Below are 67,749 nucleotides of genomic sequence, written 5' to 3'. Positions count from 1 at the left end.
CTTCCGAAAAGGCAATTAAATATCTAGTATAACAAAAAAAAATTTAGGGGCGATAAAATGTAGTTGTAGATAAATTTTTGTAGTAACTATAGAGAATTTAATACCCCTTTCAAGTTTGCTCTATGAGAATTAAGGCTTTATATTCGGAGTTTTGATAATATACATTTAGTACATTTAAGTTTATTTTTTATATTTTATATACTTACTTAGTGAAAAGTCAAAGCATCAAATTCGTGTATTTAATCTTTTTTATTTCGTTGTTTATACGAGTCGATCCCGGAAAGACTAAAGATATAAATAATTCATGGCATAATTTATTTCAGGTCATCCAATCCAATTAATGAATAAAAATAAGAGTATATTCCTTGCTTACAAGTTGAAATAAAAGGTGATAATGAAATAAGCACTAAAATTAATTTTAAGCAAATTAATTAATTATATATATCCATAAATCTTTTCTTTCTTATATCAACTTTTTACAATAAGAGGTGATAAGAACTGTTCAAGGATTAATTTAAAATTTTAACTTTAATCAAAATGCAATTTCAACTGAAATCTTTTAGCATTACTTCATAAAATTTACTGATTGTATCATTTAATTAAATACATGTATGCGTAGATTAAATATTAGTTCGATTAATATTTTTAGTGTTAAAATATTTAAAAATCACGAGTTCAAATGTAATATGAATAGTTTTAGAATAATATAAAAAATATTTAGTTATAAATAGCCAAGTATTACAAGAGATGTACAAAATTGATAAGATATAGGTGAAAGTCAGCATCAAAATGCAAGATATAAATATCCAAATTATAAAACAATTATATAATATATTATTAATAAAAACAGTAGACCATGTTGATACATATTATAATGTCGGCTATGAAATTTAAAATTTTATATGTATCTATATTTTTTTTCTTAAAAAATGAATTAATAAGAAATTACTGACCACAAGATTTTCAAAGGACATTTAAGTCATTTTCAAAACATATGATTTAGTTATTTCATAGAATAAAATATTTTCAATTCAATAAAACTGGAAAGCCTGACGAGATTTCCTTGCGCTTCGTTTACGTGTGTATGTATTGTTTTGTTGCATGAAATGAACGCAGCCCTTTGACGATTCAAGCGGTTCAGCTACGCGGATGGTAGCCGGAAACCAGGCGGTGCCTGCAAAACACCATTGCCAATGACCCTAAATGTTAGAATGAGACAAAACAACAAACACGTTTCCTCTTTAGATTTAACCTCTTTTTTTCACGTTGATGAAGTCTTTGACCAAAGCTCACGGCTCGTGGGTTAGCTTCCTTTGGAATTAATGTTCAAACAAGGTGGCTTCTAGAAACTTCTTAGTTCAACCCAATTAATTAAATCTAAATATAATGAAAATATATTATTCCTTAAATGTTTTACGATAATGTTTTTTTTTATTTTCTTTTATAAATAAATCTGGAAGATAATTAAAAAAAAATCACCCAACCAAAATTTTTTGATTTGATTCTATTCTATTTTAATAATTTAGTTGGTTTATTTAGATCTTGATATATAAAAATCAAATTGACATGAACACTCTACTTACCTTACCCCATATTAATTCCATATTGATGGCGGTTTAATGATTAACTAGCGCCTAGTATCACGAGTTGTGGATTGAAACTCGTGATAAATACACACAGAACATTTCATTGAGATTAACTGATTAAATGAGTCTCATTTGACACACTTTAATTAGTTCGATTCGTGAAATTTATAGAAAAACTCAACTACTTGAAACCTTGGTAGCCCAATAAAAGAATCTAGTAAAACTAGAGTTATTAGGGTTAATATACTGTAATCCTATGGGATAATATTGTATAGTGTTTAAGTTCTTAGGATTTTCATATTGTAGATAGATTTTGATCTTGACTGTTGATATAATTTAAATTGTATCGTTGGATCTAGGAGAGTTCAACTATAAATAGAGTCAATCCTCATCATTTGTAATAATTTCATTATTAAGTAATCAAATACTTTTGAAAGCATTTATTCAAGTACCTTGTGTGCATAGTTTTTTGTGATTTTTTTTGTTCATTAGTTACTTTTTTGTCTTTGAATTTGCTTTCGTTAAGTTTGACGCCTTATAGATATTTTTTGTGAATTTTAATTTTTTGAGAATAAGGCTGACTTAGGTGAATTAGAAAATAAGTTCTCACCTAGACTGTGCGGTTTGCTAGAATAATGTTCTAGTTCCGTGATACTAGCGGGGACTTAAATTTGAAAAAAGTAATGTTTTGGTAAAAATACCATGGAAGTCCATGAAGGCACGAACTACAACTTATTGTATTAATATTTTACACTCTCTACTAAAAAAAGAGTAAATTAATCGTTATATATTAGATCAAATAGAAAAATTGTCTTTTTCGTTAAATGTTTAATCCATTTATACCATTAAGTGATGACATGATTGATGGAGTAATCAAATAATAACATATGACATGCCACGTGTACTTTATGTTGAAGTGATATTGTGTCATGTCAATGATTATTTAAAATTTAAAAAATCTTAAAATAAATAATTTTAAAATAATTATTTGAAAAACCATGTTGAAGATTAACTTGGACAGCCTTCATGATTACTAAAAGGCTTGATACTTCTTTTGGTTCATGTACTATAATTAAATTATCACATTGATATTTGACTAATTTGACCTACTTTTATTTTATATTATTCATTACCTCAATCTAAATTTTTGTTAAAAAGTGAAGTCAACCAATGGCATGCTACCATGTGTCAAGGAAAGTAAAATTGTTTTATAAAATCAAAAATAAATTATGATTTTTAATTTTATTTACAATTGCCTGAATTTTAAGATTATTTTGGTTTTTATGATTTTAATTATTTTCAATTATTTTTATATATTTTAAAGTTTTAAGTGAATTTAAAAAAATATATAACTGACAACGTCTCATTGATTGGTTTAATTTTTTTAACCGAAATTTAGATTGAGATAACAAGAATACAGAATAAAAGTATATGAGTGAAACTGATAAAATAAATTAAAATACAAATGACAAATTAATAAAAAGATAATACATGTACTAAAGTAATAATTTAACTATAATAAGTGGGCTAAAAGAAGTATTAAGTCTCACTAAAACTTTCTGTTACCGCCAACTTTAAATTTAGTGATGTATATCAGTATATAATGTCCCATGCTGCTCAATTTCAAGGCGATTTCCATTTTTAAGAGTTTCCAAAGCTTACAGTAAATGCAAACCACCAACCCATCGTTAATTCGTTGTCTGAAGATTAATACTGAACCCACACTTGTCATATCAGGTCCACGGTCAGAAAATTTTTGGGCGGAAATTAAATTATAATTTTATAATAGTAAAAGTATAATTTTATAATTTTAATAATCTATAGCTTTATAATTTTTAAAAAAATAAATTAATTTTTATTATTTTTAAGGGTCAAAGTACAATTTTCTTTTCATTAATTTAAAATTTTAAAAATTTTAAATAGTCTAATTTCGTCCCTGATGAGGGCAGGATTGAACCACTAATAATTTGTTCAACTGATTTTTTTTCCTGAATTAATAAACTTACTAATTTGGGTTTTAATATGCTTGTTTAATATGCTTGTTGGGCTTTAGTTGGGGAAACAAGATAAGACGAAACACATGGAAAAAGACACTTGCAATGTGCCACTTTAACTAACTTTTAATTACAGAGCTACGGAAAGCTTTATTTAGATTAGATTAGCAAATTTTGTTTATTAATTATCATAACACATTAGGTATTCCAGTAAACTACCCCCTGCTCACTGGCTTTCCTCTTGTCCTCAATGGTTAGATGCTTTGTCACATAGTCTTGTCAAGGTTCGAGAGCTGGTAACCAAAGGGAAATCAAAGCAAACTACCCCCTGCTCAAAATTTAACTTTCACGTGATTCCAATTTCATGAGCTAATTAGGCCATAAATACCATCACAATTAGCAAAGAAGTAACTTGTTTCGTTCACAAGCTTTTCCGAAGATGGCAAGCCATGGCAATAGCTTAGTCCCTAAGGTATCCATTAAAGGTTTTCACTCGGTTACTCCGATGAGAATAACCGAACCACGACAGACACGACGAGTGCTGTCACGGGATCTTGTTGGTCCGGAGATGTTCCAGAGGTGTTTCAACATGGTCCAATGCTACATGAAGGGATAAGATTCAGGTTGGGTAGTTGCAGGGTGGATTAAAGAGTCACTTGGGAGAGCTTTGTTGGAACAACCGATGATCTCCGGACGTCTTCAGAAAAGGGACCGAAACGATGGTGAGTTGGAGATCGTGTCCAACGATTCGGGCGTTCGAATAATCGAGGCAACGATTCAGACTACTCTTTCGGAGTTTCTCGATTTGAAGCAAAGGGAAGAGGCTGAAGCTCAGCTTGTTTTTTGGAACGATATCGATGAACATAATCCACAGTTCTCCCCACTATTCTATGTTCAGGTAATCTAACAGTCTTTCATTTAATCACTTTCAAATGGAGCTAACAATGTTTTAACAGGTGACCAATTTCCAATGCGGAGGATACTCGATCGGAATCAGCTGCAGCATTCTTCTGGTAGACTTTTTCTTAAGAACTGAGTTCATCAAGACATGGGCGAGCATTCACAATAACATTGTCGACCACAACAATGAACGAAAGCTACCCTTATTTTACTTGCCGGGTGTCAATGGTACCACCGACTCCTCCCCTAATTTATTCAGCGCAAGTACTCCAAACAAAAACGAAAGCAAAACCATGGTGTTCAATATCAATGCTGAAAGTAAGAATATGGAGATTGAATGGTGCCAACAAATTGCGTTAGCTTGTGTTGAGGATGCGGAGAACGGTCTTGGAAGTGAAATGGGTGCTGAGTTTTGTTTGTTTGTGAATGAATCATTTGAGGTCATCAAGGTAGAAAGCTGCTCAAAACATGGGATGTTGAAGCCGAAGCTGAAGGCTAACATGGAGGTCATTTATGCAAATTGGGATGATTTAGGGACAAACGATGTTAGTTTCCGACTAGGAAATAAACCCGTTCATGTTTCCCATTGGTTTCGGTCGATTTTGCGTGGAGTTGTCGTCGTAATTCCTTCACCAGAGGAGGAGCAGGGTGCATACACAGTGAATATCTTTGTCACAGTTCCTAATGAAAAGTTCTGAGAGAGATATCATGAGGATATGTGTGTATTCATGTCATAATTGTATTAAAAGTATTTTATATTTCGAGTGCGAGTCTTTGGATATATTTTCTAGCTTTAATTTTAGAGAAACCTAAAAATTGTAGTATCCAGTGGTCATCTTCTTGTATGATTGCTGCAATAAAATTGGTATCAGATTACCTTCAAGAGAAGTGCTGCGAATAAGAGCTCAGGCCATTAGCATTATGGAAACCGCATCCCAGTCTTTAGTGGAGGGCCAAGAGCAGTGCCAACTGATCCGGTGCCATGGATTTATGGAGTCACTGTTGCCAAAGCATGAGAATCCCTCTAAGGGCTAATTTGGCAATACTTTTAAAAAGTGCTGTGAAAAAGTATTTTTGAGAGTGTTTTTAAAAAGTTTAGTTTAAAACTTGAGTATTTAGCATTGCTGTCAAAAGGTACTTTTGAGAAATAAAAGGTTCATTTTAGACATGTTATTATTAAGTAACAAATATATATTTAAATAATATTTAAATTAGTTAATATTATTATATTTTAGTAAGAATATAAAAAAATTATTATAACTTCTTGTTAATATTTTAATATATGAAATATAAATTTTAAATATTTTTAAGCAATAAATATTAATTATTTATAAAATTTAATTAGAATATATAAACTATATTTTAAATATTTAAATATAACCATTAAATATTTGTAATTAGTATTTTAAAAATATTTTTTTAAATTTTGATTAATGCTTTTAACACATTTGTAATTAAGCACCGATAAAAAAAAAGAAAGTACTATGTTATTAGAGGGGTGAAAAAGTAACTAAGCACCAAAAGTGCTTTTGGGAGAGAAAAAGCTAAAATTTTTAGTTTCTCATTTTCAGAAGTGTTTTTAAAAATCGTTTCTGAAAAGCTAAAAATTTCAGCCAAAAGCAACATGTTCTGCACAGTTTTTTTTCCAAAAGTGATTTTGGAGTCAGGAGTACTTTTTTTAAGCAATGAATAACAGGCCCTAAGAAAACTTTGCAGCTGCGGTCGTTATAAATGAATATAGGCTGTTTACGAACAAGCCAACTATGTCCATAAGTGAAATGTTGATGGGAAGAATCACCTAATTGACCCACAACACGCATTACCAAAGAGCAACAAGCCAGAAAAGCAACATCAATGAATACCCAATTTTCGTTGTCCCACTCCCATCTGTAGTCGACCCTTGTTTTGGCCTGGGGCCTTTATTTTTCCACGAGCACAAAACAATCAATGATGCTCTTGTATTAGGAGTCTCATATTTAATTTTATTCTATATATTAAAAAAATGAGTAAACTAGAATACATTAGATTAAAAAGTAAATAAGTCATTCTGTTAAAAAATTTCATCCACTTTTACCCTTAAAAACTGGCCCTTATACCTCAGCATGAGGTACACATAACATGCCACGTATAGCTTTTAACAAAAATGACCGATTTGCTCTTTAATCTAACATAAAATGACTAATTTATCCATTTTTGAATAAATGGTCAAAATATAATTTGGCTACCAATATATGGATTTTCATAATACTTTAACTCACCCTTAACTATGCTACTAGTTTTCCCAGAGGCATGATAGCTATAAAAGTCATCGACAAAATTGTGTATTTCGTTGAGTTTAGGCTCTAATCTTTACCTCTAATACTTATGATAAGTTGACATGTCATTACACATATAATAATATGTTTGTAGCATTAAATTTTGGAAATAGCGGAATTTAATCCAATAAACTTAACAGTTATTGTTCGGTGAAGGCTGAAATTTTAAAATTTGAAAAGTAAAAGGGCTAAAAATGACCAAATTAAAGTATAAGGATTAAATTCATAACTTTTATAAAATACAGGGACTAATATCGAAGTTTAACCATTACTAAAACAATAGCAGGAAAACTCGCACAAGTTAAATCTTAAAAATCCAGATCACGTGCCTGATTCCCGCCCATTTCACTATCGTCTCAAAATTTCCAGCAAATTAGTAAATTACCTCCATTTTTCAAACCTCAACATTTCTCCTCTCTCCACGTCCATAATCGAAATGAAAAGTAACTTGGATCAACTCACTGAGTCACTAAGCCTCTCAGCCACCGAGTCTCAAAAGGCCTGGCATGTTTTTTCTCTTATAATCTTCATCGGCAAACCCGCCCCTATCTCGGACCTCGCTTCCCAATGCACACTCTTTCCGGTAAGCCCCGATATCATATTCTCACTCTGTTCCATCCCGAATTCTCCCATCACTCTCTCAGACGACAAGCATCTCGTCGCTATCTCTTCAATTGGCCTTTCTTTTTTCGCCGCTTATATAGCTCGAAATTTCACTGTCGCCGATGCTTTCACTTCGCTGCCGGTTCCGTCCCGCAATTTCCCGGAGATACGGGTTTGCAAGAGGGATCGATATGGTAATTTCCAAAACGAGCCATTTTTGCACTTTTTTTTTGTTTAATTTCGTGTTTTTTTTGGTTGACCTTTAAGTTAAATTTTCAGCTTCTGATTTTTCTGAGGATGAGAACGAAAGGGAGTTGATTCCTTCGGTGAAGAGAATTCGAAATTATTGTACGAAGGTATTTTTTGAGCTTATTTTACACAATAGATCTGCCAATTAACTCCTTGACATTGCGAATTTGTACTAGTTTTTAGATTGATTTGACTATACTTTTAGTTTATGATGAAAATTTTAGATCTTCGAGTTGGAAATGCCATCAAGCAAATCAATCTTTAGTAATTTATTCATTTCAGTGTTATAGTCTCCAAACGCTAATTGATGAAAAAAAATTCAGGTGCAGTACCTTTTAACTGACGATATGAACAGAATGAGTAGTGCTAGAGAATTAAGCTATAGAGAAGAGGGCATTGAAGATGTAGAAAGCAAGGTAAATGTGGAAGACTATATGTTGGGAAATGTCAGCAAAGAATTGGTTGGTAGTAAACCTGAAGTAGAAACCAAAGCTGTTATCCTCAATGGTATAAACTTTCCCGAGTGTGCTGAGACGAGCAATATAGGAGTGGCGTTGGGTGGAAAATTTTATGTGGATTTTACCAAAAGAAGTTTTAGAACAGTAGACAATGAAGTGGCTGTGGAGGACAATAAGAAAGAGGAGAAACTTGATTTGGTAAGTAGAAGACAAGGAGTGGAAGATCTGTCTCCTCCATTTAACATTTGTCTTTCTGATAAACCACCTGAACGAGATTTGAAAAGCCTTGATGAGGGTAACTGCAATCGTAAGATGCCATCTCTAGGTGAAGAACTCGAAATCGTACCAGCAGCATCTAGTGTTATGCCTCCAGTATTTCAAACCCCCAACAAGTCTTTAGGGGATACCAATGTTGTCAGTACTTACAAAAGGAAGAGGTATCGTGTAAAAGATAATTTATCAGCTCGTACTGCGCAGAAATCAACTCAGAACCGTAAGGATATATATGTTAATGAAAGAAGGGCAAACTCTACCTCTATTTCTCTTCAGGTAAGCTCACCTCTGCATTTGTAGCTTGCTGTCTCTTGCATAATGTTCTATTACTTCCATTTTTGTAAGTGGAGTCTATTTAATAAGCCTGAGTCGGCTGCTGTGCTTTATTTTAATTGTAACTTAAATATCGATGTATGCTTGCTTTAGGACCAGGCAAAGCCAAAAGTATTACCTGACTTTGAATCTTATATTGTAGAAGAGGAAGAAGGTTCAGGTACCATAGCTTCAATTTTCCTTGCTTGCATTTCATATCACAGTTCTGCTTATAACTAAGATGATTTATTAATTGGCTAAGGTGAAACTTTAATTGGCAGGTGGTTATGGCACTGTGTACAGGGCTCGAAGGAAGAATGACGGGGCTTTAGTTGCCATTAAATGTAAGAGGAAAATTGATATAACATGCAGTTGCATTGCTGTGCTGCAATGAGGACTCTTATTGGGTTACATGTATGGGTCATTCCCCTGTTGTTATATTATTTGTTTATCTCATCGCAGGTCCTCATGCCAATGCTCATAAGAACTACGTTAACAATGAGCAGAAAATGCTGGAGCGTTTTGGGTAAGAACTAAGAAGTTTGTTTCACTTTAAAGAAAACCTTCTTGTTTATAAAAGCAAAGCAGTTTATATTAAACTCTTCTTCTCTCTTCCAATCTTTCTTTTTGTCAATGCCAGGGGAAAGAACTTTATAATACGATATGAAGGATGCATTAAGAGTGAGAATTCTGATTGCTTTGTTCTGCAGTATGTTGAGCATGATAGGCCTGAGGTAATTATTAGAATTTTGGAAGCCATGTTTTGTTTGTTCTTCTGCTTGATGGTGCGTTTGTTTCATTGAGAGCAGGTGTTGAAAAGAGAAATAGATGTTTTTCAGTTAAAGTGGTATGCTTTTTGCTTGTTCAAAGCTCTTGCAAATCTTCATAAGCAGGTATGTGATTTTCTGGATGCGATGCATCTATTCTACAAAATTACAAGTTCTTAATAACTCTTTATACACATGCAGGGAATAGTTCATAGGGATGTTAAACCGGGAAACTTTCTTTTCTCTCGTAAGACCAACAAAGGTTATCTTATTGATTTCAATCTTGCCATGGTAAGTAGCTAAGTGCCAACCTTACATGATCCTGTGGTTGGCCGTTTGCATATTCCCCGGCAATATTTTTGTACTCTAATTTGAGGACTATTAGTTTTGTTATCTCTCTTGTTTTGACAGGAAATGCATCAAAAGTACAGGAGTATGGGTTAGTTCCTTTTTTCTGGAGCTTGAAGTTAAGAATCCTAGTACTTTTTACTGTAGGCAATGAAGAGGACCATCTATTTATGATTGATGTGGCATTCTTATGCATTTCACAGACAAATCCAAGTCGGGATATGATGTAACTTTTCATCATAATATCGTTCCTGCCAAAGCCACTCATCTGACAAATAGCAGCAAGTTTTTAAATATCAAATCAAGAGAGGGAATCAATATAGAGGCAACCAAAGGCTCCAGGTTAACTTTAGAGCCTAAGAACATGAGGAAGACAGCAATTCAAAGGAAGGCTCTTCATAATGACTTGAGTAGTTGGAATAAAATAAATAGTCAGGGTGTAGATGGTTCAGGCATTACCTCAACAAAGGATTTAAGTGCAAGGACTCCCTCAGCAGAAAGGCTCAGAGAGCCTTTGCCATGCCAAGGCAGGAAAGAGCTCATCGGTCTGGCACAGGAAGCAATGCAGAGTCCAAAACCTGGAGTGTTACATGTTCCTGCTTCCATGAGAAAGCGAGTTGCTGCTTCTCCAGGAAAATGGGATAGACAGATTCTTCATCCTACTCCAATGCCTTTGTGCTCAACTAGCTTAGCTTTATCTGGGGTTGGCTTTGCCAAGAACAAAGGCGAGCATCTTTTGGGTAAATTTTGGAACTTTGATTTGAAAGAATCATTTTCCTTGTAAAACTCATCAAATTTTATTCACTTGCAGGGGATGGGAAGCATAAGACAAAAGGTCCTTGTGCTGGAACAAAAGGCTTCCGAGCTCCAGAGGTAATGACCGATAAACTTCAATTCATGTTTTGATTTTAAATACTAAAAGAAAATCCCTGGTGCTCTTATGCGTTGAATTCATTAGATAACCAAAACATGTCCAAAAGAAAAATATTAACAGTCTATGCCAGATTTCCTTGATAATTGGTATTCTTATTTTCTTCAGGTCTTATTCAGATCTCAACATCAAGGTTCAAAAATTGATATCTGGTCTGCTGGGGTCACTCTACTCTACCTAATGATAGGGAAATCACCCTTTATTAGTGATCCCGAACAGTAAGATTTCTTTAACCGAAACCGCTCGATCCAGTTTCTTGTTTGATGGCTTATGTTCCCAACATCTTTTGGCACTTTCAGGAGTATAAATGATATTGCAAAGCTGAGAGGCAGTGAAGATCTTTGGGAAGTTGCCAAGTTACATAATCGTGATTCCTCATTTCCTGAGGTATAATAAATGCAAGTATAATAATGCATGATCTGCAACTATAACTTATTTAAAAGTAAATTGCTAATACTTTTGTTACAGGAGCTCTATGGTAAGCAGTCTTTAACAACTATGAACCTACGGCAGTGGTGCCGAATTAATACGAAGAGACGAGACTTCCTTACAGAGATACCGAGCTCGCTTTACGATCTTGTGGACAAGTGCTTAACAGTGAACCCAAGATTAAGGATTACAGCAGAGGATGCTCTTAAGCATGAATTTTTGGCTTCAATACATGAAAATCTGGGAAAGCAAAGGACACGAACTCTATAACTCCATTTTTGAAGGTTTGAATCTAAATGCATGGAATTTCCTCTTACATGTTCAAGTTGTATAAAAAAATGCTCCTAATCTAATAGCTAAATGTAAGGTTCACCCTTTTGGGGACGCAAGGGTCTATGGTTTATCAGGGACTAAGAGGAAAACATCTTATATGCTTTAAAACCTATTCTTTTGAGTTAAAATTAAACTTGAGAATTTAAATTCTCAAGAAATTTACTTTCAAGTTAAACCCTATAAGTTTCTGGAATGATATTTTGAGTTCTAGAAGGATGTTAGCAATAAATCCTTTATATTCCCTGAAAGAATAAAAAATTATGATGTTCGCAATGGAAGTAGTGTGTTGACATGGCGATATTCTATTGGTCTACGTGACGCATCAGCAGCAGCCGAACGAAGATTGATGCTTTGGGTTTTCAACCCATGACACCTCGAATTTTCCAGAGCACTTGCGCTTTTTCTTTTCCTCGGTTTCTCAGATATTGGATTAAGTGCAAAATTCCAATATTTGCCGTATTTAATCACTTTTTAATGTTGAGAAATTATCTGGTACCTGGTCTTAAAATATTTATGTTAATATAAATTTAAATTATTGAATTCAATAATCGATTGGGAGTTAGACTTATTTTGATGCTTAAATTTAGATTTCATTAAAATTTAATAACGTCAATATATTAAAATTGTCATGATATCACTTGAAAATTTACAATTTTATATTTTAAGGTTAAGACTAAAATGAGTTTATTTGTCAAATTTATGTATAAAAATAAAAAAATACAAGCATTCAGAAAGAACTTAATTATTAAATTCAGGATAAAAAATTACGATAGCTCAATATTTTAAAATTGCTTTAAGCAACTTAATCCCTGTAAAAATAAAAAGTCGTTAAAGTTCTACAAAACGAAGGGCTTTTTAGTAACTTAATTACCTATAAATTTCCAAGAAAATTATCTGATCCAGGCATCCAGCTCTATCGATAAATACCATTCCACCTCGTAACTAAAATAACCAAATGAATTTTCTTGCTATTTCTCAGCAAACAAATGGATGCCTTCACTTCCTTCTTCGATTCCCAATCGAGAAACATCTGGAGTTACGATACTCTTAAGAATTTCCGTCAGATCTCTCCCATCGTTCAAACTCATCTCAAGCAGGTAAATCTAATTTGCTACTTAGGATTTTGAACGTTGGATTGAATCTTTCTTGGCTTCTTCTGAGAGTTGAAACGTATTGCAGTTTTCATCTTTTATGTGATTATAAATGCTTGTTATGATTTTATCCATCTATTTAATTATTTTTCTGCTTATAAGAAAAAGGATCTCGATTGTCTGAGCATAGCGTTTCTAATTTGCAGGTTTATTTGACCTTATGTTGTGCACTGATTGCCTCTGCTGTTGGAGCTTATCTCCATATTCTTTGGAACATTGGGGGTTACCTCACCACATTTGCATGCTTAGGAACCATTATTTGGCTCCTTTCCACCCCTCCTTGTGAAGAGGTAATAATCTTTCTTCATTTGTATAAGATGATGATATTTCTTTTTGCATGTACTCATCTTTTGCTTTGGTTTTATTAATTTTGCAGCAAAAGAGGGTTTCTCTTCTAATGGCATCGGCAGTGTTTGAAGGAGCTTCAATCGGTCCTCTAATTGACTTGGCTATTCAAATCGACCCGAGGTATCTTTCCTATAAAAACTAAATTGGTAATTTTGTGATATTAATGATACACCCATGCTGTGAAAATACTTGGGTTTTGTTTCAAGAAATATATTAATTTGTGTTACATTTGGAAGATAATACTATGCTTAATTTCTATTTTACTATTACTATTATCTGGACCTGTGAATCTCATTTGGGTGCGTGACTTTGTATGTCTTTTCTTCCTTTGCAAATGATTAATAATAATACTAAAAAAAGTGGCTTGTACTAATGGCGTATTTATCCACAATGGCAGTGTATTGGTAGCTTCATTTGTGGGAACAGCATTGGCCTTTGCATGTTTTTCAGGAGCTGCTATGTTAGCAAGGCGACGAGAGTACCTTTACCTTGGTGGCTTGCTCTCATCTGGTGTGTCCGTGCTTCTCTGGTTGCATTTTGCTTCCTCCATCTTTGGTGGTTCCACAGCCCTCTTTATGACTGAGGCAAGCGAATATTAGCCAGAAACTTTCTGTCTCGTTGTACTTGAAAAGCTGCTATTGACCTTCCCTCTTTGCCTTTGATTGTCCTCACAGATCTACTTAGGGCTTTTGGTGTTTGTGGGATATATGATAGTCGACACGCAGGACATAATCGAGAAAGCCCACTTGGGTGACCTGGACTACGTGAAGCATGCCCTGACTCTTTTCACTGATTTTGTTGCTGTATTTGTCCGCATTCTGATAATTATGGTGAGTCAAGCTGGAATACCTGATAAAGCTATCTTTAATGGCTGACTTTATATTAATTTTTCATTTTGGTATACACGAACCAATACTGAACATTCTTGTGTTTTCAGTTGAAAAATTCAGCTGAGAAGAGCGAGAAAAAGAAGAAAAGGAGAGACTAAATCACAAAGCAATAGCTGAGGAGCTTTACCCATCTAACCTTGCCTTGGAGACATGAAAGTTTGTTGCTTTTTGTGCTAAAGCATCATGTTAATATAATAAGTTAATAACCATGTTATTTTATTTCAACTTTTGCCATATATTAACGTCTTTCGCATTTTGCATATATGATTGGTTTTGCCCACCACACACCATCTACCAACATTCAGTTCCATTCTATGAGCCACTGTTGCACCAATTTCTTCAATAGAACTCGTTGCTGGGAACCCATGGTGGCTCAAAAGGGTTTGTTTTTCTATTGCTCCAATGTTAATCCATTGACCGAATACTACATAAAACCAAAATAAGAAAATGTTTTTAGCAAGTACCACATTACTGAGTACCAAAGAAACATAACCCAACAGGAAGACTAAACAATGTTCTATTAGGGACGAAAAGTTGCTTTAACACGACACAAGCTAGCACATATATGCCTCTTGATCTTCCTCGTACCTAATATAGTGTTTTCTCCCAAGTTTCATCCATGGTTGGCTTTTTCTGACATCCACTCCTGCCACCTGTAGGCTCACTAATCTTCTCATCACCGTTGTCTCTGTAACCATCTTTTCGGTCTTCCGCTAAAAGATGTCTACTCTTGTGACTCCTACCAATCTCCAAGGGTGATGCACCTCTCTTTTCTCTATGCTTTTTGCTATCAATAGACCTTCCATGGTGAGGGTTACTGTCATAACATTTGCTTCTACTATCACCTGGCTGGCATCTGAAACTATGGGAGTCCTTGTCGAAATAACTCTGATGCTTAGGTTTAGATGGAGATCTCCTTTCCGTTTTCCAGTTTCTTTCCATATGCGATGAACCACTGCTTTCTCTATGTTTTCTGCTATCAATAAACCTACTATCGTGAGGGATACCGACATCAGTGGGTCTTTGGTACACCGTATGATAGTTTCTGCCAGCATCATCACCCGACTGGCATCTGAAGCTCCCCGACCTTCCGGAATTAGAATCCTCATGGCAATATCTCTGAGACGTTGATTTAGATGGAGATCTTTCCCTTTTCCAGCTTTTTTCCAAGGGTGATGCACCTCTTCTTTCTCTATGCTTTCTGCTATCAATAGACCTTCCATAGTGAGGGTTAGTGTCAGCCTCAGGACTTCTCGATGCCCTACGATAAGCTCTGCCTCTACTATCACCTGGTTGGTATTTGAAACTCTGGGAATTTGGTCTCCGTTGGTCCTTGTAAAGATTATATCGGATGTCAGAGTTGAAATAGCCAAGATCCCTCTTGTTGACATGATCTCTTGGGGAATACCTTCTATTTTCCTTGAAAACATCTGGTTCTGGATACCGGACAAGAGAGGTAGATCGGGATCTTGATGTTGAAAATTGCCCACATGTAGGCTGTGATTGAAGCTCCCTTTCCTCACTGCCCGTAGACAAGATAGAAACACTCGATGAACAAAAAAAGGTGCACATATTGATGAATACGAAATAGAAACACATCTCTAAACATTGTTAGCATGCATGAAATAGACAGCAGCAAGTTTGTTGAGTGAAATTCAACATCAGAATCATCAGTTTCACCATAGAGCTAAAGATACCGAAAACAGAGACGTCAATACATTCCAGCTTGTATGTTAAAAAGACAGAAAATCTATGCACAGAAAGACACTCTAATCACCATAACATGCACTGAAGATGAAGCAAATCTATCCTATATGATGAGGAAAAAGGTTTAATACATTAAAGCCATCGGATCATACCTTTTGGAGTTAAACCCTTCTGGTTTCGCATCTGATGTAACAATGTTTTTCCCTTTAAGAATTTCATCAACTTCAGCAGCATCCACTGTGATTTTCTGAACAGTTGCTTTTATCTTTGCCTCCTGTTCATCAGCAAGCTGTTTGGCCCAAAGCTGTTGACTCGCTAGCGACTGTTCAAAACATTGTTCTTGCAATGCTATAGCATCGATCAAAGCCGAGAACGAAGGTTTGTGACCAGGTTGGTTAGTCGTATTCATATCCTGAGAGGAAGACTCCATTGCATAGCCTTCTATCTTGGTGCTAAAGAGCTGATTTCTCCAAGTTTCAGACGAGTTAGTCCTACTATTGCAAGTAACTGATGATTACCATAGTTCTACTGCAGTAGGTTTCAATGGTTTATTTAGTCTTCCACTATGTTACCCGGACTTCAAATTTTTCTCAACGTATCCGACACATATTCAAGAATTAATACGAGATATTATTCTTCAAATATATGATTTTTTAAAAAAGGCATACACATTCCATTATCTCCACAATGGTGAATCACCCAAAATCCAAGTAAAATAAATATTAAAAGGCTTTAACAAATGTACTACAATTCATCAAGTTATACACTTTGAACTCTTGGAGGGAGCAAACTTACCTAAATATGAGCTGATCAATAAGGCAGTAACAAATGGTTAATCTATATAAGTTCTCCTTTCTTTAACAGTTGGGCAAATGCAGGAACTCTCTCCATCTGGGGCACAAAACATGAAGAACATCAATTAAACTAGCACTTGAGGCCTGAATTGAAAATATATTGAAACAAGATTGCCCCGACCTTGTTTTTTAATTATTAATTGATATGAGTATGAAAATATGATTTTCTAAACATTTTTCAAATACATAAAATTTTAAAAATATAAAAATACTCAAAGCATTCGATCCTTTCACTCGAATCCAAGTAGTATAGATTAAAACCGGTGTTTATTTTTTCTTTTCTAACAAAACCCTAACCAAATAACTCACATTTATAATCAAACCCTAAAAAAGCTGGGCTTAATAAATCACAAAACAAATAAAATACCAATAAAACATACATCACAGCAATCATTAAATAGGAAGCACAACAAAAGCCAAAAAAGAAAAAGTGTTACTTTTAGGGAAAAAGAAAAGCGAAACAAACAAAATGAAGGGAGAAACACGCTTCGAAGATCTAATAACAGAAGAGGTAGCGACGAGGAGAGAAAATACGACGAAGAAAGTAGCGTGATTAAGAAGCTAAGACTCGTCGGACTTCTCCATTTTCATGGAGAAAGAATAATTCGATTCATATTTTTTTCCCGAAAAGTTGGGGGTTGTTTAGCGTATCTATTATAATACAACTCCTGCTTGAGTAGTTGTATTTTTATAACTCGGTGAAGATTTATTTTTTGCCATTTTAACAAAAGTATTATTTAATTTTTTTATAAGCTTTTAATATTTAGAAGAAGTTTAAATTTTGAATGAAATAAATTGAAATTTTTAATAAACTTTAGCTTACATTTTCGCACTTTAATATCTATACTATTTTTTTTCATTTTAATACCTAAATTACTCTTCTTTGATTTAAAAAGTTAATTGTGATTAAAAATAAACGTCACACTCAACTAACGAACTGATGCGTTTTGGTTTTTTCTTCTTCTATGTCATAGATAATGTGGGTATTGACCGATAGCGTAATCATTAATTGTTCAACGTTGTTCACTGCATGTTGAACAACATTGACTTGACTAAATTTAAGTCCATTTGAATCTAAATAACTATTTACCTAAGTTGATTTTAGTCGCGGTTCAAAATATTATAAAAATTATTAAAATATCGTAAAAATTCAGAGTCTTCAAGCTTCCCTGCATATAGTGATGGCAAGAGCGCATCAAAATTTTCAGGACATGGAGTTGAAAGGAATAAGAACCCTGCTAGACAAGGGATGCATTGACCTGCCAGTTATGAAACTAGCATTGTTCTAGACCATTATCCTCCATGAAACTATTCGCATCACAGCAGAAATGTTCATTCTTAGACAACAATGGTGCTCGCTGTAGTCCGAGAAGCCTATTTGCCTTGCCTCCAGATGGTATCTCTCTCGTGCTGGTCTGGATTCTCTCCATTTTGCCAACGGAAGTTGTGACCGAGATTTGCTGCTTGATGTGCCATCAAAAGGTTCATTCATTCCTGCAGGCAGAACTGCTTCATCCTACTTTGAAGTTTTGGGCAACAGGCAAGGGCTTGTTGTAGCTCAGTAAATCACATCTTGTCCACTCTAACACTGGTTTTTATTTACCTGGACCATTCAGTCGACATCTTTTGCATGCTGAACACCAAAGTCTGAATGAGGTTAGATGGTTGCTCCTTTTTTACCCTTGACCAAAGTTTGACCATGGCTGGACTGGCACTCGGGTGTGGTGTTTGGTTTTTAGCTTTGGAGGAGCTAAGAAGCTACTAGAGTGTTGGTTCTTTAGATTTTGCTTTTTGTTTTTTCTAATCTTATGTAATCCTGTATATACTTAAATACATAGCTAAAAAGGATGCACAAGAGTTGGTAATAATAGAGATGCTAATAACCTGATTTTAGAAACCTACCAATCTTGTTAACAATATGTGGAAATATTATCCCTAAAGAACATGCACAATCTTTCTTTCTTTCAGAATTCAAAACATAATCAAACCCGATTCCAAATCACCATTCTGTGCCCTCTGAAAGGTGGAAATGGCAATTGACAGAAGTCAGGTTCGGAAACTTCTCAAAGTATGGGACAGTAGATTTGGAGAAATCAATAAAGTAGGCTATGGAAGGCAAAAGACAAAAATCGGACAGGGTAACTTATCCATCTCTGCTCACTCCAAAACTGCACTACTGCATGAGCAATGTAGTGGACAATGACCTACTAAGGTGGGTACCTAGGTTTTCATATGACTTATGAGCTAAACAAAAATGAAAAAATGGAGCGTACTAGACTATGCTTTGATGCAAATGCAAGCACTTTAGCTTTACATATCCCTTCATTACTGGGGAGAAAAAGCACCTTTCACTTGTTTCCTACTTTGACAAATATCATCATAACTCAGCTCTACTTATCTGGTCCTGCATATCAATCCACAAGTTAAAGCTTCAATCCAAACCACCAATAATTTCTAGATATTGCTAAAACTTAATGGTCCATTTCCATAACCCAACCAACCTATTAAGACATAAACACATATGTGCCCAAGCATGCCCATGAAGAATGGGGAATTAATGCACAGACCAGCGCCTGTCCACGCACATACGAGCTACACAAGCAGAACAATCATAGCCGAAACTTGCAATCAAAGTCGGAAACCGGAGGTTCTTTATAATACATACCAAAAGGTTTTTCCATTCATTAACATTTACAACTATGCATTAATACCAAGGCATGGACTTGAACAACAAAATACTAGCCTAGAGCTTTACAGGTTCATATATTTTCCAGCATACCTGCAATCTAAAGTACAAAAAACACTTCTTGATCTTTGAGGCTTTTCTTTCCATTCATTTCCTAGTAGAAAATATCAGAAACCCAAAATGTTCATCATCTAGCATACTAAAATGCACCCCCAAAAGAACTCGCTGGCCATTACTCTTTCAGTTTATCACTTCCTAGAATTTACCCCATTTTCTCTCTGCAACCTCCAAAAGACTAAGACATACTAAACTCTCATCCTCCTCACAATCCTTTGCCAATTTCAACAGCACATCCAGAAGCTTAATTTTCCTAAAATTATCATTCAATCTGCTTGCATTTGTATCCGAATGGACCGTCCCGGTTTCATTAACATTCGGTTCTTCATCAGCTTTCTCACCATCCTCCGCTTTGCCGTAAGACAATGAAGGCAACTCTGTTCCAAAATCCAACGGCTGTGAAGGCAATACCCGTTTCTTCTTAGGGCCATCTGAATTCGAAGTGCTTTTAATCTTCCTCGCCGAATCAACTTCCTCCTCAGAAAACCCTAAATCTATATCCTTTCCCAAATCAACTGCCCTCCTAGTGTCAGCACTAGCAGTTTTTCCGCCGTGATTGTCGATCATTTCATCATCATTGCAATCATAGAAAGCGGAAGAGGTGGAGGTGGATTTGTATCTAGGAGAGTGGAATATTTCCCGGCCGTCATGAAGCGCGGCACAAAGATCATTTGGCAGGTTGTCCGGGGGTGATTCCGGCGGAGACACCATTGTGATGCCGGTGGAAGCGTCGGGGATACCGAAGGGGAATTTCCAGTCCCCGCCGGAATCGTTGACATCAGAATCCGACTGCCCAAAAGAGTCGTGTGATTCCATCAACGATCTTGATTTTGAATCTCGAAGTTCTAAAAGACCTTGGAAGTTGAAAACGCTTGATGTGCTGTCTGCTCTAATTAAGTTTAATTATTTTATAACTTATTATTTTTTTCAACATTTTATATATTAAATTTATTTGTTTCCTTCAATGTATTCATTGGAATAAGATCGGTAATTAATTCTCTGTAAACAGGACGAGGATGAAACCTACAACTCATAAACTAATTATTTTAGATATATATAATGGGTTGGTATCATTATCATACAATAAGATAAACTCTTATTTTTTAAAGATAATGGTTGACTAATTTTATTGTTTAATGGGTGACATTTTTTCTCTTATTTCTTTTACATTTGTTAAAGGATAAAATTTTATCGATGAGTATTTATATAATCAATGATAATTTTATATTTGAAATTATTTAATCTAATTCATTTAATATATTTAATATTTAAAAAATTGGTAAATTCGAAACAGTGCATCAAAATAGAACGATACCATTACGTACTAGTTCCGGTAGAAAAATGGTGCGTCCACCAATGCGGTACTGACTATATTAGTTTTTAAACTCCACAAATAAGGTCAGGGGGTAACAAGTAGAGGTGATCATGGGCCGGGCCGGGCCCAGATAAAATTTTAGGCCCGAACTCGATTCGGCCCGAAACATGGGCCTAAAATTTTGTCCAAGCTCGGCCCGAAAGAAAATTACTAAGCCCGAGCCTGGCCTGGCCCGACCCATATTAAATTTTATAGCACCAAAAAAGTATACATTTGATTAAAAAGTATATTTGATTAAAAATAAAAAATATATTTAATACATAATTCGGGCAAGGCCGGGCATGGGCCAAAAAGGTTTTACCCGAGGCCCGGCCCGTTTTCTAAACGAGCCTCATTTTTTTGCCCAAACACATATTTCGGGCCTATATTTTTACCCGAACCCTCCCATTTTTTGGACGGGCCGTCGGGCCGGGTTGAGTAACCCAACTCATGATCACCTCTAGTAACAAGTGTCCTATAAGGGTACAGTAAAATATTAGAAAATAAGTATTTAAAAAAACAAGCACATGATAATTTTTTAAGACTGTTTGTGGAATAAAAAAAATACATTGTAAATGTACCAAATATTAACCCTTTTACTAAGGGGAAATATTGATACACTGCCAGTAGAGTTTTTAAACTCCATAAGCAGGATCAGGGGTTGACAAATGTCCAAATACTAACATTTTATTATATCCTATAAGACACTTGTCAACCACTTAACTTGTTTGGAGTCTAAAAACTCTACTGGTAATGTATCAAATATTATTCCATATATAATATATTTTTTATCGAAGGCCTCGAATGTTGTTAATAGTGTTAAGACTTCATTCGTTTTTACACAATAACTACTAAATCAAGGCTAAAAGTGAAATTTTCATATTCAATTAAAATCAAATTAACCAATTAAGTCCAATTAATTTAAATAATAAATTCGCTACCAACATTAATTTGACCAGGGATAAATTTTTTTTGAAATTTTAATTATTGATTTAATTTAGTTCAAAAGTGAATAATTAAAAAATTAGTTGATTAACTGAAATTAATAATATATATATTAAAATACTATATGTAACTCCAATATATATTATTTACCTATAAGCCCTATATACATAAGCTAAGTGGACTTATAACTATTATATTGAGTCCAAGAAAAATATGTTATGAAAAATAATATTATGCAATGTTTTATAATAAAAATATTAAAATTCACATTTTATATACTACAACTATGAGTTTTTTTCCAAAGTTGTTGTATCCTTGTCTCCGGAGTGAATTTAGGAAATTCTGTAATAAAAAAATTTGATTCAATCAATTCGTCAGGTTTGTGACTCAATCAATTTGATGCTTCTTTTTAAAATCGATATTTTAATCTATTCTCGATCCAACTGATTTGACTAATCAATCTAATCTAATTCCAACAATTATGGAAATAATAACAACTAGAAAAGCAATATACGAGTGTTTTATAAGTTGGATATGAATATATTAGGATGAATTACTTCTGGGTATGAACTAGAGTTGTCTATGAGCCGGGTCGTCTCCGACTTGAAAATTAGGCCTAAATTTTTGTTCAAGTTCGGTTCGGATAAAAATAATAAAATCTAGATCTGACCTGTATTAAATTTTTATAATTTTATTTTTATATAAAAAATTAAGATATATAATAAACCAAACACACTAAAAATATTGAAATAAATTTAAAAAGTGTTTATACTTAAAAAAGAATTAACATAAGTGCAACTTAACAAGCAAATGCCTCTAAAATAGTAGCAAAATTAACAATAAAACACGTTTTATATAATATCCAAATATTAACAACAAAATAATGGGAAAATAATAGTAAAAACAGCAATATTTTTTTATTGAAAAATCGGGTTGAGCTCGAGGCAAAAAAACTTACTCGATGACTGACTTATTTTCTAAACGGACCTTATTTTTATTATCAAAATTTATTTTTCGAGCCTATATTTTTACTCAAACAGTTAATTTTTGTTCTGAACTATGGATGAAGAATAATAAATAAATGTGGATTCTTGACAGCTGCATTCACTTAAAACAATTGCTCCCCGATTTTGAGTGGTTGGTTCCATAATTATCTTCAACCCTTTTTCCCTTGACATTAGTGGAAATTGAACCCTAATTCCCGTATGTGTATATCCATTTGGTGGTGCTTGTTTTTCTCAATAAAACTTAGATATTTCTTTAATACATATTTCTAATCTACAATGATTTAGACATATAAAAAAAAACCTGTGAAACCATATAGGCTACTCTGGAGTTTTCTAAAAACAGAAAACCCTAAGCCCTGTACAAGTTTGTTGGCTAAAATCATAGGTAGACTATGTCTGAAATTAGATTGCCTTAGATTATGTGTTGGAAACTTGGAATGGTGTCCATGGAAAGGCCGCATGCGATGCAAGCACGTCAAAGGAGATTTGGGCCCACATTGGTGGAATTAGCTAAAGTGCCACTTCCATGAGCCTCTTAAGGAGAGCCATGGCCCCTACATATTTCATAATTCGATATTAAATAAAGTTGACCTCTCTAAATATATATATAATTTTATGTGTTATAAATGTTAAAAAAATAATTAAAACTTTGTTGTTCTTTATTTTTCATTTTTCTTATTAATAATTATTTAAGTTTCTTCAAATTAATTTGATTTTTAATAAATATCAAATCATAATCATGTGAGTTTAAACTATTTTTTTTAAGTTTTAAATTTATTTATAAGAGTTCAACTAAGAGTTTTGAATTTTTTTTTTTTTACATCTTGTTATATAATTATAATCCAATTCGAGGATCCGACCCAAAATCTGACTAGGGGTCTGATCGGGAATCCGACCTGGTATAATAAGAGGCAACAAACATCCTAAAGGAAGGGGGCCTTCATCTTATGTTTTTTTTTTCTCTGGACCAAAGTAGCATCCACCTCCATCTTAAGCTCCGACATTGACCTCCATTGATACTGTGTATCAACACATCTTTTCTATCCTTATATTCTCAGGTTTTATACAATCTTTGTCTAACTTTCGATCTCGAGTTTTTTCTTTCTAACTTTTATGGCTTAAATATATATAAACTGGACTATTATTATTTTAAATAAATTCAATATATTATAGGAAAGGTAAAACAAATGGTTGAAGTTATATTAGGTGAAAAAATATATGTGACAAATAATTTTATAAAAATAATTTAAACATTGAAACTTATATATAGTGTTTTGGGTTTGAATCCCATCAATTGTTTTTTTTAAAGATTTCATATAATTTGAAATGACAAAATATCTTCATTATAATATTTATTATTTTATAAAAGAAGAATTTGAATCCAGTTGAAGTGTGACATTAATTGAATAAATCATTTAAATATAATATAAATGTAAAGGAATAATAACAAAAATAAATTAGTTATAACTAAAATTTTAAATTAATATATATATATATAAAGATTAAATATAACCAAAATAAAAATAACCCAAAGTATAAACACTAAGAACATAGGATTTGACCTTTTGAAGTCATATGTTTATTATTATTTTAACAATTTTATTATAAGTCATGATTCTATTTGTTCTTTTTAATATAATATCTAAAATTATCTATAGCCACTCACTAACCCAAAAATAGGAGGATAAGACATCTCAGCGCATTCGAACTCGGTACTCTTATATGAACAATAATACTCATACTCATCGAGTTAAGTATACATAATATAAAGCAAAAATGACTGCAATTTATTAGGGGAATAAATAAAATTCAAGAGTGGGAATGGAAAGTTGAAAACCAAAGGTCCTCACAGTAAAAGAACTAATTCCAGAACCCATAAAAAATAAAATATTTGCCCATGATTATGAAGAATGAAGTCTACATATACCTACATTAATTAACGGATTTTTCTCCTTTTGCGACAACAAATGACTTTTATCCTTGTCAACCAAAAAGCCATTTTTCTTGTAATATTGCTATACTATATAAAATATTAATTAATTACGAAAATTATTAAAAGATGAGAATTGATAAAATTACGTTAATTAAAATAATTAGGAGGATAGCTTTTAAATCTTTTATATCATCAATCAAGCATGTTTAGAAAATTATTTTTTTATAATTACTTTACCCTAAAAATTACATATTTTGTTTTTTTTTACAATTACATCCAAATCTGAATGATAAAAGACTTAAATAGATTTAATCCAATACGTTTCCTACTAGCATCCTTTGTTCAACTTTAAACTTAATATAATTTATGAGTGCACTTTGAATAAATTCCACTCCCCTAATGCTCTACTTATTTTAGTTGTCTGAATATGCTTAATTACTGTTTTAAAGGGCTTCTTTTAAAAAAAAATCCACTATGTCCATATCTTAATTATTTCATTACTTTGTGTGGTATATATTTTATATACAAAAGAAGAAGCAGCTAAATGCTTAAGTTTAAAGCTAATTCTAAATGTTTAACTGTAATTGGACTTCAAGAAGGATATATAGAGATGATTTTGATTAAGGCTAAGGCTTTATCTTATGTCGTCATTAAATGTATACTTTTGTCATAAAATCAAGATTAGTCAAGCAAGTTGCAGAGACATGATCTTGTTATGTCTGAAATTGATGTCAACCAATGTGTTCATTATGTTCTCAATTCAGATCAAAATCAAGGACACAGTTGCAAAAAAAAATATCTTATCCTTCTTCAAATCTTAACCACGAACTCTCAGATATAAATACATAGTGAAGTCAACTTTTCTTTTCACTTTTTTTAGGAGCAAAGTGTTCACTAATGGAACCGGAATAAATTATTAAGGGCAAATATAAAGTAGAGAAAATTGGGAGATGGGGCTCAGTTTATCAAATTTTGACATTTATGAGGACTTAAAAGAATGAGAGGGTTAGAGCTCAATTTATCCCAAATTGGGTGGAGGGGACATCTTTGGAATTTTTTTTTTTATATATAAGTCTGCTTATCAAATTTATGGTTTGAGATAGGTCCCTTAAAATTTTTGAATATTCTTGAAAATTAAAAAAAAATAAAAAATGTTAATTAGGCCTCCTAAAATTTAATGTCAAGATCCACTCGAAGATGATGATTTCAATACCAAATTCGACTAAGAATAATGAAGAAAATAAATTCCTCCACTAGGGTTTCTGATATTGGAGATTGAGGTATGAAAAGTTTCAATTTTAATTACAAGTCTTTTGGTGAAGAATTGCTTTGATTTGTGAAGCAAGTTGATGACATGAAGGTCAGGTAGGGTTTAATTGGTTCCTAAATGCATATGTCAATGAAAACCCATATACCCACCTCATCACTAATAATTTCGCTTTTGAATCCTAATTAGTATTTACACATAAACCACTTAATATCCTACCTACACTGTGGACACTTCCAAACGGGGTTCTCCCATGGCCTTTTTCCTTTTGCTTCCACAAGTATCCAAAATCCATGTAGCTATTGACATATAAATAGTCCAACAATATTACAAGCAAATATATATATATGTGTGTGTATCTCATTGTGACACGTCGAGGAACATGAAGTTTCTTATGCAATTGAGTCTTATCTCTAGGATGCTAAAGACCCTATTTAATTTGTATAGGAAGGACAAAATGGGGTATATGCTGATTTAGCCTCTAAGCTATATATCAATTTTACCAAAAGGGAAGATTGGATGAATGATATATTCTGAGATGATTAAAATAATTATAATTAAGTACTTGATTAATTATTGGATTTGTACCATTGATTTGATTCTGTAGCCAATATGTCAAAACCATGCACTTTACCAAAAGGAGATACCTACAAAGAATCATCAAAATTTACAATAATTTTTTTTTATGAAAAGGAATGGTAAATTACATCCAAGATCACTAAATTAATAGTAAACTTACCTTTTAGTCACTTAACTTGAAAATGTTATAAAATGGTCACTAGACTATTTGAAAATTTTGACGATCGGTATGGTGGATTAGTATCCATCAATGAGTAAAAGATCTAAGTTGATTTAACAGTAAGTGTCGAGATCGGAGAAGATTTACGATGTTTACAGCAGTTTGATGAAAAGAAACTAAATCGTAGAAGAGAAAGGTTAAGAGAACTTTCAATTGGTGCAAGCAAACAATGTCATACAGTAATTATTTTAATAGCCCAGAGACTTAAATGAAAACTTTCGAATAATTTAGTGACTATTTTATAACTTTTTGAAATTGAGTGACCGAAATATAAATTTACTAATAGTTTAGTGACCCAGGGTGTGATTTACCCCTAAAACTTCTTTCGCATGCAGTTAACTGATAGCTCCTTTGGGTGCTTTATTTTTTTTCCCTTTCCCTTCTCTATGTTTTAGGCTAATAAAAATGAGGTTTCATGCATGTCCATGTGATAGAATCAGTTGCTAAATACGCTAATGATTGAAATTGTTAAAATGTGCTCTCTGGGGGTTATATTGTGAGGTAAAGGTTTAAGATAATCTGTAAAGACAAATTAAAGATATCAAACGTGACCAGATCTTAGAAGCAAAAGGAAAAGGATTTGCATTTTTAGCATAACGTGAAGCGCCGAAAGCTTTTTTATTTCTGAAAAAGAAAACTGGTGGCGCATCTTCAGAGCGGCGGAGGAAGCTTTTTACAAACTGTATTGCATGTATTCCAGGCCACATATATGATCCAATTATACTCAACACACCTGCCATATTATATATATATATATATATAAATATACTGTTGTTTTTCATGACAGTTATGGTAAAATGATTAGAGGGAAAAAAAGAAAGTAAAAACTTTACATTTTTTGTTGAGGAATCGAGTCTATTTATTCTCAGAGACCATATATTGATGGTGAAGCAATCTTTAGTTGCTTTTAACAAAGTGTTCTGATAGCCACGTCTTTTTCTAGGTTTTTTGATAACGAAATTCCAAAAGATTAGGTCAAAGTCTCTTCTTGCACTGTTTTTTTTCCTTGGGCAAATAATGGGTTGTCTTTTTTATTTACTTTTAATTATTTCCATTTTATGAGTCTATGATGCAAGTATATCATATGTATTTGAGCCTCATTTAATGTTTAAATATTATTTGATACAAGATTTAACTTATATTCAATGTGAATCCCGGATGTAAAAGATGAAATGGGTAAAATTGTCGGCATGAATATAACCCAAGGTCAACTGGTTATTTTCAATTAGGGTTGGAAACAGGGTAGATAGTTTATCTAGCAAGTAGCCAACATGTACTCTTTCTCTCTCCTCCCCTAAGTGCATATTTAAAACGCTCACCTCAAGCTTTTTCTCATGGCAATTAAAGCTACAAAGAGATACCAACACCCCCAATTTCCTTCACAAACATGGCAACAAATCAGTCCACACACAACAAACCTTTCTTCTTCAACTACTTCCAATCACTTTCCCAAACCCCTCATAGGCTCAGAAAGAGAATGCTAGCGACGTGGACCCCAGACCAAGAGCTTAATCGAATCAGGCTAAGGTCTGGTGCTGATATGAAAAGGAAACTCAAGTGGTTCGATTTAGTAGCTCTCGGTGTTGGTGGAATGCTCGGTGTCGGCGTCTTCGTCACCACCGGCAATGTTGCTCGCAACACCACCGGCCCATCTGTTTTCATTTCGTATATCGTTGCTGGAATTTCAGCACTCCTCTCTTCTTTGTGTTACACTGAATTTTCAGTCCAGGTCCCAGTTGCTGGTGGTGCCTTCAGTTACCTGAGAGTGACTTTCGGTACATACGCACACATATATATACACACACCAATAACACCATTACGTTTTATAACACTTCTCCATTTTCCCGTTCTTTGTAGGTGAATTTGTGGGGTATTTTGCTGGAGCAAACATATTAATGGAGTATGTATTATCAAATGCTGCTGTGGCAAGAAGTTTTACAGAGTATTTATGCTCAGCTTTTGGAGTAAGTGATCCAAATTCATGGAGAGTTGAAGTTCACGGACTGCTACAAGGCTATAACAAGCTGGATTTCATTGCTGTTGCTGTTGTTCTTCTTTTAACTCTTTGCCTAAGCCATAGGTTTGAACTCTTAAACTGCCCTCAGTGGCTTTTGGATAATTGGAGTTTTTTGTTTTATTTGGATTTTGAAAGTGATGGATGTTCCTTTCTTGGGGGATTTGCAGTACAAAGGAAAGCTCCATGTTGAACCTTATTATGACAATCTTTCATATTGTTTTCTTTGGGTTCATCATAATCGCCAGTTTCTACAATGGGAATGTTAATAACTTGGTGAAGCCAAAAGGGTTAGCTCCATATGGTGTTAGAGGCGTGCTTGATGGTGCAGCCATAGTTTACTTCAGTTACATAGGATATGACTCAGTCTCAACCTTGGCTGAAGAGATTCAAAACCCTCGTCTAAGCCTTCCAGTTGGTATCGTCGGTTCAGTCCTCATTGTCTCGGGACTTTACTGTCTTATGGCCTTGGCACTATGCATGATGGTCCCTTACCAACAGGTCAAACAAAACCCTGAAATAAACTTTGATATATATACACATATATATGGTTATATGACATTGTTTTGTTATATGATACGTATAGATAGCTGAAACAGCATCATATTCAATGGCTTTCCAAAGAATTGGCTGGAAATGGGCAGGGAATGTTGTTGGGGCAGGAGCAAGCTTAGGGATCATAGCGTCTCTTTTGGTTGCCATGTTAGGCCAAGCTAGGTACCTTTGTGTTATAGGAAGGGCAAGGCTAGTTCCATTATGGCTATCTAAGGTTCACCCTTCAACAGGCACCCCATTGAATGCCACACTCTTTTTGGGTACGTTTCATTTTATTCTTTAAAAACCCTTGTATGTATTGAAAAAGAGAAATTGATCCATTAACATCCATGATATTGTAGGGCTTTGTACGGCATCAATATCACTCTTCACCGACCTTGACATAGTGATCGAAATGATCTCCATCGGCACCTTGTTAGTGTTCTACCTCGTAGCCAATGCTCTCATTTATAGAAAATATGTGATCATAGCTAAAAACCCACCATGCCCTACACTGTCTTTCCTTTGTTTCTTGACCTTAACTGCAATAGGTTTCTCCGTTTCATGGAAAATGGAACATCAATGGTGGGGTTTGCCTCTATTCGGTGGGATCATGGTTATTATTACAGCTTTGTTTCATTACATGGTCCCAAGGTTTGGTCAACCTAGTGAATGGTCAGTGCCGTTGATGCCATGGCCGGCTGCTATATCCATTTTCCTTAATGTCTTCCTTATGACGACATTGAAAACGATGTCGTTCAAAAGGTTTGCAATATGGGGATGTTTAATAACTGTGTTCTATGTGTTGTACGGGGTACACTCAACATTTGAAGCAGAAGAGCTGGAGAAAGAAACCATGGATGTTAATGAAGTTCCAAACCCATCTCTCCAATTAACAAAACTAGATGCTTAATAACAATTTATTAATCTCAATCAAAGTTGCAAAAATCAAGTCTTTTTTTTTCCAATTCAGTCCTTTATCAATAATCATCAAATTATGCAAGAAGGAGAAGAAAAGAACAATTGAGAGAGGAGGGTACATTTTACCATTTCCTTTTCATTTGAGAGAGAGGTCAATGGCACACACTTTTTTGGAGTGCAAAGAATGATTAATTGGACCATATGTACCCTACAATGATATGAACACAATATATTAAAGGTTAAATGCTATTAGTCTCCATACTTTACAAAAATGGTGGGTTTAATCTCTGTACTTTAAGTTAATCAATTTTTGTCTATGTACTTTTTTATTGATTCAATTTCAGTCCCTGTATTATTTTGAATTTTTAATCTTCACCAACCAGTAGCAGTTAAATCCGTTTGACTAAGTTCAACTACTAGTATTGTACTATGCATGCAATTATAGGTTTAATCCATATTTTAAATTGCATCGTTATAAGCCCCTATATTTTTCGAAATGAATTTAATAATTATAGTTTGGTAATGGCTGAACTTTTAAATTTTAAAAAGCATAGGGACTAAATCTATAACCTTCATAAAGTACAAGGGCTAATAACAAAATTTAACCTACGTTCAACCTCTTGTTGATATTGGGGGCATGTTTTCAGCTAATATAAGCAATTTTTTTTTTTTTGCCTTTTTATTATAAATGTATCATTATCTCGAAGAATAGAACCAAAAAGGTTGAAAAAAGGAAATGACATGATCGATTTATACAACTTATCTACCCACCCACACCAAATACTAAGGCAAAATGTTCACACTTCTAATACAACTCTTCACTATTTTAAAAAAACCCAAGCTTAATTTATGAGTTATTATCTATAATTTATGAGTTATTCTTCAAGTATACATAATAGAGAATCATAAATAAAAAAAATTAATGTGAAATTGAAATATTACAATAATCGTATTTAACACTTATAAAATAATAATCGTGAATTTATATCTTTCGTACAAAATTGAACAACTTTCAATAATGATACAAAAATTATATTCATATAAAGTTGGAATATCTTCAAATTGTACTCAATATATAGACTGATTATTTGAGTAATAGCGAGGAGTTCATACCATTTGAGTGGGGTGTGATGTAAAATAAACATCATTTTCATGAAACTGGGTCTTCCCCTAGCCTTTTGGTGGCCTGTTCTTATAGGTGTTTATTCACACAACTTTTTGACCCTTTGTTGTTTTTCTTTTCGCCTTAGCTCTCATTTACATGAAGAACACGAAGTTGATTCTACTCTAACGTCTTCGTGGGCATCCTTGCATTACCTCTGTGAAACTCAAAACATCATCCCAATGTCTCTCTTTTTCTTTTTCTTTTTTTATCATCACAATGATATTCATACGGTCCAATATCAGTTACGCCAAGATTGAAATCTTGGTATTAAACATATATATCGAGAATACAATAGGATGATTTATTGTTTAGCAAAAGTCGCAGAAGCAATGGTTATTGGCTTTTACTTTTGGTCCCAACCTCCTGATTTTACTTTGAATGTATTTCATGAGGACGTTACTAGTTTATTTTTTTTCTAGATTGATTGCTATGTAATAGGTTTTACCCTCCTTAATTAAAAAGAAGAAGAATTGTATACATATACATATATATTATAGGGTTAATGTAGTTTTTAACCTTTGAACTTAGCAATTAGGCTTATTTTGGTATTTGTAATTTTTTCTAGTCCACTTTGGTTCTACAACATGGCAATTATGTTCATTTTTATCCTTAAAATAGAAAAAGTGTAAAAATTTAGTGATATAACATTATGAGATTATGCCACGTCAGTAAATTCACTTTTTCAAGTCGTGGCATGACACAATCTCATAGTGCCACAACGTTAATTGTTTATATTTTTTCTAATTCAGAGACCAAAATTAACTTAGTTACCAAATTCAAGCGACAAAAAATATAAATACGAAAGTGAATATAATTATTAAGTTGAGGAGGTAAAAAATTATATTAACCCTATTCTATATGATGTCGGCATAAATATTGTCAGGCTTTTTAGTATAGGTAATGGAAATGAACTGAAATTGGGCCTACGAGCTTATTTTAAGATCCATATTTTGTCCGGATCCGAGGTTTATGGACCCGAACGTGAAAGAAAAAACCCAAAATACCCGTTTAGAATGGGATTTTGAACCCGACGTGAATCGAACACGCAACCTTCTGATCTGGAGTCAGACGCGCTACCCTTGCGCCACGGATCCACTGATATCTTTTTTATTGAATGTTTATATATATTAAAAAATTGCCCTCTTGAAAGCTAATTTAATTATATTAAATTGATAAAAGTAATTTTAGGAAAATTACTTACAAACGTGATAAGTATTTTATAGGGATATTATAAAATATACGAAAGAGTATATCAATTTTAAAACTATTTATAAAATACATTACCAATGTATTAAATATCCACTTTTATAAAACTAACTGCAGGAAATATATAATAAAATCAAGATAAATTAGTATTTCTTTTAAAGAGTCGTATGTTTGAATTATTCGTGAAAAGTCAAAGAAAATAAAATTTGATTGGTGGAGACAAGATGCGCATGCAAGGGACTATATATTATATAAAAGGAAAAACATTATAGCAAGCTAAGACATTTTCAAAGGTTTAAAATTACTAGAAATTCTACATGTATGTGTGTAAAATTATAAATTTTGTTTAAAAGTAATATATAATAAACAATAAAACGTGTGATTTGAAATTAATTATTTTACTGATGAAGATAATAATTTATGTATATTAAAATAAAAATATATAAAATATATCAAAATGAGCCTTTGATTGAGTGATAAATTTAAGATTCTAGTAATCTAATTGCCGCGAGTTCAAATCTCACTATACAGGAGGACGTGGTTTCGAATGCGTTGAAGTGCATTATCCTACTATTTAAGGGTTGAAGATGGATTATGGGTAGTTCTAGGTATTATCTAAAAAACAATCCCACTATATTCATATTTTAATTGGTTATTATTAAAATTAAAAGACTAAAATACTCTCGAATAATATAATTTTAATTTAAGGGTGCAAAAAGCCCTCGAACTTTTTCAAAAAACAATTAAGCCCCTGTGTTTTTTTTTTTTTGCACATATTTAGGAACTTGAACTTTCAAAATGCATCAAAAAGGCCCTCAAACCTTTAAAAAAAAAGCAATTAAGCCCCTACTTCTTTTTTGACTCAATTGGGTACTTGAACTTTCAAAATGCATCAAAAAGACCCTCAAGCTTTTTCAAGAAAAGCAATTAAGCCCAAACTAATTGAGGGCCTTTTTGATGCATTTTGAAAGTTCAAGTATCCAATTGAGTGAAAAAAAAGTAGGGGATTAATTGCTTTTTTTGAAGAAGTTTGAGGGCCTTTTTGATGCATTTTAAAAATTTAAGTGCTCAATTGAGTGAAAGAAGGAGGGGCTTAAAAATTTTTTTTTTGAAAAATTTTAAGGGCTTTTTACACCCTTAAATTAGTAATTTTCTTTAATTACGAAAAAATATTTTTATAATTTTTAACTAAATTAATGGTCTGATTAAATGTGACACTAATTCAGAGAAAATTAATAAATAGTATAGATTATAAATTTTTTAATGTGTGGACAATATACTTGACATATGTCTTCAAGTTTAAAACTTTTACATAATATATAATATAATATATTATAATATTCTTAAGTTCCAAAATAGAATATTTTCGCTTATTTGGATAAAGATTTGTTGGCTAAATTTAATAACAACTTCTTTTTGAAAAAATATAAAATTCATTACTAGGCCGTTGACAAATGGTACAAAAGGAAATGTCTCTTCTTCTCCTTTTTTTTTTTTTTAGAAAATAAGTCTTAAAAATATCTCATTGTTACATTCAATGTTTATTTATTTTATAATATTTTCATTTTGGTTTTTCTAAAATATTTAAAATTAAGATTTAATCCTTATACTTTAAATTTTTACATAATTTGATCTTTACATTTTATGGTGTTGTTGATTAATCCAAATAGTTAATATAATTAAAATGTTATGTGGTTATAAATAATTTGAAAGCAGATTTTTAAATCTAAAAATTAGAGGGATTAAATTCTTGAATATAGAAGTAGGAGGACTAAGTTTCAATTGTATAAGGTGTAGAGATTTAGAGCCATGGTTGTTTGAACTCGATTGGATTGGTTGGGTATCGATTTGGAGAGAGGAATCAGATTAGTTGAGCCGTACGAACTGATTGAACCAATATAAAAATGGATTGAGTTGGTTTTTTTTAATGATTTATTTAATTGAATCGTACAAACCAGTGACATGACCATTTCGACCATCAATCCAATTCTGAAAACCTTGCTTAGAGCATATTTTAATCTTTAAATTTTAAATCTACAAAATAACATATATAAATAATCAACCCTAATAATTTAACACAAATAAATAATCAATCCAGCACGAAATATGTGTTTTTCTTTATCCAACACGATATCTGTTTTTGGTAAAAGTTATAAAATTTTTAATGTTTAATTCATATTTTATGGTTAGTTTGATGAAAATTTATAATAAAAACTTTAAAATTTTCACACATTTCTAAAAATTAAACACAAAATTAAATAAATTTACAATTTTATTTATTAATCATCATAATATTGTTAATCAATTATATATTTTCACCAAATAAATGGTAAAATATAAAATAAATATAATTATTTATATATATAACTTTTATAAATACTACATTAAGAAAACTAATAATGTATTAAACTTGTAATAAATTTATTTGAAAATAAAAGTACGTTTGATAAAAGAAAAGATGATTATTGTTTTTATAAAGTCAGGGTTCACTTTTTTCCCCATTGAATATGAGATTATTTTTCCTTTTCGACATTAATCCTCTAATTAAGAGTATCTTAAAAGAGTTTAAGATAAACTCAAAATGAGATTTGAAATTGGGTTGAGCTATGATTTTTAAATTCGATTTCTCAATTTGAATTAAGTCTACCGATTATTTAAATTAAATATTAAAAAATCAATTTTAATTCCTTTAATAGTTTGAGTTACTTAAACTTAATTCCAAAGATATCTAAATCAAAATAATTTTTGCATTTAGAGGAATGAAATAACATGAAAAGGAGAGAAGAAAATCCTCAAATATAGTAGTAAATAATGTGATAATTGGCTTCTTTTTTCATAAGATAACAGATATCATGTGAATCATACGTACCAAAACCGAACACTTCATGTGATTTATTGTTGTAATTGAAATGGGAATTATAAAAACCATGTTCTAATTCCCAAACACGTGCACCCAAATTAAAAGGTAAATAGGATTTTCGTTGAGGTGTCGATGGTTTAGGAGTTGACTTCAACAAAAGCTAAATTGAAATTTGAGAGACTATGGAATTACACTATTGGAAATATTTCTTGATATTTGAAAACATAATTTTTTAAACGCTTAATTTTTGATTTGGTCCCTGCAGTATATTACTTTTGTTGTCTCAATTTGATACTTAAAATATCGATCGCTTTCTAATTTGGTACCTAAAGTATGCATTTGTTTTATTTTTTAGTCCATTTTCTACGGGCGTTAAAAAGAATCTTATAACTAATCACAAAGTGCCATGTGGCATCTTTATGTAAAAAACAAACATATTCTTTTATTAAATGTATATACACATAAAAAATATAAAATATAGAATATAGAAAAATGTTTTACATTTTTAAATTATATTTTTTATAATTTATATGTTTTAGATTATATATTTTATGAATTTTATATATTTATTTTATTTATTATATTTTAAATATACATTTAATAAGATGAAATAATTGTTTTTTACATAAAGACGGCGTGTGATTGATTATAAAAAAATTAAAATAAAAATGGACTAAAAATATAACTGAAGCATACTTTAAGTACCAAATTGAGAAGTGATTGATACTTTAGGTATCAAATTGGGAGAAAATAAGTTTAAGTATTAAAGTGAGAAAATGGGTATACTTTAAGGGTCAAATCCATTAATTAGGCCTAAAGATAATAATAATAAAAAGAAAACAACGGTGGAGATTTGTTTCTGAAAACCGAAAGGAACCATGGACGGTGCTTACTTGATACACACGGAGGAAAGAATATTCCAAATTCCATCACGACGCGTTAAATAGAATTCAACTACTCGCGTCAAAGTCACGTGCAGTCACTCGCATCTTTTTAGTCCTATTACTTGGCCTCTCCAACTCTTTTTCTTTCCAGTGTTAAATCACTTTTTCTCTATCGTCGAAAGTCTGGTCGATTCTGGCGTTTCACTGTTGTTCCTTTTAGACTAACGAGAATTAAAAAAAAATAAAGCTGCAAAATTATTAGGGGAAAAATGGGCTTTTCTCTTCTGATCAGATCAAATCAGTCTCAACCGTCTGATTAATCAGTCAAAAAAAAAAAAAACCTTGTCTTCCTTTATAATCCGCTCTCGGCTTTTCCCTCATTTTCTTCACTGATTGGTTTCATTGCGGATTTTTTCTTTTCATTTTTTAGCGGCGGATTTTGAATTTTTTCGGTAGGTAGGTTTTTTTTTTTTTTGTAGAAGGATGGACATGATTTTTCTTTTAGCCTCGCTTTAAATTGATTCGCATTGTTAAAAGATCTATGATTCGATTGTAATGACGTAAATTAAATTTGTATTTTTTCAAGTATAATTTCGATTTTTTGGTGACATTTTAGTATATTTTTCGTTCCTTTTTTTGATTTCTAATTTCATGCTGTGAATGAATATGCAGGGTTTAAAAATGGTTTTGCTGAGAGAACATAGTAAAGCCTTGGCGCTTTAGTCTAGCAACTGCCTCTTTTTTTTTTTGTTTCTTTTTTCTTTTTCCAGTAAATGGGCTGCTTTCAATCTAAAGTAACAAGACAATACCCTGGACACGAAGATCCTATTATTCTAGCTTCTCAAACTGCTTGTGAGTTTACAAATCATCACATCTTTTTTTTGGTTCATTGCATTTACCCAATTCTCTGGTTGATTTTATGAGGTGAAACATCAATTTTTAGAGGCTATTTTAGTCAAGAAACATGGCTTTGCATTCCATTAAGAAGGAAAATTTCCAAAATTATTATTGGTTTTAGTTTCCTGAAAGATTTGGATTATTTGGGTCAGCTTGGAATAGATTATAAAGTTTGCTAACTTTGCTAAAATTGGACTATTTGATTGGTTTTTTTTTTGCAGTTAGTGTTAGTGAAGTTGAAGCACTCTTTGAGCTATTCAAGAGCATAAGCAGTTCTGTGATTGATGATGGGCTGATCAACAAGGTACAGTACTGTCTATATGGTTTTCATGTGGTCATGGTTCTCTTTGTTCTTTTTTAAATGCAAAGTTTGATGCCCTTCTATCTCTTCTGCTGTATTTGCAGGAAGAGTTTCAATTAGCACTGTTTCAGAATAGGAAGAAGGAGAACATTTTCGCAAATCGGGTAATATATTTTGTCGCTTGATATTGTTGTGGGAAATTCAATTTTACTTCGAGTTTCGACTTGCTTTTGTCTAAATTATGTTGGATGGGCATGTGATGTGTTAGTAATGGGTGATTAGGTTGTATATTTATCATATTTACATCGGTTTTGAGGGCATGATCATCTATAGGCTGCAGATTTCTTTCCTCATCTCAGTTTCCTTCTTTAAACATAATTTTAATAATCAATATGAAAGTTAGGAATTGGGAATTCTGTCGAACAGTTTAAAGATATGAATTGGTTAATTTATGCAACTTTCTAATATATGCAGATCTTTGATTTATTTGACGCAAAGAAGAAGGGAGTCATTGATTTTGGTGATTTTGTTCGAGCACTCAATGTCTTCCATCCAAATGTCTCACAAGAGGACAAGATGAATTGTAAGTAAACAATTGATATAATGATCTTGAATGCCGGAATCGTGTTAATTTTCCATCTCATTTTTAAGTTGATTGTTTTACATTGCAGTTGCGTTTAGACTTTATGACATGGATGGAACGGGTTTTATTGAGCGTAACGAGGTATGTGTGCACTTGCATGTTTGTTATTTATATATAATGCCTAGGCAGAACTGGTCTTAAATATTACAAATTGCTGCATGCCCCCCCATATTCATATTTTGATTCAGTTACATTTGTACATAAACCTCTTGCAGGCAATTTTATCTTCTGTGATTTTGGCAGGTCAAGCAAATGGTCATTGCACTGTTATGTGAATCTGAAATGAAGTTAGCTGATGAAACGATTGAGGCAATTCTTGATAAGGTGAGTGCTTGTTGTGGTTTAGTTGCATAAAGTTACCTAGGTTCCTAATTACTTGGAACTGTAGACTATTTCTCGAAATGGATACCTCTAAAGTTAGTGGATTTCATGTGGCTGTCCATTTGAGGTATCTGGTTTACAATAAGAATAAATGAAAGATTCCTCGTACTCTTTATCCACCATGTTGTCTTGGGTGGGATTTTACTATGCAACTTTTTACTGACCCATGGCAATTTGCGAGCAGACATTCTTGGATGCGGACGTTAATCAGGACGGGAAGATCGATATATCTGAATGGAAAAACTTCGTTTCCCGTAACCCATCACTATTGAAAATCATGACCCTTCCATACCTCAGGTATGCTTTACCAACAATTTACTTGGTTTATGTAGAAACCCTCAACTCCTCTTGGGAACTCATCCATTATATAATACGAATCATGCAGGGATATAACAACAACATTTCCTAGCTTTGTTTTCCATTCTGAGGTTGATGAGGTTGCCACATGATTGGGGGAAGTATGTGATGGACTTTAGCATGTTGATGTATGCATTAGGTTGAGATACGTTGGTTATAAGATTGTTGTGAATAAAAATAGGGTAAGATTTTGTTGAGGCTCAAGCTATCAAAGAATGCGAAAGGGATAGCACAGCTAAATATGGATTAGCATTGTTAGTTGATTGTATAGGAGCTGAAACCTTTTTCAGGTTTTCTTCCATTTTTAATTAATTGATTTGTAGGGAGTTAATATCTGTTCAGGTTTAAATTTGTGTTAATTAGGGTTGATTGCTCAAATAATGGGTTTAGGACATTAGGTATTACAATTTACATGGCTAGAGGAAACAACTAGATAAAATTTATCAATAACAATGAAAATTTGATAAAAAAATAGATTTAAAATAATTTTTGGTTTTATATATAAAGACAATTATAGAAGTAATTAAAAATATAATTAAACTCAGTTTTAAAATAGTTGTGAAATTTTAAATATTATTCGTATTGTTGATTGGGTCTTGACACACCAATGGTTTTAAGATTTGTCTCAAACCTACGGGAAGTACACGGCTTCAACTAGCTACTGTCCCCACTTCACACTTCATTAGATTCTCTTCCATCTACCTTTAGATTTTCCTTCTCTTTCAACTTTCAAAGTTACCTATTATTTTTTAAACCCTAACTTTGGCTCATTTGATTGAAATGGTTAGGGTGGGCAGCATTCTCACCCAATATGTTCTGCCGCCTCGGTGGGAAACTAAATTCTTCATCGTAAATAATATTGACTCTCAACAAATGCACTTCACGCTTCACACCTTTTTTTCCGACAATATTGGCCTCTCCTCTCCTCGACAAATTACATATATATATATATATATATAAAATTTGAAATTCATTAGCACTGATTTTATAAAAGAAATTGAGTGAAGTGTTTTGTAAACCAATAATAAAAATATTGTACCTCTCAATAATTTCTTTTTGACTATAGTAGCCAACATGTGACAAGCTGATCAGATCACATGCCACGTTTAAAGAATATGTAAGTAAATCACACATCCAATGCATGGCCCCCAACCTCTTTATAGGCCAAAAGCTGTCCTCGCCGATTTGTCGTACATATCGCCGGTACCTAAAATATTCTTTTCCCATTCTAACCTTGTCTCTCTCTAAAAATTTCCCTCTATCATCCTTGGCTTATTCTCTCTTTTTCTTTTTTTCATTTCGCTAAATAATTTTAAAAAACGCAATAAAATCCAGAGAGATAAAAAGGAAAAATTATAAAAATAAAAAATAAAAAAAAGGGTTAGCTAGCTATAGCGCTTAGCTCCATTTCTGAAATAGAAAGATTAAAATTTATAACCGAAAAAAAAAAAACCAAGAGAAAACCCTAGATTTTTGGGGGACATAGGGGCCATTTGCGTCATTTCGCGCTATGAATCGGCGATAACGGTGGCGATTAATATCACCAGCAAATAAGAAGAAGAGGAGGAGGAGGAGGAGAAGAGATATTAGTAAGATGTACAGAGGAGAGAGAGCGGCCGGTGGCTCCAAGGGAGAGTTGGGGTCTGTAGATCGGAAGCGAATCAACGAGGCGCTTGATAAGCAGTTGGAACGATCGTCACCGTCGACTTCGAGGGCGACCAACGGCAAGGATAAGTCCGCACATTCCCTTCTCGTGGGGAAACATCCACCCGATCATCATCGCGACTCTCGCTCCACTTCTCTACCCAAAGCAAACGCCTCACATGGTATAGTTATTAATCACATCTCCCTCTTTCAATTATTAAATTAGAGCATTTTTTTAGAATATTTTTTCGTTTCAATATGAAGAATTGTGTTTTCTGTTATCTTTATTTAAATTCATATCTAGTTTCAGGTCTGAATATTTTGAAGTTGTATTTTTTTTTCATGTTTTTACGTTTCTTTGATTCTAATGAAATTAAGTTTGCCCGAAGTTTTGAAATGTATGTAATTTGAGCTATTATAAATCAAATTGTGAATTTTTTTGTTATTAATATTATTAATGTTTGAGTGAGAAAATATGAGAAAGCTCAAAGATTGTTCTTGGCATGTGTTTTTTGCGCTAACATTCTTAATTTAGGCTGTCAAAGTGTTTGCTTTGATGAGATTATATGAATATTTGCCAAACCTTATATTTATATGAATAAGATTTTCTCAACATCTGTGTTTATAGCTCTAAAGAGGTGTCTGCATTGAAGGTAGGTTGGTTTTAGCCATATAAACCTCCATGTTTAAGTTTTTAAGATTGTACTTTTTATTGTTTCGTGATTATCCATGCGGTAGTAGATTCTTTGTTTTTGTGAACCATGTTTTCAAAGTGAGGGTCATTTCCTTTTACTTTTTTTGGTGGCATCACTTTCCTATTTCACTTCTTGTTTGACATATGCTGGTGCAAATTTTGATGGTGTTAGTCGCAGATGAATCCGAAACCAACACTGAAGAGTCAGATGTTAGTGGTTCTGATGGGGATGACACGTCCTGGATCTCATGGTTCTGCAACCTACGAGGAAACGAATTCTTTTGTGAAGTTGATGATGACTATATACAAGATGATTTTAACCTTTGTGGTCTAAGCAGCCAAGTTCCTTATTACGATTATGCGCTTGACTTGATTTTGGATATTGAATCTTCTCATGGTAAGCTTACGGTTTGATTTCGGATATTTGATTGCCGTTCTGTTATAAGTTTCTGAGAATGTTAAACATTAGTCTCATATATGTTCTTCAATGCATGATGCATCTAGTTCCATGATCAGCATTTTTCTAATTTGACTGCATTTAAATATCGAAGATGACAAGTTTTTCAAAATTTGTCATCTACCAACATGGTAAGTGTCTATTTCATGTATTTTTGTAATGAGTAATTTCTGTTGGGCTGACATTGATAGGAGATATGTTTACAGAGGAGCAAAATGAATTAGTTGAATCTGCGGCTGAAATGCTTTACGGTCTGATCCATGCTCGGTTCATATTGACAAGCAAAGGAATGGCTGCTATGGTGAGCAGCTCGCTGTAGTATTCAATGTGATTATTTCATTTTTCACATATTAATATACAAAATATTACAACGATATTTTTGAAACTTTTACAGCTAGATAAGTACAAGAACTACGATTTTGGTAGATGCCCAAGAGTTTACTGCTGTGGCCAACCGTGCCTTCCAGTTGGTCAATCAGATTTCCCTCGGTCAAGCACTGTAAAAATATTCTGCCCTAGATGCGAAGATATCTACTACCCTCGGTCTAAGTATCAAGGCAGTATCCTTTTAGCCTCTGAAATTATTTACTACTTATTGTTGCATGCATGCATGTCAATGTTTATATTTCCAACATTTCTGCCTCGAGCATGTAATAAGTTTACCTTAATTCTATCTAGACATTGACGGAGCCTACTTCGGGACCACATTCCCTCACCTGTTCCTGATGACATACTCGCACCTGAAGCCACTAAAGGCATCACAAATCTATGTTCCAAGAGTATTCGGGTTCAAGCTCCACAACCCATAATACTGGGATTAAAAAAGCTTCCTCATGAGTTTGTATTCCCTAGCTTCTATTTTGGAAGTACCGCTCTCGAAAAATCAGGTATAGTTCGATAGCCTTTCAAGTAATCATGTTTTAGGTCCTTTTTCATATGTTCTAAATGGAATTACCATAAAGCATATGTGCAACCAGCAAGTATTAAATTTCAATTTTATCAGCCTTCCCACTCGGCTTCTTCATCCGAAAATTTTCTTGTTAGAGTAACTATTGAATTGCCTTTTAGCTTTGACCTTCCATTGTACTTTTATTGATTCAGTGTCTGCTCTGTGTATTGCCTCAAACACGCGGTATATTATACCTTTAAGCATTCACTAGTTGATCAATTGTCCCATATATATATATTTCACAGATTGTTGCTTTTTGTATCAATTTGCTTGCCGTTGGTTTTTTTAAAGATCCCCCCCTGTAAATTGATGATGAACGTCTCTTTTTTGGTTATTGTCTTTGTTCTGCTTTTTCTTTGATATGGTCTCAATGGTCCCCAAATCAATGTGTTGTAATGAGTTCGTTGCGACTATTCCATGGACCATGGTGCAACCTATGCTTACCGTGCCAAGCAGTGAATGTATCTGGCAAGTTCTTGATCTGATCAAATGAATCAATTTAATAAGTAAACGGTTTGAAAAAATGTTAGTTAATGGAGTCGATATTTTGAAATTTTATATGGTTTTGCAAATGAAAAAATTGTAGTTTGCTTTATTTGATTTTTTAAAATACTATATGGATTAACTTAATTTAGTACGGACTTGGTAAATACTTGATCCAAAAGGAAAATAAGGCTCAAACAATGTAATGAAAATTAGGACCTATCCTTTTCATAAGTAAAGAGGCTCTCATCGACGTTTTGTCCCTTTTGTCAAAATGGTGATTAGGTCCTAATTTATTAGGGTTTAGTCAAACTTAACTTGACTGAATCGTTTGGTTGGTTTTTTACACAGCATAAAAGGTAAAGAAGGAAGCGCATTAAACGAGCATTTGATAAAAATTTCATATGAATTATGATAACCAATCGGTTTAGTCTAATTAAGGTGTAATGTCTTAAATAAAAGGGGCATTGGCAAAGTCAAGATCCTTTTGGTACTAAATCAACACCATTAATTGGTAGACCCGGCGGTATAATCAATACGATTTTGCTTTTTGTTGACTTTGATTTTAGTTGCTTTTACTATTCGCTTCATATTTATAGATTAAATTGACAAGGACAGGGGGAAAAAAAAGGTCAAGCAAATGTGTTAGAATGGAACTCTTTCTTGACTTTTTTCTAATATATAATACAAGGTTTGAAGTATTCATATGAACCCGTGTGTTGGTTTGATAATTAGGGTGTTCATGACCTAAATTCGAGTCACGTTGCTGTTAAGGTTTTGCCCTCTTATAATTCATAAAGGAAAAATATATATATTTAAATAATCACCTGGTGTATAATTAAACTATTATAACATAAACTATGTACTAAAATGATTTGGACTATGAATTAATAAAATCGAAAGATTCACGCAGTTTAATTGCACATTATAAATTTCAACCTAAATATTTTAAACTTAAATCCTCCATCTTTATGAACTATGCGGACAAAACTCTTTCTCTACTTCAATTTGGCCTTTCAGATGCTAAATTGGTAATTCACCAACAGAGGAAGGTACTTGCTTGGTTCCCATCTCACCAACTTTTACCATTTACCCAACAATCCCATGAATGAAAGGTCAAATTTCTTTGACTGTTCGTAAATTGTGTATTCAGTTCATCTATTTTGGGATTTTATTTCTATCCAAACCATTAATTATTCCAAATAAAAAGTTAGTGGAAATTTTTCTTAAACAAACATTTCCCTCAATCACCCACAACAAAATTCACATTAATATTTTAGCTAGAACGTATAATAATTTATTTGACCCTCCAGCTTTATAAAATTTTTAAATTTGTATTGTTTTTCAAATCATCTCAAAATAAATAAAAAGTTAATGTTCGATTCACTTTAATGATGTGACATGCACATCTTAAAATTTAAAATTTAAAATATATTTTTATATTTTTAATAAATTTAAAATCATTTTTTTTTCAATTTTAAAATATTGACGCAATGCGATATCCAGGTGGCAACCCACAAGTATATCACATTAGCAAAGTTAAATAGCCTTTAACTTTTTTATCCATTTTTTGAGTGATTTGACAAACAATGCAAATTTATGAGGTAAAAAATTAATTGAAGTGTTAAAATGGAGAAATTATTTTATGGACCTCTTCCCACCACATTATCCATGGTCCCTTTCAAATTATTTAAAGACATTTGAACAAAATTTTCCATGTCATTGACACGTAATTTTGGTTTTTTTATCCAAAACTCTAAATTTTGAATCCCAAACCTTAAATCTCAAACCCTAAACATTGAACCTGAATCCAAAACCCAAAACCCAAACCCTGAACCCGAGATTTGAGTTTGAGATTTGGAATTCAAGATTTAGGATTCGAGATTTTGAGTTAAAGGTAAAAGATTATCAAAATTATGTGTCAATAGTGTAAAAGGTTTTGCTAAAATATTATTAAATAACTAGAAAATGACCATGAATGATACGGTGAGAAAGATCCATATAATAATTTATGATTAAAATGAATAAAAAAAAAGTGACTAGATTAAGTGGATTGCTTTCCTCGTTAGGAAACCAAGTCGCATATCTTTTAAATTATAGAAGATCTGTTTTTTAATGATGGACCGACATACCACTTGTATTTGGCCTTATTGCGGGGGATCAATATCAAACATCAAATTATGTACTCTTCATAGCAGTGAGACCAGGTCCATGACCATGATTACATTTTATTATACACAAATGACAAAATTACGACACATAAAGCCAATGACTTGAAGAAATTAATTCAACTCCCAAATCCCAAAAGGATTTATTTATTCTTTTTGGGGCAGGAATACACTTTAATAATTCATGCATTAAAACCTGTAACTTTCACATAAAATGGGTTTATTTTAATTTTAATATTGCACGTAATTAAATAAAAATAAGTTGATTTTATAATTACAACATCAACCAGTTAAAACCCTTATAAAAGAAAAGCCAAATTAATTTGACTGAATCAAATAAAATCAGTTGATTCCAAATTCTTGATTCTCCCACACAGTCGAGTCAGTCGAGTTGAAACGACGTGTTGCTTATCCTTCCCTTCTGTTCCGTTCCAAGGAAGAAAGTCAAACGAGAACTTTCCATCAAGGTGCTGTTCTAGTTTTCCAGTTCCAAAAATTCAAACCATTTCCCTCTTTCCAATGCTACCTGCTAACGACCAATACTATCTTGGTAAAAAAGCAATCCACTCCCTTTCAGTTTTGACATCGAGCAAATTAGTCCTTTTTAAAAAAAATAGAGCAGTTTAATCCTTGTTAATTTTAAAAGTGAGCAACTAATGACAGTTTATCATGGAGTTAATGTTTTTATTATTATCAATTATACATAATTTTGATTGATATAATAAAAAATTTAGCCATCAAAGTTTACACATTCTATTAAATTGGCTTGATTTAACAAATTCAACCCGTAACATTTGTGTAAATGTGTAGAAGTTAAGGCAAAATTTGTTGATTTTTATAGAATTGAGGCCAATTTGATAAAATATGTGAAGCTAAATTTGTTATTAAACTAATAAAAATTATGTAGAATTGATGTAAGACATTAGCACTATGATTAATTGTCCTTAATTATTTACACTTTGATTTTTTTAAGAAAAGGACCAATTTGCTCAACTATGAAACTGAAAGGGACTGCAAAGGCTTTCTAACTATCAATATTTCATATATTTATTCCAATATATCAAAAGGTATAGCAACCCGTTTGAAAAATTGGTATTGATTTACAATCGAGTCAAATTAAATTGGATCAATTTTATAATTAATTTTGGAATCATTGAATTGGGGTTATTTTGTTTTTAATTATTAATACATCCTCTAGAGAAGTAGTAATTAGCCATGCCTTGGAAAATTTTCTCCCTGTTTTTCTATAGTCAAAATTCAGTCTCTGTTTTTTCATTATCTTAATTTCATCCTTTATTATATATAAGCAAACGGTTTTGAAGGCAACTTCAAGAGTTAATTTTCTTTTTGGGTCTTAGAAAATGAAGTGTTTTCCCATCTTCATCAAAGACAAGCCAAAGAACAAAAACAGAGGAATAGGCTCTGTTTTTGAAGCGAAGAACCTAGCCAAATCACAAGACTATTCAGATTCCAGTCAAACATCGAAATCATTCCAATCTTCAAAGAGCATCCCAGAATTGTACAAAGAGAAACAGCAAAATTTAAGGGTTTTCTCGTTGGAAGAATTGAGCGATGCGACCAATGGTTTCAATAGGACGTTAAAGATCGGTGAAGGTGGATTTGGGAGTGTTTATAAAGGCACGATTAAACCACTCGGTGGTCGAGGACATCCTTTAGTTGTGGCTATCAAGAAACTCAACACGCACGGTTTACAGGTATTTTTGCTGCTAATTTTTATTTTTATTTTCTGGTCTTTCTGAAATCATGCTCTGTTTCTAAGATTGAAACTTGAAAAAGGGTTGTTTATGGTTTCAATAGGTTAATTACTGTGGAGCCCCTGTTCCAGGCGTCAGATTGCATTTTGCCCCTTTAATTAAAAATGAGCAATTTAGTGTTTGTAGGCTAAATCAAGGAGCAAACTGATTTTTTAGTTAATTTTTTTTTTCAATTTGGTCAGTTATGTCAGTTTTTAATTGTAGAAATGAATAACATAGCTAGCTGTGTCGGATATACACCTAAATCTGAATAACATAGCTGCCATTTAAGATTCTCTGCTGAATGGCCTTGTTTTAAGTAGACATACATGAGTTTTTGGCTTTTATGATACATTTTCATGGTACATAGCTGCATTATATTTTCAGATTCTTATGATATTTTGGCTATAATCTGATACAGGGTCATAAGGAATGGCTAGCGGAGGTTCAATTTCTGGGTGTCGTCAACCATGCAAACCTGGTGAAACTTTTAGGGTACTGTTGTGCAGACGGTGAAAGAGGGATCCAAAGGCTGCTGGTCTACGAATTCATGTCGAACCGTAGCTTAGAAGATCAACTTTTCAATAAAACATCCACATTGCTATGGAAAACAAGGTTGGAGATTATGCTTGGAGCAGCTCAAGGACTGGCTTATTTGCATGAAGGATTGGAAGTTAAGGTACTCACAATCTTTTCTTTTATTTGCAATGTGTGTGTGTGTGTGTGTGTGTGAAAATAGAGAAAAAAATGCTTCATTGAATGCATCCTCTGGGTTAATTGTATAGGTTATATATCGAGATTTCAAATCTTCGAACGTGCTCTTGGACGAAAGTTTTAAACCGAAGCTATCGGATTTTGGACTTGCAAGGGAAGGACCGACCGGGGATCGGACTCATGTATCTACAACTGTAAGTAGATTTATCAGCTATTCAAGAACAGTAAGAACTTTGATGTGTTTTGTTTTGATTTATGGCTGGTTTTTGTTCAAGGTGGTTGGAACGTATGGATATGCTGCCCCAGAATATATCGATACAGGTCATCTCACAATCCAAAGTGATATATGGACTTTCGGGGTCGTACTTTACGAGATCATCACAGGGAGACGAACGGTGGAACGTAACCGACCGACATCCGAGCAAAAGCTTCTTGAATGGGTGAAAAATTTCCCTCCTGATAGTAAACGGTTCAGCATGATCATCGATCCTCGACTTCGGAACGATTATTCTTTCAGTGCAGCTCAAAAGGTTGGACAGTTAGCCAAAAGCTGCCTAAACAAAAATGCCAAGGAAAGACCAACAATGAGTCAAGTTGCGGAAAGCTTGAAACAAGCAATACAAGAATCACAAGAGGGAAGCAATGGAGTCAAAAAATCTCATGTTACATCGTCGTCTAGATCAAGTAGGCGAAGATCGAAATAAGGTTCGATATAAGCATTATGCTTATATAAACTCCACTGTTAATGAAATCTCCATGTATTTGTGGAGATTCTATCATTTTGGCATGAGTGTATAACATACGGATGTTTACATATACATTCTCTTTTCTGGTTTTCTAGCATATATATTATACATGAAAATTATATATACAATTTTTCTATGCAAGAGCAGCCTCCTTTGTTTTCTCCACATTCTTGTTTCTGATAAACCCAATGTAAAGATTTGTTCCTCGGGAGTCGCTGTCTGGAATTTTCCGACCTCCTTCGGACATGTTTTTTACAAACTCCACTAAGTTCCTCCAATTGTCCCCTTCAAACAACCTTTTGTTCATTCTTAAATAAGTGAAAGCACTCAATCCGCTGCCCGAATCTGATCTACTCGTTGCCAAAACTTGTGCATACGCACCACTATCGTACCTCTCTAATGCATTTTCTCCCGCGAGTTCGACTCGTGCAGTCTTTGTCACCATCTTCACTTGCCGAACCAATCCTTCCGGCGAACAATTTGCGTGTTCGGGTTGTTGTGAGTCTCTCATCTCCATGCAGGTGAAATTGAAAACAACTCCGTGCTTGCTAAACATTCGAGCTATCGGGAGGTACCCGTCTCGGTGTCGAGTATTGTAGTACCCTGCTGTTAGTTCAGCAGCATGGGACCTTGTGTTGTAATGCCAGTGAATTCCAGCAACCTTTCCTGATAGTTTGGCTCCAGTTCCTTGAAATGTTCCTTTTGCTGCTGAAAGTAGTCTATCTCCATGATCCAATAGCATACCGGAGTACCACTCTAGGAAGAACTGTCCGTACTCGGTGTTCCATGTGCCGTCCTTTTGGAAAAACCCGGTTTCTTCAGGGAATTGCTTGTAATGACCTGAATCATGTGGTCCACTTTTTCCCCAGTCTTTCTTCCCCATAGCTGCTGCTGCTGCTTCAAGTGAAGCTCTCATGAACTGTTTCAACATTTAACAACAGTCCAAGTTTGATCATTTGAATTATAGACCATATTTCTAAGTATTTCAATAAAATTCTGAAGTTTAATTACCTTGTCATAACACTGAAACTCCCCAATTCCAGGAAATTTCCATGTTCCATTGCTTTCCGGATAAGATGGATATCTCAGTTCCCCACAAGGTCCCATCCCCACTTGAATTTCCTGTAAGAAAAGTGCATAAAACATGTGACGCCTGTGGTCCACCATTGAGTGGTATCCATTTCAATATTTATCGTGATTGAAGATGTAAAAAATACCGCGAGAGTAAATGACTTACCACAATAACTCGTCCCAAGTAATCTCTGAACCTCTCACGGAAGCTCCTCATGTAATCGGTGTAAGCCTGAATAGGCGTTCGTCCTCTAAGAACCGGCATGGAATCACATCCCAATGAAATGTACTCAGGGTTCCTCCGCCCTGACCGATCAGTGTACACAAGGTCCGGGTTCTTACTTATTTCTTCTAGCACCCATGGCGGTAATGGGATACTAAACATATTCAAAACATTAAGAAACGTTAGTTTAATGTTTTCCAAAACCATAACAGAATCATATTTGTATATACAGTACCTGCAAGAGTCACCGACATTGCCACCACACTGGTGAAAAGACATGACAACTTGAAGTTTCAAACCATGTTTTTCAACCATTTGTACAAGCTCAAAATACCCTTCCCAATTATACTTCAAAGGTCCATCTTTTTCCACCAAGCCCCACCAAGCATCCACCATAACTCCTTCCACGCCGGCACTCTTTAACGCCATTAAACTAGCATTCATCGCTTTCGGCTTGTTTAAGTTACCACCGTGTGTCACCGTGTCGAGCGGTAACATCACGTAAACAGGCACCTTGCTGTTGTTTTCAGTGTGGGAAATCATTAAACTGTGTAGTTTCTCTTTTTTCTCGGAGATTTTCTCATGCGAAACTTGTTGCATCGACATTGAATATTTTGGTCGCAAACGGCACGAGGGCTTTATTTGAGCAAAGGAAACGGTGGCTAAGAAATGATCATCGGAGGTTTTAAAGCTTTTGGTTTCTTTTAGATTGATGAAGGAAGTAGAAGACCGTAATGTTAAGGCCATGTTTTTTTGTTTTTTTTTGTTTGCAGAGGAATGGAGGAGAAGATGTGAGAATAAATGAAGATGGGTTAGGTTTCATTTATAGAAAATAAATGAAACCTTAGGTTTAGATTTTGACGGAGACAAAAATGGTGGGCTCAGATTTAAAAGGGCAAAAAGAACTCAAAAAAAGTGCAATAGTTGAAAACTAGTCAGCTCAACATTTCAAGGTCATATTATAATATTTTATCTATTTACAGGTTTTTTTAAGCTCTCGATTTTGTTACTTATTTGGGTATTTCAGTCACCATTGAAGCTCAAGCTCTCGGTCAGAGTTGTGAAATATCTTCCAGTAGGGATATTTATTTTCAACTCACATGTTAATTGCACAAAGTCACAGTCACCCATTGTTTAGATCAATATTTATGTTAATTCTTTATAATTTTTTAACTTTTAAATAGTACCATACGTAAACTTTAGTTTTTATTATTAATTTTGTAATTAAATTAAACTAAACATATAATAAGAATTATATATGGAGAGTGTCGAAATAAAGTAAAGTGAGATAGCTTTTTATGTAGTGTGCTGCATATTCGATTTCTGTGGCTGACAAGTTATTAGGATTTTCCAATATTTCTTGGCTTTGGATAAGACTTTTTTTTTTTTTTAAATTTACAACAAAGTAATTACAAAACTAGATTAACACCACCATAATTTTACTTATTACCTATTGGGGTATAGCTGCGTGCATGCAACCATGCACTTGCATACCCTAATTGTCGAAAACTTACACCAAAAGATTACCACGACAACGGTTGAGAACTAAGTGAAAAAAAAGAACCCAAAACAGAAGAAAATTGGGAGAGAAAGAGACGAGAGAGAGAGAGAACAAAATTGGAGCCTATTTTGAATTCCCCCAAAACATGTGGATACGATTAAGTCTATGCTTATTGGTTGGATTTATGTTTTTGCATTGATTTATTCAAAGTTTGAAACTGATTTATTATGAAATGATTGGCTCCATCACAAATGTTAACCTCTTATTTTCCTGCAAAAGGATAGGATCAACAATTTGTCCATGTCATTCATGCGTTGGATTTGCTCTCTTATTTTTCTCCAAACAAGTCGTCTCACAGGCCAATCTTTCAGTGAATTTTACATTATTTATGGTGTACTGCTGCTTTCGGCCTGCCATAATCATTATGTTCCATTTACCTTCATTTTATTTATCAACAATTTCTATACCTCACTTTTTAAATTTAGGGTTGATTTGACTAAAGTTAATTGTTAATATTATTGAATTTAAATTTTTCTTAATTTTATTAATATGATAAATGTAGTATTAATTATAATTTTATTTAATTTTACATTTAATTTATCAAATACAGTCAAATAAATATAATTTAATTTAAGTTTTAGGGTTGATTTAACAAAGGTTAATTGTTAATATTAGTAGTGTTATACCCTACTTTAGCTTGGACATGTGGCAATACAAAGAGTGGCTTAGCAAACACTTGCAATGGCCCTCCACCATGTATCCTTGGTGACCATTCAACTGGTTTTTTTGTGACCAGCTACCCACTTACTGCACACCACCCGCTTTTATTCTCTTACGGGAGATCACTGAAGGACTACTAAGGCAAAATAACCTCGTACAATCTCAATAAGGAGAATCTCAGAGCAAGACCATACGTTACTATGATTGATGACAACTGACATGTAACGGACTTGCCACTTAGTCGACACACATATCATCAATGGCATGGCATTATCAGATAAGGGGATCTCCCCTATATATACCCCGACATGCGAAATAATAGGGATCCTTCTTTTCCCCGAGCATTCTACTTGATAATCGAGCATTCTCTAGCTTTCTCTTCTCCTTTCTATTTCTCTTTCCCCTGCTTCCTTATTTCTTGCCTTCAACTCTCAACTTGTCATAGGTGAACTGACTTAACAGTTACCATCACTTTTTCCTTCTTGTTAATTCCTTGTATATATCAACAATTAGTTAGTTATGATTTTTTTTTAAAAAAACTCAAAAAACTCGAATTAAGCACGCAAAAAAAAAAACCCGTTACTTTCAAGTACCAAAACGTATAACTTTTAGTAAATACAAATATCATATTAAACCAAAAAGTAATACAAGTAATATGTTTAAGAAAAATGTCAAAATACCTTATGTATTAAGTTTTTTTAATCTCAATAAAAACTGGACTTGGAACTTGATCATATGCTGTAGTTGCATCAGATTTAGAAACAGATGTTAATTGATTTGGGTTAGAAATTAGAAGGGGGAAAAGCAATGCAGGCAATTAGTTGTCAGTGGTAAAGAAGAAATAATGAAATTGGATACAGGAAATTGAGGTGACAAAGGTGTCATTATCTAAATGGGAATAATAAATTCAGACTCTGATGTACCCCATGACATGGATCGCCTGGTGCTTATATTCAGGTGAGGATTGCAGAGCTTAGCCATTCACTTTTTCTCATTTTTCCTTTTCACCTCTACATATACTATATTTTTTTGTGGACTAAATTAGATCTTTCTCTTACCAACAAACAATTATCAAGTGGGGAATGGAAAATACTATCTTCCTGTAAATTTAAGGAAAATATTTCAGGGTACATCGAGCTGGTATTAATCCATATGCATATAATTTTTGAGTTTACACAGTGACCATCTCTCCCTTACAAAACATTTTTTAAGTAATGACATTGATATTTTCTAATTTAAAAGTGTGGGTTTCAATGGAGAGATCAAAGATTAATAGAAATTAGACATTTTTTTTTGTTGAGAGGAGGTTGACTTTGTTTAAAGTGTTCAAAGTATCATTCATTTGGAGCCAATAAATCTTTTAATAAATTAATATTATCTCCGATTTAAATTTTATCTTTTTATCTTACCAAGAAATTTAGAGATGCGGTATACCAAAGTAATGTGAGTATTTGAACTTGATAGAGTCTAGGCTCATGCCTTGGCACTTGGTGGGTTCAACTATGTTACTACTTAAGAGCATATGCTCAAACACTATCAAGCATGGATGTTCACATCCCCTAGATAGATGGTTGTGCACCATACATGATTGAATCTGACAAATTATCCTTGTTTTATCAAACCCACAACCACAGACACTTGAGCTGTCAACAAAATTAAGAGTTAAAGTTTTGATTGAGGATAATATTCGATCTATTGAGATTTATTAATTTTAAACAAATAACACTTTAAAAATTTCTTTAAAAATAATCCAACTCCCCATCCAAGGTCTATTGGTGGATGATACTAGTCTTCAGTCTCTCCCCATTAAAACCCACACATTTATTACTTGAAAGGGATTAATTTTCATTGGTAGATGTATAACTCAATCTAGTTTTCAATTTCCTATACTTGCGGTGTTTCGCAACAAGACGGCCCCAATTTGCCTAATGTTTTCATTTTTCAACACTTCCAAATATCAAGCAGCCCCATGTGTCACAATCAATGCAAACAAGGTCCCCTCTCACATATTTCCCATTACCATTTGCTTGTGGTTCTCCATTGCTAAAACGTTTCCATTTCCAATCCCCACAAAAATAAATAAATAAATAAGAAAAGAAAAACCCCTCACCGCCCTTTCATTTCCATGGCCAACCTAGTACTATTGAATGCAAAAAAGGAAGTGCAAATGATTAAATTAAATAAACAAGTTTATCCATGGTGGATATTGGATAAGTTTGCTGTGAAAACATGGTAAGCAGGCAATATAATCATAATGGAAAAGTAGAAACATATTATATTGTTTGTGATAAGAACAGAGTTGCTGTCATAAACAGATTTTCCAAAATAAAACTAAAAGTTTTGGGTTTCAAAATTTATAATAACATGTTTGAATTCAACTATACAATAAAATGTCGATTGAGTGTTAATTCAATTGATATAGGCATTATTTTTAATGTAGGAAGATGTAGGGTCGAGTGTACTAAAACGCATTATTTTCCTATTTTTTAATTAGAAAAGGGTTATGAATAATTTTTAAATATTGTTTTAAAAGAAACAAATATGATCAGAAATAGCAGGGAGATTATTTAAAAAATACATAAAATATTTGGGTTTTAATATTTTTTTCCCTTGATTAAAGGAAGCATTTTCTTTTACAAATATTTGATTGAACCCTTGATAAGATATTTTCCACTGACATTGATAATGGCGGCTTGGGGGACACTTTTCCTTCACAATAGAGGGCCCTGAATTAGGGTTATTTTGTTTAAATATGATACAGAATCTTAATTGAAAGTTTTTTGTACCTGTTATTTTCGCAAGTCAATTTCGGAACCAGTTATTGTAAAACTTGTTAATTCAAAGATGTTTGTGTTTTGAAGTTTGGCTTGGATTTTCGAAAGATTTGCGAGAAGAAAGTGAATTATGGAGGTATTGGAGTTGGCACTGTAAGAGTGTTTTCAATGCTTAAGTGGATTAGAAATTTAAAGAAAATGAAATATATTTAAAGAGAAAGTAAGAGAAAATAATAAGGGTAGGATAAATACTTCAGATTATACCAACTTTTGGGGGCCAACTTAGGGTCCAAGGAAGCGTAGAGAAGATTATACCTTGCGTGATATCGGTGACGCGAGGCTTGTGAACATGGCGAAATGGTGAGGCGGGACACTTGTGATGTGTGGCTCGCCAGGTCGCAAGCATACCATCTCGCGAAATGGGTTAGGCTGTAGGGGCATAAGAATGGATCGAATTTCGGGTTATGAAATATTCTATAATAAATTCAAATCATTTCAAAGTTATAATAACATGTATGAAAGTAAATAAAATGTTTTCCTGTAAACTTAAGTGTTATGTATATAAATTTTATCCTCAACGATATAGGACATTAACTTTCTTTTATTGATAAAGAAAAATATTAATGGTGATTTGGTGGATGATAATTATAATGAAAACTTTTAAGATGAGAATAATGAGGATTAAAATAAATGATTTTAAGCTTTATTTTTTTACTTATTTTATCTTATTAAAATAAAATCAGCAACACTTAATCTTTCTCTTTTTATTTTTCTTTTCACTCTATAATTGAAGTTTTAGAGTAAAAAAAGTTTGGATAATCTTTACTTTTTAGATATAAAATTTTTTAAGAAAAAATTGGAATGGGAGGAGGAGATTAGAGTCATTAAGATTAATCGATTTAGGTATTAGGTATTCGCTTTTTGTCACTTTTACTCAATCAAGGAAAAATTTTCATTTTTTTAGAATGAAATGAAATGGTCAATCAATTTTCTTAATAAAATAAATAATTACCTAATACACAAATTGATTGATCTTAATAACCTTAATATCTTGCTTTCCATTTCTATTTTCTCAAAAAAATAAATCTAGAAGTAAAGATTATCCAATTTTTTTCACCCAATACTTTAATTACACGGTGAAAAGAGAAAGATTGTGTGTTGTTGATTTTATTTTAATAATGTAAGATAGGTAAAAAAAATACAAAATCTAAAACTTAGAACCATTTATTTATATTTAATGTGTAACACCCCTAACCCGTATCCGTCGTCGGAACAGGTACAGAGCATTATCGGAATTTATAGAACAAGTAAATATATATTTCATATCATATAGCATTTATATCAGAAACCAATCGAAATCAAGCATAATGCCCCTTATGTGAGCCCTCGAGGCTCAAAATACACATTAGAAACAAGTCAGAACTAAATCGGGTACTCAAAGAATTTTTTCAAAAAATATTAAAATTTTTCAAAAGTGCAGGGGACACACCCCCGTGTGGTCGGGCTGTGTGTCTCACACGGTCAACAGACACGCCCGTGTCTCAAGCCGTGTGAGCATCCTAAATAGGGACACACGGCTGTGTCCAAACTTATGAGCTCTCTGATTTGGGTCACACGGCCAAGCCACACGCCCGTGTGCTAGGCTGTGTGAGCATTCTGTTTTGCAAATTAAAAGATACAGGGGACACACGGCCGTCTGTCACACACGGTTGAGACACACGCTCGTGGCTCTGCCCGTGTAGACAAAAATAGACCATTTTCAAGCCAAATTTCTCACCCAATTTGCCAACAACCTAACCATACATTTTTGGACATCAACAATCTATATCAAGGCATTCAACCAAGCCAAAATCAAATTTTATACATGACATAAAACCACATATATTCAAGAATCCATACTTACCAAATTGACCAAATACTCATATATGCAAATTTATACCAAACATTCAATTTGAAACCAATCATCAACATACCTATAATTTCATCATCATTCAACCATATCAACACATATCAAACATGACAAGGCCATATATATATATACCAAATACAAGTCATACAAATGACTAATCTCAGCAAAATGTTTATATGCCAACATTAGCCAAATTAACCTATACATGCCATTATAACCAAAATCAGTTTACTATATGTACCGAAAAAGACGATGGATAGTGTGAAGTAGCTCTGATCAACTTCCAACCAAATCAAGCTTTCGAATTACTATAAAACATGGAAAATAAAACAGAGTAAGTATTTAAGCTTATTAAGCTTGTATAACATGAAATTTAACTTACCATTTATTCACATTTAAGGTAAGCATTCATAACATATTTAAACCAATTTGGCCAAAAGCCTATACACATATCCTCAACATGTTAGCCATGTGAATCTCATATAATATTCCATAAATATGGGTGAACATAATCACCAAGCAAGTTCCATATACATGTATCATTCCATTTCAAGTTTTAATATATATCATGTAATATCATTTCTAGTAACAGTTTATGTCATTCTCATATAATCTTGTAACAAAAATGTGCTAGTTGAACCGTTTAAAATGTCGTTGGATACACGAGAAGTACACACAAAGTGTACAAAACTGTAATATGTCAATTCATATTTAGGAATGCTCATACGAGCATGTAAACGAGAAGCTCTTTCGAGCCATATAACAAGAAGCTTAATCGAGCTGTATATCGGGAAGCTCAATCGAGCTGTATATCGGAAAGCTTAAGAGAGCCATTAATCGAGAAGCTCGTGAGAGCCAAATATCAGGATGCTCATAAGAGCTGTGGTGTATCTGCAACACATGCAGGACCACAACCAATCCGGGAACCCTACATGTCATTTGTATCCATCGAATTTCTAAGGTTCAAACGGAACTTTGTACTTGTCGGATATGTGATCAATAATATACATGGCAATTTATACAAATCACACACACAACAATATTCAATTCAAATCATACAAATATACAATTTAGTTACACGAGCTTACCTTGACAAGTATACGTAGATTTGTAAGCTACTAAACCGATACTTTTTCTTTTCCTCGATCCAATTCCGTACTAGGTCTATCCGGATCTATACGAATGAATTTAACTCAATTTAATACAATTCATATTCAGTTCAATCCAATACACATATTTGGAAAAATTACTATTTTTCCCCTATACTTTCAATTAATTACGATTTAGTCCCTAGGCTCAGAAAATGAAATTCATACAATTTAATCATTATTTCAAGTCTAACCGATTTTTATACATAATTTCACAAAATTTAGAATTTTTCCATAAATTTTTATCTTTTCAATTTAGTCCCTAAATCATAATTTCATCAAAATTTTCTTTACAAAAGTTGTTTATCTAATAAAACCTTTCATTTTCTACCATAAAACTTCAAAATTCAACTATACTCATCCATATAAAAACCTTAATAGTTTAAAATTTTGCAAATTAATCCCCAATATAGCTAGATTAAGCTATTACGATATCGAAACATAAAAATCATTAAAAACGGGACAAGAATACTCACCTAATTAAACAAAATAAGCTTGTCTATCTTCAAGCTTCCATGGCTAGGGTTTCAATGTTTAATTTTAAAATGATGATAATTTGTTTTATTTTATTTATTTATTATCATTTTATCATTTACTTTCCAAAATTAACCTTAATAATTTACTAAATTTCAATGATGAATAATCATCCTTATCTACTAACTCCTTTAAATGGTTTATTTGCCACATAAGGACCTCCAATTTTAAATTCCATAACTATTTGATACCTTTAGCTACTAGAATTCAACTTTTGTACTTTATGCAATTTGGTCCTTTTTATCAAGCTAGGCATGTAAACGGTAAAATTTCTTAACGAAATTTTCATACGATATTTCTATCATACTGTAGACCATAAAATAATATTAAAATAATTTTTTTTCCAACTTCAAATTTGTGGTCCCGAAACCACTGTTCTGATTTAACTGAAAATGGGCTGTTACATAATGGCTAAGATCATTTTAGATCTCATGGTTCTCATTTTAAAAATTCTCACTATAGTTATCACCGATTGGGTGATAAACAAAATTTATATGATTAGAAAAGTATAAAATAATAATAAATGGTAACGTAAATCAGAAAAATATTTTATGAATCTCCTTATCATATCATCCATGGTCCGTATCAATTAAAAACAATACAACCAAACACTGGTTAGTTAAACTGGGGTTCATTGAAGATCAACATCCTTTATAGCTCAATTTGAAGTTTGTTCTATAATCTCTCTAGTTCTGCCCTTTAATTAAAACAAGTATAAATGGCAGGAAAAAGTTCCAACAATGAAATGTAAATCAAACAGAAGAGAACAGCTTTTTTATGTAAAATTCAATTATGCCATTTTCTCATTTAACATTACTGATACTGAAAATAGAACAAAAGAATCCAATGCAGAAATAAACAAAGAACAGTATAAAAATAAAATAATAATAATCTAATCTAAGATCCACATCAAATTGCATGATAAAATAGATACAGGCTATGTCACATTCTCATATGTGCTATATACAACACATTTACAGTTAAAAAAAAAATCTATAACACATACGTTTCTTAAACCAAAAATGGACATCATCTTCTTCTTCTTCCTCCCTTTGACATTTAGGCAGCTGCAGTAGTGCTTATATGGAAAGGGTAACCATGAGATTTGGCCTTATTAGATGTAGATTCCATTTGGTCCTTGTTTCTCAAAGCTTTTACAGTGACTGGAAATTTCAACTTTTCATTAAGTTCATCTATCACTATTTGTTTATATCTGCACACTTCACTACAGAATGGGGTGTCCCTTCTGCACATACATATATCATACAATCAACAACCAAATGCAGGTTTCCTTGTCGATATAAACATTAAAAGAAAACATCATACGAGCCTATACATGTAGATGGTCTGTGTTACTCGTAAGAGGTTTCTTGCAAAGAAAGCAAGCATCCAAGAAATGGGATTGACGTTCTTATTCTAGTATCATAAAACCTGGTACTGCGACACCTTGAAGAAGAAGAAACATTACTAGAACTATTGTTACTGCCATTACTACCACTATTCCTTGTGTAACAAAGAAACCTAGAGAAAAACCCATTTTGTTTGTTGCTTTGGAAATGGTTTCTTGAATCTCCAGCTTCCATATCTGGTGAGATAGACAACAGTGAAGAGAAGAAGATGGGGATTTAATGAAATCAGGGGTAGATTTCATAGGGAAAAATAAAAGACTGAAGCAACGGCAGGTTTTCGTGACACCAAATCCATGGGTTTAAGATTTGACACCATGTAATATTTGTGCAATTAACAAGGGTTAGATTCGTGATTAACATAATTGGATTTGCTATATTTATTGGGAAATTTTTTTGGATTATATTATTTATTATCCAAATCTAAAGTTGTTAATAATTTATTATCCAAAATTTGAAAGATACTCAAGGAAAATGAAAGATAGTTGAGCAAAGTAACGATTAAATGGAGAAGATAAAAACAACAGAAGAAATAGTGAGAGAGAGGGAAAAGGGATACTTTTGGGGGTTAACTTGGGGCCCAAGGAAGCATGGGGAAGATAATGAGAGCTATTGCTTGGGGCTTGACTTGCTGCCAGTTATTATTTGTCAATATATTGAGCTTATGTCGTGTGTTGTATAACAATAAGTCATTTGGATAGACTAAAAAATTCAAGTGTTATTAGTTTTGTCTTTGACTTGAGTTTTATGGATAAAAATAAACCTCATATATATTCTTGATGGAGAGGCACAAAGTAATTCCTCTCTTCTTTTTTAATTTTTGCCTGTTTTTAACATAAAAATGAGAGAATCAAAGATTTTAAACAGTGGACTTAGTATCAAAATTCGAACTTGAATTAAATATAAATCATTTCAAGATTATAATAAACATGCATGAAAGGAAATAAAATGATTTCCTTGAACTCAATATATATATACATGAATATTTTAGTCACAATGCTAGTCCCACCAAGGATACCTATATATATATATATATATATTGGATTAGGGCACGGGATTTTTTGGGATTCCCTTCTCTCACCATAGAAGCTCTCTATTATTATTTTTCTCTCATCTCCTCCATTTATGTCTCTCCACCCCGTAAGAGTTCACTATTATCTCTTTATTGTCTCCTCCTTGTATATAACCTTGACTTTAAGCTTTACCAAATTTGATAAATAAAATTATTAATGTTTTGTTGATTTGGTGATGAAAGAAACATTTTAATAGTTTGATTTACAGTGAACGTAAACTAGAGAACAAAAGGTAACGTAGATGGTGTGAGAATTGTGAAGTCAGTAGGCATCCACACCATATGTTCCAAAAGGTCAGGCCCAATAACTTGCTAAAAATAAGACTCTGCCTATCTAGCTCTTACACACACTGGACCTCACAAATGGTAAGCCCAACCCGAATAGGTTTTAGGGTTAAACATATGTTCTTTCATTAAGAACAATGGCACCGTTTAGTTAAACTGGAGTTAATTGAAAAGTAGCATCATTTTGCTCCCTTTGATGTTTGTTCTATAATCTTTCCAGTTCTACCCTTTAATTCTTCTTTAACAATTAATGTCCGATGTCCACAAAGTCCCACTTTATTGGAATGTTAATAAACTTTGCGCAAGAATAAGTCCCAATCAGCGGAACTAAGCATAATATTAACATAATTTATGTTTTTTGCAAGTCTAGCTTGGCTTGAAATATGGATTAAAAATTTTACTCAAACCCATCCATATTTACAAAAGACTAACTCAAACTCATTTTAAACCTACTCATATTATTTTTTTTAAAAATAATTGTTTTATTTGGATTGTATTTGGATTTTTACAGGTGACAAGATATGGTTAAACCTTATCATAGTCTGGATCAGGTCAATGTAGAATTTTAAGCATGCTTTTTAGATTCGGGTTTAGCCCGAAAAATTAGCCTTAAATTTTGTTTAAACTCAGGTTATATTAAAAATGATAAATCTGAGTTCGATCCAATCCAATGGCAATAATTGTTTTTTTATATATAAAAATAAATTTTAAAAATATGGTACATTAAATAGACTAAAAATATGTTTTCCAAGAAATTGAAATTACAAAAAGAAAAAGTACAGGCATGTGTTTCGAGCCGGTTCGGTCTATTTAGAAAACGGGCTTTATTTTTGTGTCCAGGTCTATTTTTTGATATATATTTTTGCCCAAATCCTCTCACCTTTTAGGCGTGCCTTCAGACCTAAATGAGTGACTCGGCCCATGATCAAGTGTAGATCTAATATAATGATAGTAATGTTAATAATCAACTTATTCTGAAACAAATCAGTTAAAATTTGTGCATCACTGATCTAATAAAAAATTGATCCAAAGATACAAGGTGATTAAATGAATACATATAAACATTATAAATTATGATTTAATATATTAGATTTTATCAGATTAATTATTAACTATGACAAGATCACATTGTTATCAAACAATAAGATTGATGAGCAAACCTAACACATGGAATGAATTAAAAATAGTGCAAGATGGAAACTGTTAAAATTAAACCTTGTTTTGAGCACATTTAAAGTGGAATTTGATTCTGATGACACAACTTTGATTTGGATTGACAATCTCCATTTTTATTTAAAAGAAGAAGAAGAAGAAGAAAGTGGAATCATTTCTGTTGATTAACTTTAATGACATGCTACAACCTTTTGCAACATTAATTAGGCCCTCCCATACCATATCATATGCTACACTTTTATTGTTATGAAATATTAAATAAAAGTAAAGTATAAAATATTTAATCATAGTATAATTTTGATATTTACTCAATTCCACAAATTATTGTAATTGAGTTGTTCAAAGAAACCCAAGTATAAATTTCATAGGTGGCTTTAAAGATTGGGCTTCAAAACCTAAACCCTAAAATCATCGATCAAACCAACACTTGTATGGTCTTTACCGAAGCACAAGGGTGATTTGATGGCTTCAACCTGCAATTAAGGAAAAGAAAGGTAAATCTAAGTCATTAGATTGTTAAACCTTTTTTAAAGTTCGATTAGTAAGTTTTAAGTAACAATTCGATGATCAATACAATGGATTAGTACCTATTAACAAGTAAAAGAATATATATTCAAGTCAATTTGGTAGTCTATGTCAGATATTGAAGAAGAAAGTTGTTTAAATTTTGGTTCACAAATTCGTGACGTCTAAAATTGGTTCATGAAAAAAACTTGAATAAGAGAAGGGGAAGAAGAGCTTTTAATTAGTGCAGGTGATGCAAACATAGAAAGCCATATAACAATGATTTTAGCAACCTTATAATTTATATGAAAATTTTCAAATAAGTCAGTGACTATTTTATAGCTTTTTGAAATTAAGTGATCAAAATATAAATTTACTAATAATTTAGTGACATTAGATATAGTTTACCCAAAAAGAATATGGCGGACTCTACTAGAAAAAATTAAGCTAGGAATGGGCACCCAATGCAACCATAAACTAGCTATACACCATCACCCCATACATCCAAATACATCCAAACACGAAGAAGCAATGACCCACTAACCCCCCCCCCCCAAATGGGTTTTTACTTATTTGTGAGATACCAGAGAAAGTTCATGCACTTGAACCCATGAATCTTACTCAAAAACTCATCGAAAAATGAAAGAAAAGGCCAAAGTCTGTACTTAAAGCAATGCATGCATCTTAGCCATAAAATGTGGACCAAAAAAGATATATGGATCGGATTGATCTTTCATGTCCCTGTATTAGCTGTGGCAACTTGGCTTCGTATAACATTGGATTTTAATGGGAAAGAATCAAGATAGGCTGTTCCATTTCCCTCTCTCGATATGTTTCAAGTCATTTTGTAGGGTTATGGCTGTTCCAATCCATCATAACCATGAATCTCACACTATTTTTTTTATGGTATTTTAATTTTTTGGTCCTTGTGAAAATTTGTAAGAAGACCATCTGTCGGTACATTGTCCGGGCACTTCGAGGTCTTTTAAAGGGAGGCAATGGAGAGCAATTCATGGGATGGGAACATGGGGCACTGCTCTTATAAATATATGTACTTTCTTGTCCTCTTCCGTTGCTCCCCATTTTGACAGCCTTGGCTTCTCAGATGTTGTCTGTTTGATTTCATTACACTTAAAAACAGTCTACTGGTTAAAAAAGGGTAAATTGCACCTAAGGTCACTAAAATATTAGTAAGTTTACGTTTTGATCACTTAATTTCAAAAAGTTACAAAATGGTCACTAAATTATTCAAAAAAAATTCAATTAATGGTTTTCTCTATTCGCACTGCCTACACCAATCGAAAGCTCTTCTTCCCTTTCTTTTCTACATTTCAATTTTTTCATAAAACAACTTTGAATTTCATGAATCTACGAATCAAAATCCAAACATCTTTTTTCTCCAATCTCGACAGTGACCGTCAAATCGACTTGGATCTAAGATATATTCTTCTACTTGTTGATGGGTACCGATTCACCGTACCAATTGTTGAATTGTCGCTTGGAGCTCGATAATCAGACCTTAAGAAAAGAAAAGAAAAACTTAATAGCCCAATGACTTAAATGAAAACTTTTGAATAGTCTGATGACTTAATGAAAACTTTCGAATAATTCCGTGATCATTTTATAACTTTGTGAAGTTGAGTGACCAGAACATAAAGTTACTAATAGTTTAATGACCCTAGGTTAAATTTACCCATATTTGTTTTAGTTTGCCATTTACAAGGTTGACCTATATGAGAGCTAATTATAGCTTTAATCGATACAAAATCTCACTAAAATAAGGGTAACAAATATAATTTTTATTCGCATCATATTTATGGTGATAAACATGTATGATGAAAAGTAAAATATGAACCAGTTTCATGAACCAAAGTAGAAATAATCCATGATAATCGAGGGAAGTGGGAAGGACAATGCAACGTGATGGGCATGTGATGATAATCAGATTCCAGCTTAAGGTACAAGCTTAAGGAACTGTTAAAAAGGTTGCAGAATAATTTGAAGTGTAAATTGTGATCTAATCTATAACAAAGCACCCATATTATATTCAAACCAACAAAGTCTTAGGTTTACTTTTCTACACAAACCAAATTATTGACTCTCACTGTTCTCATCAGTTTTGTTCCACAGATTTTGAATTCAGTGCAAATGAATCACATTTCACATTTATCTATTTGTATCTTTCAGTATTGAAGAAGTTCGGTTGCTTGAAAACGATAGAAACTTTAACAGGTTGATATTGTCTCTAGTCGAAGTTTTGTCTCTCTTGAATGTCTGAGATTACCTAAAGAAACCAGAAAGGTTTGATTTCCTATTCTACAATTTAGAGGCCATTGTTGGGGGAGCATGTTACCACAAAGAAGTGGTGCCCAAGTTGCCAATTCAACTCTTATATGCTATAATGAACATCAAGGCTTACCAAAAGCAAATGTTTGAAATTTTCTTAGTGTTAAAGATACATCCATTCTGTAAATTGGGCATAGGTGAAAATAAAACTCGAAGATTAAAAGTATGGGGTATTTATTTCTTTTCTTTCACTAACTCTTTCAACAGATTATATATCATACATATGGTATACAAATCCATGAAGTTTTCAATACCATGTTTCCCTCTTCTCCAACTCTAAACAAACTATATGGGTAAATTGTTATTTTAATGTACTCTAATCCTTACTTATTTTTATTTTATTTTTTAGATCACTTTAATCCTCGATCTTCAAATTTTAGTCAAATTTAATTCTTCGGATTGATACCATTGTCGATTTCGATCTAATTAGCCCAACTGACTGATCTGATCCGGTCCAGTTCAAGTTTTTATGATTTTAATAAATTTTATTAACTTTTTATTGTTTATTATTTTTATAGAATTTTAATAATTTTTTATAAAATTTTAAATATGCTTTATTACTTTTATAGAAAAAACTATAATTTTACTAGATTTTTATAAGTTGATATCAATTTTCATGTTTTTCAATATGTATTTAATAATTTTATGCAAAAATATTTTATTAAATTAGAAATTATAATGTGTTAGTATTTAATTGACAGTGACGAAAATCGTTAATAAAAAGTTTAATTAATTATTTTAATTAAAAACAAAAACTTAGTTAAGTAGGATAATTTTAATATACCTATCGCATTTTTGCAATTTATCACATTGGAGAGGGCAAGTGAATAATGTAAAATAATAAAAATAATTAACATCAAAGGATTTATCAAATAAAAGAATTTTATTTATTAATTAAAATCTAAAAAAACGATGCCACTGCCCAAGTGGCCATGTACATTACCTCCAAGAGGGGGAATCGAGTAAAAATTAAAAAATAAAAGTTAAAAACAACCATAATATTAGACCAAAAATAAAAAGAGTGAAACGTTAATTTTATTATTTTAAGATTTTTTTTTTTTTTAATTTTCAAGAAAGAAAAACCTCGACGCTAGAATTCCTGAGGGTGAGGCAAAGCGGGCAAGCTTGAGCCACTCGGTCACACTCCGTACACAAGCAAAGATGCCGACAAGGCAGCAGCACCACCGCCGCGACACGTGTCCTACACGCTTTGCAACATGGGCCAGAAGCAGCTGCTACGACACGTTCCGGGTCCACGTAAGCCGACTCGGCGTCCTCCGCCTGCGCCTCTGATTCCCCGCCGGCGCACTTCCGCCATTCTTCCCCACCTCTCCTGCTATCTTGCTGCGTCAAACCAGCTCCTCCGTTCATTATGGCCTGTTGGAGCTGCGCTTGTAACGAAGCCGCCGTCACCTCTTGTGCCTTGGCTTTCGCCTGCCAAACCTGTACCTCCGCGCCAAGTTGCGCCGCACGTGCCTCTAACTCCACGTTCCGGCGCTTTGCTTTCTCCACTTCCGCTTCTTTTTCTCTAAACCTCCTCGCTACCGATTCCTCCGCTGCCTCTAGTAGCGCACGGTAATGCCTATGCCTTTTCTCCGCTAAAGTACGTCGTAATTCCTCGCCCTTCAGTAAATAACAAAAAACAACCCAAATATACATCAACATTTTCCCCAAAACTAAAAAAATTGACCAAAACCCGATTTAGAAAAAGAGAAAACCCAATACCTGGGCTTGAAGAAAATGGTCTAATTCGTCTCTCTGGCGTTTGATTTGAGTGACCAGATCATCGGATGCAAAAACAGAGGAATTTGAAACAAGATTTTGTTGCTGTTGTTGTTGTTGCCGATAGCTTTGATTTTGGTTCTGATTTTGATGTTGCTGTAACTTTTGTTGTTGATCGCCAAAAGATAAGCGGAGGCCGGTGGAGACTACATTTGGGTGGTGGAGTTGAGAAAGCTCGATCAGCTGAGGCGGTTGAGTCTGCATGGAATATGAATTGATCGGCGCTGTTATTGCCGCCCCTGCAACTTCTCTTCCTCTTTTGCGTGGATTATTATTATTATTGTTTAACAACATATGAGAATGGGATTGATCGAGAAAAACTCCTCCTGCTTGTTGCTGCAATGGAAACTCATTCCCCTCTTGTCCACTTCTGCAAATACATAACCCCAAAACAAAATTAGACCAGAAATAATAAGCAAGCAAAGAAAGAAACAGAGAACTAGGGAGAGGCCAAGATGAACCTGTTTAAAAGAAGAACATTAGAAGGGTATTGAGCTTGAACGGCCATTGTAGCAGATACCAAACTTAGGAGAAGATTAGGATTCAATCAAAAGAAGGAAGGGATAAATAAACTGAAAGAACAAGTAGGCGAAAGATAACCCAAAATCACCCAAAATTCTCTCATGGCTTCATCTTTGTTGGTGGAGATGGTTTTTGACCTACTTTTTTTGCCCCATGGCATGGGCATGTTAGGACGTTGATTTCCATATATAGGTAGCAGAAGGGGAAAAGAGAGAAAAAGAGATGCGATGGGAAAGAATCAGTCCAAGAGAGAGACGCCTTATTCTGCTCTTTCTTTCTTTTGTTTGTTTGTTTTTTTGAGGGGGGTGCCTTAACCTTTGCTTCCTCTTTGTTCTTCGCGTGGGTGGCTTGGCTTTTCTTCACGAGGACTCTCTCTCTCTTTTTAAATTTTCAATTATTTACTATTAAATAGAATTTATTTTTTTTTATCTATTTTTGTAATTCTAATTTC

General features: G+C 33.1%; 10 protein-coding genes and 1 non-coding gene across 21 annotated transcripts; 7 read left to right on the top strand and 4 right to left on the bottom strand.

Moving 5' to 3' along the window:
- Positions 1-3,822: 3,822 nt before the first annotated feature.
- On the top strand, positions 3,823-5,646 carry LOC105801974 (protein ECERIFERUM 26-like). The gene is made up of 2 exons (XM_052624278.1): positions 3,823-4,478; positions 4,537-5,646. The coding sequence occupies exons 1-2, from the start codon at positions 4,263-4,265 to the stop codon at positions 5,176-5,178; spliced, it is 858 nt and encodes a 285-aa protein (XP_052480238.1). The 5' UTR covers positions 3,823-4,262; the 3' UTR covers positions 5,179-5,646.
- Positions 5,647-7,156: 1,510 nt separating this feature from the next.
- LOC105801975 (uncharacterized) lies at positions 7,157-11,667 on the top strand. 2 transcript variants are annotated; one of them, XM_012633351.2, is made up of 15 exons: positions 7,157-7,592; positions 7,678-7,754; positions 7,971-8,654; positions 8,805-8,871; positions 8,972-9,034; positions 9,153-9,216; positions 9,331-9,424; positions 9,500-9,583; positions 9,659-9,748; positions 9,869-9,896; positions 10,009-10,530; positions 10,617-10,678; positions 10,845-10,954; positions 11,036-11,123; positions 11,205-11,667. In XM_012633351.2, exons 1-15 carry the CDS (start codon positions 7,232-7,234, stop codon positions 11,433-11,435), a joined length of 2,625 nt encoding a protein of 874 aa, XP_012488805.1. In that variant the 5' UTR covers positions 7,157-7,231; the 3' UTR covers positions 11,436-11,667. The 2 variants fall into 2 exon arrangements, with proteins under 2 accessions (XP_012488805.1, XP_012488804.1); XM_012633350.2 differs by having other exon boundaries at positions 10,009-10,545.
- A 746-nt stretch (positions 11,668-12,413) lies between these two features.
- On the top strand, positions 12,414-14,149 carry LOC105801977 (bax inhibitor 1). Its single transcript, XM_012633356.2, has 6 exons — positions 12,414-12,595; positions 12,796-12,939; positions 13,026-13,117; positions 13,395-13,581; positions 13,672-13,827; positions 13,935-14,149. Exons 1-6 carry the CDS (start codon positions 12,485-12,487, stop codon positions 13,983-13,985), a joined length of 741 nt encoding a protein of 246 aa, XP_012488810.1. The 5' UTR covers positions 12,414-12,484; the 3' UTR covers positions 13,986-14,149.
- A 107-nt stretch (positions 14,150-14,256) lies between these two features.
- On the bottom strand, positions 14,257-17,116 carry LOC105801976 (uncharacterized). 5 transcript variants are annotated; one of them, XR_008191066.1, is made up of 6 exons: positions 16,886-17,116; positions 16,390-16,485; positions 15,747-16,054; positions 15,296-15,409; positions 14,476-15,219; positions 14,257-14,311 (listed from the first exon to the last, which is right to left on the bottom strand). XR_008191066.1 is itself a non-coding variant. In XM_052624082.1 (5 exons), the coding sequence occupies exons 3-4, from the start codon at positions 16,022-16,024 to the stop codon at positions 14,476-14,478; spliced, it is 1,212 nt and encodes a 403-aa protein (XP_052480042.1). In that variant the 5' UTR covers positions 16,025-16,054; positions 16,390-16,485; positions 16,886-17,116; the 3' UTR covers positions 14,257-14,311. The 5 variants fall into 5 exon arrangements, 4 of the variants coding, with proteins under 4 accessions (XP_052480042.1, XP_052480043.1, XP_012488808.1 ...); XM_052624082.1 differs by having other exon boundaries at positions 14,476-15,409; XM_052624083.1 differs by having other exon boundaries at positions 14,257-15,219.
- Positions 17,117-27,922: 10,806 nt separating this feature from the next.
- Positions 27,923-30,387, top strand: LOC105801978 (cationic amino acid transporter 7, chloroplastic). The gene is made up of 5 exons (XM_012633357.2): positions 27,923-28,331; positions 28,414-28,636; positions 28,741-29,071; positions 29,157-29,385; positions 29,467-30,387. The coding sequence occupies exons 1-5, from the start codon at positions 27,944-27,946 to the stop codon at positions 30,015-30,017; spliced, it is 1,722 nt and encodes a 573-aa protein (XP_012488811.1). The 5' UTR covers positions 27,923-27,943; the 3' UTR covers positions 30,018-30,387.
- A 1,825-nt stretch (positions 30,388-32,212) lies between these two features.
- Positions 32,213-32,284, bottom strand: TRNAW-CCA (transfer RNA tryptophan (anticodon CCA)). The gene has a single exon. It is a non-coding gene; the product is annotated as a tRNA-Trp (tRNA).
- A 3,962-nt stretch (positions 32,285-36,246) lies between these two features.
- On the top strand, positions 36,247-39,054 carry LOC105801981 (calcineurin B-like protein 1). Its single transcript, XM_012633366.2, has 9 exons — positions 36,247-36,596; positions 36,813-36,992; positions 37,259-37,341; positions 37,443-37,502; positions 37,813-37,921; positions 38,010-38,062; positions 38,225-38,305; positions 38,547-38,659; positions 38,748-39,054. The coding sequence occupies exons 2-9, from the start codon at positions 36,914-36,916 to the stop codon at positions 38,809-38,811; spliced, it is 642 nt and encodes a 213-aa protein (XP_012488820.1). The 5' UTR covers positions 36,247-36,596; positions 36,813-36,913; the 3' UTR covers positions 38,812-39,054.
- Positions 39,055-40,003: 949 nt separating this feature from the next.
- Positions 40,004-42,728, top strand: LOC105801980 (casein kinase II subunit beta-2). Of its 5 annotated transcripts, none has more exons than XM_012633359.2 (5): positions 40,004-40,545; positions 41,230-41,454; positions 41,706-41,815; positions 41,909-42,071; positions 42,193-42,728. In XM_012633359.2, the coding sequence occupies exons 1-5, from the start codon at positions 40,314-40,316 to the stop codon at positions 42,321-42,323; spliced, it is 861 nt and encodes a 286-aa protein (XP_012488813.1). In that variant the 5' UTR covers positions 40,004-40,313; the 3' UTR covers positions 42,324-42,728. The 5 variants fall into 5 exon arrangements, with proteins under 5 accessions (XP_012488813.1, XP_012488819.1, XP_012488814.1 ...); XM_012633365.2 differs by having other exon boundaries at positions 40,008-40,545; positions 41,236-41,454; positions 41,721-41,815; positions 41,909-42,074; XM_012633360.2 differs by having other exon boundaries at positions 40,009-40,545; positions 41,236-41,454; positions 41,909-42,074.
- A 3,591-nt stretch (positions 42,729-46,319) lies between these two features.
- LOC105801983 (probable serine/threonine-protein kinase PBL19) lies at positions 46,320-48,469 on the top strand. 2 transcript variants are annotated; one of them, XM_012633370.2, is made up of 4 exons: positions 46,323-46,829; positions 47,290-47,547; positions 47,654-47,776; positions 47,858-48,469. In XM_012633370.2, the coding sequence occupies exons 1-4, from the start codon at positions 46,476-46,478 to the stop codon at positions 48,284-48,286; spliced, it is 1,164 nt and encodes a 387-aa protein (XP_012488824.1). In that variant the 5' UTR covers positions 46,323-46,475; the 3' UTR covers positions 48,287-48,469. The 2 variants fall into 2 exon arrangements, with proteins under 2 accessions (XP_012488823.1, XP_012488824.1); XM_012633369.2 differs by having other exon boundaries at positions 46,320-46,829; positions 47,654-48,469.
- On the bottom strand, positions 48,325-50,421 carry LOC105801982 (beta-amylase 3, chloroplastic). The gene is made up of 4 exons (XM_012633368.2): positions 49,858-50,421; positions 49,566-49,776; positions 49,340-49,450; positions 48,325-49,247 (listed from the first exon to the last, which is right to left on the bottom strand). Exons 1-4 carry the CDS (start codon positions 50,367-50,369, stop codon positions 48,462-48,464), a joined length of 1,620 nt encoding a protein of 539 aa, XP_012488822.1. The 5' UTR covers positions 50,370-50,421; the 3' UTR covers positions 48,325-48,461.
- Positions 50,422-65,858: 15,437 nt separating this feature from the next.
- On the bottom strand, positions 65,859-67,657 carry LOC105801984 (BOI-related E3 ubiquitin-protein ligase 1). The gene is made up of 3 exons (XM_012633371.2): positions 67,238-67,657; positions 66,720-67,146; positions 65,859-66,617 (listed from the first exon to the last, which is right to left on the bottom strand). Exons 1-3 carry the CDS (start codon positions 67,282-67,284, stop codon positions 66,063-66,065), a joined length of 1,029 nt encoding a protein of 342 aa, XP_012488825.1. The 5' UTR covers positions 67,285-67,657; the 3' UTR covers positions 65,859-66,062.
- Between the last annotated feature and the right edge of the window lie 92 nt (positions 67,658-67,749).

This window comes from Gossypium raimondii, chromosome 11 (assembly GCF_025698545.1).
Source record: "Gossypium raimondii isolate GPD5lz chromosome 11, ASM2569854v1, whole genome shotgun sequence".
Classification (NCBI taxonomy): domain Eukaryota; kingdom Viridiplantae; phylum Streptophyta; class Magnoliopsida; order Malvales; family Malvaceae; genus Gossypium; species Gossypium raimondii.
This window is presented reverse-complemented; position numbering and strand designations above follow the sequence as displayed.

Excerpts from the sequence above, each read along its gene's own strand:
- LOC105801974 (XM_052624278.1), top strand. The coding sequence starts at position 4,263 with ATGATCTCCGGACGTCTTCAGAAAAGGGACCGAAACGATGGTGAGTTG. Across the intron at positions 4,479-4,536 it reads CCCCACTATTCTATGTTCAG|GTGACCAATTTCCAATGCGG; the intron begins GTAATCTAACAG and ends ATGTTTTAACAG.
- LOC105801975 (XM_012633350.2), top strand. The coding sequence starts at position 7,232 with ATGAAAAGTAACTTGGATCAACTCACTGAGTCACTAAGCCTCTCAGCC. Across the intron at positions 8,872-8,971 it reads AGAAGAGGAAGAAGGTTCAG|GTGGTTATGGCACTGTGTAC; the intron begins GTACCATAGCTT and ends TTTAATTGGCAG. Across the intron at positions 10,546-10,616 it reads CAAAGGCGAGCATCTTTTGG|GGGATGGGAAGCATAAGACA; the intron begins GTAAATTTTGGA and ends ATTCACTTGCAG.
- LOC105801977 (XM_012633356.2), top strand. The coding sequence starts at position 12,485 with ATGGATGCCTTCACTTCCTTCTTCGATTCCCAATCGAGAAACATCTGG. Across the intron at positions 12,596-12,795 it reads TTCAAACTCATCTCAAGCAG|GTTTATTTGACCTTATGTTG; the intron begins GTAAATCTAATT and ends TCTAATTTGCAG. Across the intron at positions 12,940-13,025 it reads CCACCCCTCCTTGTGAAGAG|CAAAAGAGGGTTTCTCTTCT; the intron begins GTAATAATCTTT and ends TTAATTTTGCAG.
- LOC105801976 (XM_012633354.2), bottom strand. The coding sequence starts at position 16,024 with ATGGAGTCTTCCTCTCAGGATATGAATACGACTAACCAACCTGGTCAC. Across the intron at positions 15,410-15,746 it reads GAAGGGTTTAACTCCAAAAG|TGAGGAAAGGGAGCTTCAAT; the intron begins GTATGATCCGAT and ends GTCTACGGGCAG.
- LOC105801978 (XM_012633357.2), top strand. The coding sequence starts at position 27,944 with ATGGCAACAAATCAGTCCACACACAACAAACCTTTCTTCTTCAACTAC. Across the intron at positions 28,637-28,740 it reads ACTCTTTGCCTAAGCCATAG|TACAAAGGAAAGCTCCATGT; the intron begins GTTTGAACTCTT and ends GGGGATTTGCAG. Across the intron at positions 29,386-29,466 it reads GAATGCCACACTCTTTTTGG|GGCTTTGTACGGCATCAATA; the intron begins GTACGTTTCATT and ends ATGATATTGTAG.
- LOC105801981 (XM_012633366.2), top strand. The coding sequence starts at position 36,914 with ATGGGCTGCTTTCAATCTAAAGTAACAAGACAATACCCTGGACACGAA. Across the intron at positions 37,342-37,442 it reads ATGATGGGCTGATCAACAAG|GAAGAGTTTCAATTAGCACT; the intron begins GTACAGTACTGT and ends CTGTATTTGCAG. Across the intron at positions 38,063-38,224 it reads GTTTTATTGAGCGTAACGAG|GTCAAGCAAATGGTCATTGC; the intron begins GTATGTGTGCAC and ends TGATTTTGGCAG.
- LOC105801980 (XM_012633358.2), top strand. The coding sequence starts at position 40,314 with ATGTACAGAGGAGAGAGAGCGGCCGGTGGCTCCAAGGGAGAGTTGGGG. Across the intron at positions 40,546-41,229 it reads CAAAGCAAACGCCTCACATG|TCGCAGATGAATCCGAAACC; the intron begins GTATAGTTATTA and ends TGATGGTGTTAG. Across the intron at positions 41,455-41,705 it reads GGATATTGAATCTTCTCATG|GAGATATGTTTACAGAGGAG; the intron begins GTAAGCTTACGG and ends TGACATTGATAG.
- LOC105801983 (XM_012633369.2), top strand. The coding sequence starts at position 46,476 with ATGAAGTGTTTTCCCATCTTCATCAAAGACAAGCCAAAGAACAAAAAC. Across the intron at positions 46,830-47,289 it reads TCAACACGCACGGTTTACAG|GGTCATAAGGAATGGCTAGC; the intron begins GTATTTTTGCTG and ends AATCTGATACAG. Across the intron at positions 47,548-47,653 it reads ATGAAGGATTGGAAGTTAAG|GTTATATATCGAGATTTCAA; the intron begins GTACTCACAATC and ends TTAATTGTATAG.
- LOC105801982 (XM_012633368.2), bottom strand. The coding sequence starts at position 50,369 with ATGGCCTTAACATTACGGTCTTCTACTTCCTTCATCAATCTAAAAGAA. Across the intron at positions 49,777-49,857 it reads AATGTCGGTGACTCTTGCAG|TATCCCATTACCGCCATGGG; the intron begins GTACTGTATATA and ends GAATATGTTTAG. Across the intron at positions 49,451-49,565 it reads ACTTGGGACGAGTTATTGTG|GAAATTCAAGTGGGGATGGG; the intron begins GTAAGTCATTTA and ends CTTTTCTTACAG.
- LOC105801984 (XM_012633371.2), bottom strand. The coding sequence starts at position 67,284 with ATGGCCGTTCAAGCTCAATACCCTTCTAATGTTCTTCTTTTAAACAG. Across the intron at positions 67,147-67,237 it reads AATGTTCTTCTTTTAAACAG|AAGTGGACAAGAGGGGAATG; the intron begins GTTCATCTTGGC and ends ATGTATTTGCAG. Across the intron at positions 66,618-66,719 it reads ACCATTTTCTTCAAGCCCAG|GGCGAGGAATTACGACGTAC; the intron begins GTATTGGGTTTT and ends TATTTACTGAAG.